Source organism: Scatophagus argus, chromosome 2 (assembly GCF_020382885.2).
Source record: "Scatophagus argus isolate fScaArg1 chromosome 2, fScaArg1.pri, whole genome shotgun sequence".
Classification (NCBI taxonomy): Eukaryota; Metazoa; Chordata; class Actinopteri; family Scatophagidae; genus Scatophagus; species Scatophagus argus.
In genome coordinates, this window is record NC_058494.1 from 1619022 (window position 1) to 1677673 (window position 58652).

The following is a 58652-nucleotide window of genomic DNA, read 5'->3' on the forward strand; positions in this document are numbered from 1 at the left end:
GACGTTCACATTATTTGCCAGCAGGAGTGCTGTGAAAACAGTTGTTTCATGATAGACTATGTCATTCTGCAACATTATTTGCATGTATAAAGGATAGGGGACGAGTAATTGCAGTCTGGCTCATGTTCAGAAATGACATTTCTTTAAATGAGTAAAACATTATATTTACACGCTGCACCGGATTTACAAGGTGGTTGGTTCTGGGTGTACAAAGTGCAGGACTCTGATGCCAGAGACCATAGCTGTTGAGGCCAGACACCAGTCCCTGACAAAAAAGCACTTTGGTTAGGTTTAAGGAACCATCCATGCTCTATAAAAATTATGAAATAGCAGAGAATAGTTTATTGAGGGTCATAATTTATATGCTGTATATGTACTATACTGTATATGCTCTATATCAACATTTTTCCTTACTGGGAAAAAGTAATGGCCCATTCTTATCACATTTTTTTCTACTTTGGCAAAAATGCAGTTAATTTTATTATATTGGCACAATTGCTCATTCTGATCACCCCAAGAAGTTCTCTCCTTTCCCTCTCCTTCTCAAAAAAAGAAAAAAAAAACAAAACAAACAAAACCAAAACCAAAAATAAAACACCACCTATTTCTTCTTTCGTCTCACTCTATACTCTCTCGTGATTCAAGTGTGTCTTCCTTCTCACTGTCCGCCTACGCTTCACCATTCCACCTCTGAATCAGCGGTCAGGTGTAACTGGAGACTCTGAGGCTGTGACTTGTGACCCACTAAGTCCTACCATCTTGTAAAAGAGGGCTAACTCATGAGGCTGCCCCACCTGACTGTCTGAAATCAATAACAGTTAAATACAGTTTAAAATATATAGAGATTCAAATGGAGTATTGTCAATGTTTTGCACATGATATACTCTAATTCATAAGTGAATCCACATTTAGCCTGTTTGTTGATGTATTTGAAGAGCTGTTAATATAGATGCTTTTCATTTGGGGGTGAACCATTTCTTTAGGTATGTGTTTCTGACAGTTTAGGGAGTGATAAAAAATCCTTATGCTTGTCCAGTGTGTATATGTGATTCATGGAGTAATATCGTATGTGTGTGTGTGTGTGTGTGTGTGTGTGTGTGTGTCTGCAGAATGCCAGAGAGGGAGAAGGGAAAAGGAGAGGGAGCAAAGTCAGGAGACTTCCAGCTTGTACTGTGCTGGCTGCACATGGAGGAGTATTTAGTGACAGTTTAGTTTCTTGTTGTGATTTGTAGATGGACAGGCATTTGAAGGGCTCGCATTGGGACTACCCCGTCTTTCACTCTTCAGTCTAGGTCTTTTCATTTTCTCCTCTCATCCCTCAATTCAAATCACTGAGGTTATCCACGTGTGGACATGCAGAAGACCAACAAGAAGAAGCGAACTCAGAGGACCAAAACTATCCTCAAAAAAGCAGCTCATAAGTGAGTAACAGGTTTCGGCACAGGGTCAAGTGCTAGTTCTGTTTAGGTTGATAAAAACAGTAAAATAGAATAACCTCTTATAAGTTAACCTCTGAAAAAGTGTGTGTTGTTTTATTATTAAGTGATGAAATGGAAAGCACTTCAGTGAAGATGTTCTTTTATTTACTTGTATACTTTGCAGTTTGAAAAATCACTTGCATTTTGGAACTTAACAAATGATTCAGATATGTAAGTTATATAAGTCAGATATGATTCTATTTTTGGAGTATTATTTCACTATTTTTCTGTGAATTGGTCTATAAATGTAATTATCAGTGAAACCAGTGCTTATCTTATTCACATTCTGATCCAGTACCACTTTTGTATGCATGTTTTTATGCAAAACAATAGAATATTTCCATATATAAATATCACAAATCTGAAACACTACATACGTTACATTATCTGTACATTATCTGACTGTACATCACAGCTTTTTGTTTGCACATTGCTGGTTAACTCTCACTGATGCAACTAACCTTATCATATGATAAACTTAGCAAAACGGATGACACTTTAAATGCACCTTCTATCTTTTTATTTAATCAGTGGCTGTTGTGTAAAAAGATTAATGCACTCTGAAGACACCTTGTCGTATGATTGCTTGTATTACAGCTAACCTCAGCAACTACATCTGTAACTAATGATGAAAAAGTGGTGACGAGATGAATTGTTTATTTCATGCCAGAAATTCGCAAACAAGAACAAAGTGATAAATTAGTCTGTCAATCCTGTATTATGACCTTTGTATTTATGGGTATAAGAAAATATCTATATATATACATGATATTGCAATATTCTAATAATTTCTTTTGTGAAACTGTATTGACTCAAAAACATTGTATTAATATCTTATTAATAGGTTATAATATAAAATAATATATAATAATAATATTTAATTTTAATAATAATAATATAAAAATTTGCGGCTGTTCATTTGATATGACGCCATGTGAGACAGGAAGAAGCAAGCACACATCGCTGGTGTAAACCAATGTCTGTATATAAAGACGGACAAAATGAGCGTTAGCCTGAAGTGAGGCCAAAACATCTTGATCCTTTTATTGGTCAGTGATAGAAAAGATTAATCACAAATGGTGTGTATGTGTATGATGCCAGTGGTGGAACCAAACATGGCACTGACAGTTGTTTTACTTGTAGAAGTTTCTGCGTTTCCCACTGTATCATTTACATGTTTTTTCAGAGATGAATAATTTTTCATCTGGTGTAGACAGCTGTAATCTTGAAGGCTTATCCCATGAGCCTCTGCTTGTCAGCATGCTTTAACTCTCTCTTTCTCTCTCTTTCACACACACACACACACACACACACTTCAGCACTGATTGTTGAAGCGCTGATGCTAATGTCAGTATCAGATAATGTTCGTTGCTGGCTAAGCACAATGGAGCTTCAGATCAATGGTTTGGATCACAAAAGTAAGAGAATTAGAGGATTTCCCTTCACCTCAAGGACAGAAACTGACACATTTTATTTTGGTGATAAAACACATTATCTGCACCAAACAGTCGTTTCAGCCTAGTACTCACTCAACCCTCCTTCACAATTGTGTCGGCATTGTGATGGGACATGAATACGCATTAAGCAGGGCTGGTGGACTTGTTGCATCCCACGTTAAGCGAAGCAATGCCATGAGCATGGTTTTCCAAAGACTTGCTAGCTACTGCTACTGCTTTTACCTTGTAGCTTACTTCAGCTAGCTGTAAGAATTAGATTCCATTTCAACTTGCTAAGCATATATTTAAAGTAACTTAAATTACATTATCATTATTATTATTATTTTCTTTTTTTATTTATTTATTTTTATTTTTTGCAAGAATGTGATGACACTGTACAGATATAATTTACAGCTGCTGAGATCTGATTACTGTGTGAGCCTGACAACTGCCAGTCTGGCTCACATTCCGATCCCAGTGTGGTCTGCATGCATATGCATCTAATGTTGACATGTGCTTTTCCTTATCCACAAAACTGCAGAGTGCATTTTAGTGCCAGGTGTTAATGGGGCAGTTTCATTCCTGTTTTCCTCTTTGTAATCACATATCTGCCTTATTTTAGTACTTACTGGTCACTTTCAGCTGTATGATAGCTGTATTACTGCTGATGTAAACTAAAGCTTCATACAACAGTATGAAAGAGTCACAGCCTCACATTGAAAGTTTTCCAACGGTGAATCCGTGAGATGCTTTTATTATGATGAAGTCCTTATAGCTGCAATGTGTTTGTCATGATTTTGGCAGCATGTCATTAATTGTGCTATCATTTATAAAACCAGGTCTAATTTAAATATTGCATTGAAGAAACAAACAGTAAAAGCTATAGTGAGGTGAACAGGGCTCCGGATAACACTGTGTTACTGTGTTTTATGACCAGCACACTCCTAGCACGTCATCAAGGTAAACAAGTTTACCTTCCAGTGCTGTGGAGTGGAAAAACACAGTGACACCACAGCTCTACTGCTTGGGGCCATTCACGGCATGACTATTCCTCCCACAGTGGAAAAACCCTAGTAATTTTCTGTGCTGTGCTTCCCTTTTATCGACGAAAAATCCAAAGTTTCAAGCTGCACAGAGCATCCAATTGACAACCACTGTAGGCTTTAAAGGTGGTTCTTAAAAGTTTGCAGTTTTGCAGCTGACATCTAGTTGCAGAGTATTTGCCCTTTATTACTGGTTTCTTTGCTATCAGTCAGACAAAACAGCTGCATGATCATCTAATAGATAACCTACAAATCTCTAGCACCTTTTCCTACACTGTCAGAAATAAAGGTACACGGGGGTACAAATATTAAACCCTAAGGTACAAAACTGTTCCTTTCAGTTTGTTGTACCTTAAAGGATACAGAAATGAACCTATGTGATACTATGTTGTACCTTTCAAAGTACAAAATTGGGGAAAGTACGTATTTGTACCATAGGGTATTGTACCCATGTGCTCTGCCAATTGTCAAAAGACCTCTCCTCTCCAATGTTATTTGTTTGTATTTATAACAAAATTGACAAAATAAACAAAAAATAAACAAAATTATATAGACCCACAAGTAATGCAGTAGAAGACTTGAATTCGTCTAATTTTGTATTCATCTAGTTGTATGGCGCTTTGGTCTTTTGTCTCCATGGAAACAGTAAACAGGAGGAGAAAATAATGTTTAAAATTGGACTGGAGAAAATATTTAGTCTTGTACTGATTAACCCTCTCAAAAGTATTCAAAAACGGACAATTATACACAGGGAGTCCTGTGTATAATTGTCCGTTTTTGAATGATTGAATGATTGATTGATTGAATGATTTTACCTTTATATTTCAACTTAAAAATGTTTTACCTTGCCTTGTTTGGTATCATTTTTTTCAGAACAATCTCTCAAGTGTGACTTTACTGTTAATTTTTCATTTTGACCTACTGTATTAACACACTGGACCTAAAATCACACAAAAATGTAAAATCCGAGTGCTCAGGAAAAAACATTGCGTGTATTGTTTATCATAACTCGGGTTTTACTTGACATATTAAGAAAATTTAAAAACTTGTATATAGTTTGAAGTGCTAACTTTTGACTCAAATTAAAACGGAGACTCAGCGAGGCTGCGTCTTGCAGCTACGTCATCTTAAATCGGTGACGTCAAAAAGACGCGCCGGCGCGTCCGTCGACTCCTGAAAGTTGACATTTCGTTTTTTTTTTCGCTATTCATTTTTCGCGGGTCTGCAGACAGCATTCGATTCTGCTGCAGCTTTCCAAATGTGGATTGGAGGTTACAGAGGATGAGCGGAAAAAATTCACAGGTGAGTAAACGTTGTTAATAGCTGTCACAGCACAGTATCAGTGAGTTGTGGCTAATTCTAGCTAATCTCAGCTATCGATGATTAGTTGAAGAATTTTCACAAGTTCCCCTCACGTCCAAGATGTTACATGGGGTCGTCTTAACATTACTTATATTGAAATGTCTGTTTAAAATTTAGCAGTGTTGGGATCGGGTCAAAGGTAAATGAAAGTAGCTCGCTGGCGATAATAGGCGCATTTTTCTAAAATGTCAGGGCTTGATAATCCTTGGTGGTTGCTTGGCAAGCTAGCTGACTCCATGTGCATTTTGCCAGCTAGCTAATGTTAGTTAACTTGTGCTTGAGGTTGCACTAACCTGAAAAAAAAGATGTGGAAATATAGTGATATAGGCCAACAATTGTCCATATTATGTCATTATCATGTTGTTCGCTTTGAACAAGCCAAACGCTAAGAGTTTAAACAGAGGCGGTTGATAAAAACGTGTTATTCATTATCGTTGGTTTAAAGTGAGTGTTTGCTCGGCTAGCGAGCTGACTCCATGTGCTTTTTGCCAGCTAATGCTAGTTCACTTGTGCTTTAGGTATTGCTAAACTGTAAAGGATGTGGAAATATATTTATGATATAGAACTATAATAATAAACTTTAATACAATGACATGTTAATGACATAATATCATCATGTTGTTCACTTAGAACAAGCCAAACGCTAAGAGTTTGATAAATTAGCCTTGGTTAATATCCAGGCTAGGTCAGTTGATCAGTTAGCTATGCCACGGTGCTAGGTAGCCTGCTAACAGAGATAATGAACTCTGAGAATCGTGCGCCCTGATCTAATGGTAATGTTACTGTAGGGTTAGAAATGTTTAATTTCTGTGTGGTTTGTTAACTGGTGCCATCAGTGACCCGTTGTTACTCCTCCAAATTAATTATATGGAAAGTGAAAAAATATTTTTGTCATAACACACACCGACACACCGACCTATCTGCCAATCACTACTTAAGTACCCCTAATTTAGCCCTCTTTCTAAGAAAACCATATCATGAAGCCATTCTTGACCGTGCTGCTGTGTGGAAGCTTCCTGAGTTGCGCACGCGCACACACAGTGAAAGGCTGTTAGGCTGTGTACCGCATGTGACCATAGCAGTTTAATGGATGACTGGGATACATTTATATTGTACAAAACAAAGCTTAAATAATGGTATATTTTTTGTTCTTTAGAATATGAAGTCGATGGGGAAACAGTCAATGATGGCCTGACAGACCATATGATTTCCCAGCTCTTTGAGGGTTCCTTCAAAAAGCAGGTCAAATTTATGAAAGTCATCCAAGAGCTAAAGACAGACATTTGCAACAGTGTTGTGGCTCCAGCTACAGTGTCTGAGTCAAGGTGGGTTTTGAACATTCACCATCAGATTTGCTGCATTTCCTTGAAAGAGCAATAGTTTTGTTCATTTATTTCAGTTTTCTGTTGTAGGCTGTATTTCTGCTTGGGCGTGACTCAAGGCGGGCAAAGATGTAAATTGCTCTACATGTTTGAGTCGGTCCCATGCAGAAATACAGACTTAAGTTGAAAAAATCCAGGGTTTTGTTTTACATTTATTTGTTCTGTTTTCATACAGTTGTGCTCAAAGTCCACAAGTGTCACAAAGATTTCCCAGTGTCTTTGTTGTGCCAAAATTCCCCAAGAGCATACAGACTAAATTGGACAGTAAAGAACCATGCCATAAAACTGGATTTTATCGCACCAAAATAGTTGGTGTCCTTCAAGAAACCATGGCTCAGTACACAATGTAAGTATTTTAAGTTTCTAGTAAAAAAGGTGCCCTTAAAAAAAGACTAATTTGTTTCCAATGAGTGCAGCACTTTTGCTGTGTTGCAGTATGATGCAATAATTTAGTGTAACTACACATTTCTATGATTTTTGTTGTTGTTGTTGTTGTTGTTGTGTTTTGCGTTTTCTGACATTTTTTTTTTTTTTTTTTTAGCAAATTGCCCATTCATAAGCATGTGGGGAAATGTGATATTGTGATGTTTTTTTGTGATAGGTATCCTTCAGGTGAAGATTATGTGAAGGTTGCCAAGGCACTTGTTACCAAATACCCTTTTTTGAAGGATATAGAAGGGAATGGATATGTAAGTATTTGAAATTGAATGCCCTCAACACGCTCTGACAATTTGTTCTGTTATTAAATTCAATAGTCCAGTGCCAAAAGTAACCTTTGCTAATGACTATTTTGAATAGCACACCTGGCACATGTCATTGAAAAGGAAGTTCAAAACTGAACGTTCACCACTCGTGGATGAAGAAGAAGTCAAACAATTCAAAGCAAAATTTGGTCATCGCAAAGGCAAGTCCAAAGAGGCACCAACCCAGACTACGTGTGAAAGAAGACGTGAAATGGTAGGTCCTTAATTGAACAGCAGAATAGCATCTGAAGCAATCTGCAGGTTGCATAGCATCTTAATATGATATCTGTGTATGTGTGTGTGTGTGTGTGTTTGTGTGTGTGTGCACACGCGCACTTGCAGAGAAATGAGTCTGAAGAAGGTCCTATTGGCGAAGATGCTGTCTCAATTGATGCCCATGTAAAAGTCTTGCAAATGCAGTATGAACGGACTCAACCAGATAGAACCATTGTGGAGGAAAAAATGAGACGCACATTTCTCTGGAGAAGATGTGAGCTGCAACAAGACGGAATGTCAGCTGTTGAGGCCATCAGAAAGTATCCCTTCCTGAAAACACCATGTGGGGTATGTCTAAAATGGTTTGGTCCTTTGTACAAATACATAAAAAACTTTTCTGTGGTTCTCTGAATAGCCAAAGAATATTCAAATGAATATTTATTAGTATGTTGTACTAGTGAAATTTGCTCTAATTTGCGCCATTCTTTTATGTTCTTTGTTTGTAATATGTCATTTGGTTGTAGCTGTATCAAGAAATGGGACGAATCTGCAAAATCACAGATTTAAGCCAACGTTTCCGAGAATCATTCAGAAGTCTGGTACCCTCTGTGCTGAAAGCAGTCCATGGGAAGTCCTGTCTGGAGAAGGAATATTTGGAGGCCAGAGCTGAAGTAACTTCAGAGGAAGTTGACGGTATTTAATCAAAGTGATGTATTTTGTCTAGAATTATGCACCTGTTTGTCTAGATTATTATGGTCTGAATTTGTTTTTCCCACTTTCAGGTTTTGTTATTTGTTTGCTATTCTTAATCTATTGTGTATTCACTTTTGTTTTGGAAGACCTAGAGTTCCGAGCTGCCTTGGTGCTCTTACCAACTATCTTCAAAGAGAAACTGGACAACTACATTGCACTGAATGATGTATGTTTGTGGTTCCATTTTATTTCAACTTTCAATCGTACAGAGTAATAATAATTATAACAATAAAAATTATTTGATTCATGTGATTTCTTTACTAATTTCACTGGTGACATCTTTTGCCTGTCTTTTAGGGAGATCCAGCTACACCTTACCCAACTGTTCAGGTGGCCGGCACATCAAACTGGAGACGAATATTCAGCGAGCGTAGACTCCCCGTGAACATCAAGGTGGATGGAACCGAGCCCTATGTCTACACTTCTATCAGGACGAATTTGAGGTAGTTAATCCTCTGGGTGCTAAACGTGGTAAACACAAACTTTCTGCTGTATATTTCACCATTGGTAACATTCATGGGAGGTATCGATCCCAAGTCAAACATATACATCTTGTTGCTGAAATATACAGACGGTTGCTGAAAACTCTAAAAACTTCATTAACATATCCATGACTCTAAGTCAACGACATCAGTTTAAACAATGTTTTGAATTTCAGTCAAAAAAATATGTTAGGTGATTATGAAAAGGTGCCAGGCACTAGCTTAAAGATTTCATTTTCATCCTTGCCTCCTGCTCTTCAAAACACCATTCTTGACCATGTTGGACTGCAGTCTACTAATGTGTCAGAAAAAACTTTTCAACGGGTCAATGAAGCAGTATTAAATAATGTGAAGTATGCAGTAAGAGATGTGTTCATTGTCCATTCAGAATATATTCCAGTGTTTTTTCAGATTAAGTTCATTTTGAATATTGATACACAGTGGTTGTTGTGTGGACGAATTTTATTCCCATTCTGTTTTGACAAGCATTTTCATGCTTATGAAGTGAAGTATGATGATTGGATTTGTATAATGCCTGGGCAAGAGTCTAGTTTTCAAGCCCTTGATACATACACAGTTGAAGGAAGGTTGTTTGTTGCCATGAGGCATTTGTAATTAAAATACTAATGAAATTACTTGGTAAATACATATGTTGAAGGAATGTTCAATAAGACATTTGAAGTTACAATACTATGGTGAAATCAGTTTTTACTGTTTTGTATTTCAATACAATAAACACATGCTTTTTAAAAAAAAACAAAAAAAAAAAACGTCTTTTTTTTAATGTTTTTATGTACCAATTATGTGTCTTTATAGGTACAAATGATGTACCTTTAAAGGTACAAATTCACTTGTCACTGTGGTGGTACCATTGTGGTACAGGTTTGTATCATTGTTGAAGGTACAATAGTTGTACCATCCAGAAAAGGTACAAATTTGATCCTGAAGGTACACATCAGGCACTTAAAGGTACAAAGCATGAGGGTACAAATATGTGCCCCTTTCGCAAGGTACAGCTCTGTACCCTCTAAGGGTACTGCCACAGAGACAAGGGTTTGTACCTTTTAAGGTACTGAACTGTACCATTTTTTCCGAGAGTGTACCCACTCTCCTCCCAGAACCGCCTTAAGCATATTTTAGGCATGTTGGAAACACTATGTGCGATCTAACACCTTTCTCTGGCTTCCTGTCATGACACTGTCTAGTCTTGCATACTTCTTATTTCATCACTGCCATCATTTCTATTCTTGGATGTAACATGTCTGTTTGCGCGTGTCATCTTTTCTGCTATTTCAAGATGGGATGATATATTAGCTTATGGTCAAATCAGGTCTTGTATGGACCCCTTTCAGACATTCACTTCTTTACATGAATGTAAAGCCGTTCTATATGTTGCTCTTTTGTCTGTCGGGCTGTTGTCACTTTTACATAAAGGTCACATTGGCAACCTCACGAGGTGGGAACTTAGTGCTTTTGTATTAACAACATGCATGTAATGTCTCTCTCTCTCTCCCCTGCCTCTCTCTTTTTCATGATTTGCTTGCTCGTTTATTTTTCCTCATGGTGCAAGCTGAGACATTAAACAAACTTATAAATTACAAATGCACTAAAAATCTGACCAGGGTCTCCCTTCATAAATTTTCGATTCTTTTGAACAATTACGAACGTTCAGTAAAATGTACACCACATTTGAGGGAATACACATTAGAAGAGTTGTTGTTTATGGATGTTACTGTATGTGCTGGCACTATTTCTTCATCCTGGTGTCTTGGATAAAAGAACAGCACATAACCCCTTGTAAAAAATTATTTAATTTAATATTTTTCAATATTTTTAATATTTAATATTTAATTTTTTGGACAGATTAAACAAACAAGATATAACATGTTAATCAATGAGTTTCGGGTGCTTGTAGATTTTGTTACCTCTTTCCAGTTTGTTTGCTAAGCTACGCTAACCAGTTTGTGGCTGTTGCTTCATATTTATTTTACAGACATGAGAGTGGTATCAATCTTCTCATATAAAGCATATAAGCATAATTCCCAAAATGCCACACTATTCCCCTTATTGTGACTTTTGTTTATTTTTAAAACATTACTGAAATGGAAAACTGCCAGGAGACTTGTGGACTTCTGTTCTAACAAACTTCAATAAGCTATCATCAAATACATAAAATAGGTGTGGACTGTAAAGTTCATAGCGACATTTAATTCAGTGCACACACCGGTGAGGCATACATGTGTCTGTAGTCAATGCTTTATATAGTTATCTGGGCTTACCACATATAAGACCCATAATATACCAGCTCACAATCAGCACTATCTATTAGTAATAAAGATATTTGTGTCTTGTCATGTTTGGTCCAGAAAAATTTGTTCTCTGGTGAATTAATAATATTTTTTTTCTTTTGCTTGCATAGCCATCTTTTTGGACTGACTGTTTTCCTGAGGTGAAATTCTATTCAATTCTATTCTATTCTATTCTATCCCAATGACAGTTTGACCTTTGCGGATGACCCGGGTTTAAGCCATGTTCACATTACCTTTCCATCCTATAATGTTCACTGCATTTCTTATTCACTTCTATTGAAGCCAATATAAAGGACAAATTCAAGCATTGCATTTCCAGTGCAGTGTGTTTCCAGTGCAATCTCCAGCCGACTCAGGCACACACTCAAGCTCAGAGTTCACTCTCATATGTTCTGTCTCGCTCTCTCATGTTTACTTTGTGATTGCTCTGGTCTTTTCATTTCAAACACAGTGTGACTGTACCTAGACAGACTCTCTTCAGTCCCATAGTGTACAGATAATTTAAGTTTTCACAAGCAGCAACCATCCCATTTGGAGGTATTCAACTGCCAAAAAAAGAAAGAAAAGAAGAAACAAAAACAGTGTGTGTGAGTGCTTCTCTTCCCCTGCATGTTTTGGATGTGTTTGAGGAGTGGGCCAGTCAAGTTCTTCCACTCCAAACTCATCCAACCATGTCTTTATTGACTTTGCTTTGTGCACTGGGACACAGTCATGCTGGAAAAGAAAAGGTCCTTCCCCAAACTGTTGCCACAAAGTTGGAAGCATAGCATTGTGCAAAATGTCTTTCTATGCTGAAGCATTAAGATTTCCCTTCACTAGAAATAAGGGACCTAGCCCAACCTTTGAAAAAAAGCCCCATACCACACCTGAAGAGATATGTCCTAATACTTTTGTCTATATAGTGTATTTCTGGCTCAGTGGCTCACTAACTTACTAAAAGGTCATGGTTTTAAAGCAGCACAGTACAATGTTTTTAACAGATGTCATTCCAGGAGCACACATAAGGGATTGTGACTATGACAGTAATGCTACTGTCAATATAACCTCATCAGCTGACATATGTGGGTGATTCACTTGTGACTTTTATATGGGCTAGCTGACTAACAGCAAACCCTAAAGTTTACTGACATAGCTTTTAATCATCCCTGTGCCATTAGACATTGTTGAACTCTGCTACTGGTTTGTGTCTCGAGTAAAAATACTCATAAACAGAGGACTGAATGTGGTATTTCTAGTCCAGAGACAGGATAGAGGTCCCCGTGACCCTGCTACAAATTATAGACATCTTTATGATGAGCAGCTGCTCAATCCTGTCCTGCTCAGGCCTTCTGGGATGTCGGTCATTATGCAGAATATAGCAGGCATCTCACCTGACACAAAGGGAGGGAGAGACACAGAGTACTTCATTTTGTCCTAGCATACTGAACAGTGCATAAGGTAGAAGAGCCAAGAACACAAAGAGAGACAATCACCTCCAAATTTACTTCCACACCTTTGGCTTCCAGTTCCATCCATCCATCCATTTTCTTCCACTTTATCTGAGGCTGGGTCGCAGGGGCAGCAGCTTGAGCAGGGATGTCCAGACTTCCCTCGCCGCAGACACTTCCTCCAGCTCTTCTTGGTGGACCTCAAGGTCCCCAAGGAGGCATCCGAAACGGATGCCCGAGCCACCTAAACTGGCTCCTCTCAATGTGGAGGAGCAGCAGCTCTACTCTGAGCTCCTCCCGGGTGACAAAGCTCCTCACCCTATCTCGGCCATCCTGCAGAGGAAGCTCATTTCGGCCACTGGTATCCGAAATCTTGTTCTTTCCATCATGACCCAAAGTTCATGACCATAGGCGAGGGTAGGAATGTAGATTGACTGGTAAATCGAGATCCTCACTTTTCGGCTCAGCTCCTTCTGCATTTCTGGTCATTATTGCTGTCACTGCACCGATCCACCTGTCAATCTCACGCTCCCATCTTCCCTCACTCGTGAACAAGAAGTTGAGAACCATAGCCTCAGATTTGGAGGTGCTGATTCTCATCACAGCTCCTTCACACTCAGCTGCAAACCTCCCCAGTGCATGCTGAAGGCCATGGCTCGAAGAAGCCAACAGGACAACATCGTCCGCAAAAAGCAGAGATGAAATCCTGTGGTTCCCAAACCAGACACCTTCCGGCTGCGCCTAGAAATCCTGTCCATGAAAATGATGAACAGGACCAGTGACAAAGGGCAGACCTGCCGGAGTCCAACATGCACTGGGAGCAGGTCTGACTTACTGCGGGTGATGCGAACCAGACACCTTCCAGTTCCAGTGTCATTTAATAGGTGCATAGATAATGTGACTATGTAACTCTTAACATGCATTTACACATGCAATACATTGATGTTCTTGCATGCTTCTATTGATGTCATAATGTGATTTTCTTCAGAATAACAAGGACAAACACTTTGGTTAATATACTATTGACATTATTTGAAACTCGCTTTGAATTATTTGAATAAATATGCATGTTTATTCTTGAGTTGGAAGTTTTTAATCCTTTGGTCTGAAATATTTAATGGTACCGTTGGAACTTACTCCTAGTCCCTATTGATCTGTCTCAACACAACCTACCTCCATACAGGACTAATTTGGAGCGAGTCTGTTAAGTGTGTGCCGTTATCCCCTTTGTACAGTCTATCTAACTTTGCATGTGTTTATTATAGCAGGCTTTTCACCCTGCCTTTGAGTGAAGGCATAGTCAGTGAGGTCATACAACACTTAATAATTAGTTCATTTTAAACATACCCCAGCCCACTCATAACACTTAACAACTTCACCTTCTCCTAAGCCATCAATAACTGTTACAGTGTTTGTGTGTTACAGTGCTCCTTCAGTATGGGATACAGGGATGGAGGATTTGCACCTCTAACCAGAGTTTGAGTTTCTTGTAATTCACTCTGAAAGCATGATAAACTTCTCAGGATTATAAACATAAACATAAACATAAACACATTTCTTCAACGGATCACCAAACAACTTATCTAAATTAATAATCTAAATTTAAGATTATACTTAACTTTCAAATCCAACAATTAACTTCAATTTTTGCTCTAAACCAAACCATACTTAACTCTAAACACTATAAACTAACCTAAACTAACCTCTTGAAGGATTATGAACTGGCAAAAGACAAGGCCATAAAACTTGAACTGGCTCTCACTGATGAATGAGATCACCACACACACGCCAGCATCCTCAACCATGCTCTAAATGTTCTGTTTAGACGGCCCCATGGCCCTCACCCTTCAGAGAAATGCTATATAAATCGTAAAGACTCAATTAGACAACCCATTGCTGACAGTTTGACCTTCAGAGGTGAGTGATTTTCTGTAATTTGATGGTCATTGTTTTGGTATGTAGTGCTCATGTGTTTCAAAAATTTGTTTTAGAAGTGATAGACTCTTAAAATAGCTGTTTTAGACTGACGCAACACACCATCTGTCCCTACAAAAAGGCCTAACTTACATAAATTAATTAATAAATGATAAAAACAAAAAATGAAAATGACTGATTTCACTATTTATACTGGTTAGGTTCAGGCACCAAAAGTGCTTGGTTGGGTATAGAAAAATACCACTTTTGTTAGGTTTAGGGAGAAAAAAATACTTGGTTAGGGTTAGGGAAAGATTATGTCTCTGGGTAAAATAAGTATGTTAATTCCATAATTATGTAAGTCAAGTGTAATACCTAAAGACATAACTACCAGTGATGCAGAGAAAGGGGATGGATGGTTAGGGTTTCATTCTTGTTTCAAATCAAGCCATTTAAGTTTAGCCTTAGCCTCTCGCTTCATTCCACAGACTTAATACTTTACCACCACATTTTCATTTCCCTTCTTGGCCTCCCTCATAACCCTTCACTTCTCTATATATACATTCTTCCTTTCTCGTTTTATTCCATCCTGCTTCTAAATCCTTTGTTTCAGAAAGATACCTGACAGATATTAAATCTTTCTTGGCAGTCTGTGGGCCACTATCCACTATCCACTATCCAAGCCAAGACTTGATCTAGATGATCTAATTAAGTCATTCCTATGACTCAGCATAGGAATGTTGTGTGGGTGTAGAAACAAGTATCAGGTTGGGAACATGAGAGCTAATCCACAAGCTGTGGTTCATCCTAAACATGACTAGATACACTATATTGCCAAAAGTATTTGCTCATCTTCCTTTACATGCATATGAACTTAAGCGACATCCCATTCTTAATCCATAGGGTTTAATATAAGGTCAGCCACCCTTTGCAGCTATAACAGCTTCAACTCTTCTGGGAAGGCTTTCCTCAAGGTTTAGGCATGTGTTCAGGGGAATTTTTGACCATTCTTCCAGAAGTGCATTTGTGAGGTCAGACACTGATGTCCCCCCTCCACCAAACTTCACACTTGGCCCAATGCAGTCCGACAAGTACCGTTCTCCTGGCAACCGCCAAACCCAGCCAGATGGAGAAGTGTGATTCGTCACTCCAGAGAACGCGTCTCTATTGCTCTAGAGTCCAGTGGCGGCGTGCTTTACACCACTGCATCCAACGCTTTGCATTGCACTTGGTGATGTATGGCTTGGATGCAGCTGCTTGACCATGGAAACCCATTCCATGAAGCTCTCTACGCAGTGTGCAGTGCGCTAATCTGACTGCAGAAAGTTGGCGACCCCTGCACACTATGTGCCTCAGTATCCGCTGACGCCGCTCTGTCATTTTACGTGGCCTACCACTTTGTGGCTGAATTGCTGTCGTTCCCAAGCGTTTCCACTTTGGTACAATACCACTGACAGTTGACTGTGGAATATTTAGTAGCGAGGAAATTTCACGAATGGACGAGAGTGTCCCATTCTTTCACAAATGTTTGTAGAAGCAGTCTGCATGCCTAGGTGCTTGACTTTATACACCTGTGGCCATGGGAGTGATTGGAACACCTGAATTCAATTATAAGGATGGGTGAGTGAATACTTTTGGCAATATGGTTCATAGTGTCAGTGGTTTAACACCTTAGAGTTACTCCAGGGAATAACACTGAAAATTTGACAGCATCAGCTACCTGGGTATGTACACTGTATAACATATAGTGTCATTCCCAAGGCATCAAATAACGTTTTTGGTATGTCCCTCTGTATCTCCTAGAGACCCAGAAGGATGAGATTCAGAAAGACTGGATAAGCTGCACTAGGTTTTGTACTTCCAGTGCAAACATTTCTCAATATCAGACAACTGGAGAAAACTGCATGACTCATGTCCCATGAGGAGTGGAGGCTGGGGGCGACCTTCACTCTGGAGAGAGGAGTTTGGTAACGTTCAGGCACAAATTCTACTTGTTTAGGTTTAGAAAACAACATATTTCCTTTCACATGGGATGCAAAGTGATGTTTCTTTGAGCACAGACCACATATGCTAAAGGGTCTGGATGAGACACATAAGGGTGTTCCAAAGTGTAGGTATGTGACAAACTGGGATGAGAACATGTTGGTATAACTCAGATTACAGCACCACATTGCAATGCAATGATCAAGCCACACACACACACAGACACACACACACACACACACACACACACACACAGTAGGGTGGCAAGTTGCTAATAAAGTTCAACCCCTGACATTCAGGTTAAGAGAGTCCAGCACTATAAACTCACTGCAGAAACAGATGACCACATTACAGTCAGCTGATTACATTCTGTTCTTCCCATCTCCTCTTTCTTTCTTATATAACATGTACTTTACATAAATGCAGTTTGGTATGGGATTAGAATCCTGTCATTATCTGAAACCGAAAGAAAACGTTTTGAAACCTTGAAAGTAAGTGTTTGAAAATTTAAAACCTGAAATAAAGTTTTGCAAGTCTGAAAGTCTTGAAACTTGAGTTTTGAAATGTTAAAATCTTCTGCTAACATCATTTTGTATGAGCTCTGGGTGCAACACTGGTTTTTGTTTCAAACCTCCCATTAACGACAAACCGTGCTGTTTTCACCCTCACGTTTTCAGAGTTTCAAATGTGTCACTGTACTCCCACTCCAGTAGGTTTGCAATAAAGGTGCTGAAATGGTGTAAATCTGAGGTTTACAAGCAAGAAATTTTATTTTGAATGTACTTTTGCGCTCGTAACTTTGCAACATCCGCTTTTCGGAGCTTTGTCCACACCACTGCGAGGTTGCGATCATGTGATTTTTGGCAGCGTTCTCTCGCTTCTTCGGTTTGAAACTCTGAAACTCACGCAGAAGATTTTAACATTTCAAAACTCAAGTTTCAAGGTTTCAAAACTTTTTTGCAAACTGATGTAGTGGGACAACAATGCCATATTTGAAACTCTGAAAATGTATACTTAACAACAGGAAGGGTGCAACAACAGGTTTGAATCTCTGAAAATGTGAAGCTGAAACTCTGTAATATGATGCTTGGTGTTCAAACAGAGTCAAACTGATCGACAGTTTTAAGTTCTAAGTTTTAACGTAGAGACGAAACCCATATTATCATCACTATCTCGCTGCTGCTTTTTATTTTCCCTCTATGCAAATTCGAAAAATGCACTACAAATAGTATCCTGGGTGTGTATGTGTATATATGTATTCAGGCCTATGTAGTAACTTTATCTATTATTACGTTATTTTTATTTCATACTTCATCTCATCGTATTCATCGTACATAGTTTGTACATATGCTGTATGTGTGGCATGAAGCAGCTCTCATTTTGTTGTGCAACACTGTTACACAAGAAAAACAAAAGAACTTCAGATTTATTACATTACAGTTTATATATTTTATCATTACTGTGCACATGTCTAACACAGTATTATATTTATTTTACATACTTTATGCAGTGTGACCCGTGTTGGAAGGTATCTGGGCAGTACTGTATGTGTTGCCAGCCACTAAATTACTGTTGCTGTTATGAATATGACAATTAAAAACTTGAAACTTATTCTACTTGCTCAGTAGATGGAAAGTCATCTCAAATTACTTCCATTTCAGATATGGTCCATCTTTCATGTTGCCTCAGCCAACCTTTTCCTGATTTTTCGAACTATTTGGCTCTCCGGTTGGCTCTCTCTCTCTCTCTCTCTCTCTCTCTGTCTCTCCTGGTCCTACTATAAACAGACATAAACACACATCATTTCTGCACCCCTCCACTTCAATTTGACACCTTGTTTTCTCTTCAGCCTCACGGCCAGTTAATCAGTCTCCCCTTGCTGGCTTATCATAGTAATGACAGGGTACTAGCATCCAAACAGGCTATTTGTGTAAGTGTGTGCGTGTATACAACTACACACCAAGAGTGTTTGCAAGTCAGGATATGCACTGCTGATATACAATACTCTGTCATAACCACTGGGTTTTCATTCAGCACCAGATTATTTAATTGTTTTTTTAAGTGTTATTTATTGTTAACATGCACTAAAAATTTTTGGCTGTATTCATGTTTTCGCTTCTATTCAAGGCAGAAAGTAATTTCTTCATCAGATAAGTAAATCCAGGTGCAATATGAATAGCGATGGTTTTATTACGTCACCACACGTGGCCCAAATAATTGAATGCCAAGAGTGAAACCCTGATGGGAAACCTACCACTTACCTTACCAATATGATCTGAACGAACTGACGGCCATACATACTTACCATGGTGTGTCATCTACACTACATAAAAATTGATACATTTGACATAGACATCTTGGTAGCTCTAACAGCCTCTGCTCTTCTGGAAAGGCTTTCCTCAAGATTTTGACGTGTTTCTGTGGGAATTTTTCGCCATTCATGCAGGGCAATAGTGAGGTCAGGCACTGATGTTGGATGAAAAGGCCTAGGGTGCAATCGCATTCCAGTTTTCCAGTGTTTGATATTGTTGGGGTCAGGGCTCTGTGTGGGCCAGTCAATCTTGCCAATCACATGCTCACTCATACACCGTATTTTAGCTTCTCCATTACAGTCATTCAGCCAATTGTTTTTGATTATTTCTGGCCAACCTACCAGAGTGACACATGGTCTCTCTATTCACTCAACAATATAACATAGAGGCACGGCGGTTGTTCTCTTGATGTAGTTATTAGGAAAACAGTTGAAGGAGTTTCAATTTTCAGTTTTATGTATTTATACAGCACCTTTTATAATCAAAATTGTCTCTAGGTGCTTTACAGAAACCCAGAGCCTGAACCCCCGAGCAAGCAGACAGTGGCAAGGAAAAACTCCCTTTCAACAGGAAGAAACCTTGAGCAGGACCCTGATCACAAGGCAGAACTATCCTGCTGATAGTCGGATGGGTGAAGGGGGGGAAGAAGAGGTAGACAGGACAGAGAGGATGAAAGAGAGAGAGAGAGAGAGAGAAACATACATGCAATAAACATCATACATTACAAAGGACAGACATGACAGGTTGTTATAATTGGAATTTTGTAGACTATATATTGTATGTATTTGTTTTTTAGCTGATATGTTGTTCAAGTTAGTTCTAATAGCACTACATAGAAGAACGACTTGGGCAGATGTTGACAGAAGACACTGGGTTTGTCAGAGGGCTGGATGCAGTTCAACATGTAGATCTGGATGGAGAGATACCTGCAGAAAGATACAGAGAGAGAAAGAAAGGGAGGGAGAGACACAAAACTATGAGGATAACTGGACACACAGTTAGTGACATAAAATAATGAATCATATGTTGATCTGATGAGAGGAGAGGAGGGGAGAGGAAGAGGAGAAGAGGAGGTGGGGGAGTAGAGATGGTGGTATTGGGGAGGTGGGGGAACTGCTCGGTGGATCATGTTTGTGTCCCCTGGCAGCATAGGCCTATTGCAGCGTAGCTTTGATAGAGGTTAAAGATTAACAGTTAGTCAGCTCTATTCTACCTGTGGCTGTCTGTCAAGAAGTGACTGTAACTATACTTACCAGCCCTACCCTTTATTTGAGGCTAACTATACGCTTTACTAAACAGAAAGGTTTTAAGTCTAGTCTTAAAGGTGGAGGTTGGCAACTGGCTCCACAGTAAGGGTGCCTGATAGCTAAGTTCAGTTTACAGTGTTTCTCACACCTCTTTTATCACCCTAGTTGAAAGAGGAGATACTGTGGGCAACAGAGTGTTTTAACAGATGTGTGTATGTGTGTGTGCATATTCCTTTAGTTGTGGGGACAAAATTCTGTTTAAACAGTCACACTGGGAGGACCCGCCTTACTCCCACCTTACTTATGGGGACAAAATTCTGCTTCACAACTGAACAACTTGAACATATGAAGGAGACTGTCAGTAATTAAAGACAATTATTATGTACATCAACATAGCTTGTTGAATGACAAATAAAACAAAAATAAGTATGACCTTGTCCTCTTAACAATAGCAGTAGCCATGTAGCTACTGTATGCTTGTTCGTCATTATTGTCCAAACATTATTGAAACCCATTAGTATATGAGTCTGGAGCTAAAAAGACCTTTATCCATGCTTAATATTATGAATATGACTCACCATTTGGAGTAAAATGAAATATAGTTCATGCTGATTTTGTTCAATTAAATCAGGTTATTGCAGCCCTTCTATGGACGCCCACTCCCTATTAATGCCATTGTACCGAAACTGGATGCAATTCACCAAGAGGCCGTTCGCCAGGTATTCCATGGATTCACTCAACTGGAGTGAATGGAGCTAAATGGCTAAAATAATTTTTTTTTACACTTCTAGATAAAATAGCCCACATTTTATTTTAGTTTTTGCAAGTATAGCTTCAATCATATGTCAAAATTGAAAAAAAGAAAAAATAGCCATAGCAGACAGCCTGCCTAAAACAAAACAAAAACTTGACCAACAAAAACAAAACCAAAATGGCGAATGCTGGCTCATTTTGGACTACCTCGGGAACGCCCCCTTCTTCTGCTATTAGAGATTCTTTGGGTTATTATATATATATATATATATATATTCATTTTACCAGAGTAATTTTACATGTTGCTGAATATTATTAAGATTCGACACTAAGTTTTTTGAAATATAATTTGTGCCATTTTTGTTCAGTAGTTTGTGGAGAGCTGTTTATTCTGAAATACTCATGGCGGAAGTGTGTCTTACCGCCTATGACGAAACACAGGCATTATGTTAGTACGGATGAACATGGGCTGAGAAGGAATCGCGACTTTCTGGTAACAATAAAGATTCACACCAGCTCATTGTGAAAGGTATTTATTGATGATATATGGTGGAGTCGCAGATGGTTCGAGTGTGAATAAAATGTTTCGTAACTGTTGATATGTTTTCCTCAAGAAAGATAACGTTAGAAAGCTAAGCGAGATAGTGAAGACACCCAAAATGGCTGAATGGGTCTTTAGAGTGCTCTGTATTTCTTGGTTTACATTATGATTAGTCCGAACAAACAGAGCATTAATACTACGATGAAATGGGATAGTACTGATAGTTGTAGATTGCATTTGTGTGGTAACCGGTTTGCAAGAGTTTAAAGGCAAATTTTAAACGGGTGTTGGAGCTACAGTGAGACTAGGCCCAGTTCAGAAACATAGGCTCTCCGTCATGCAGGACCGTAACGCCATACAGGGGCTCTCGTCCAGCCATAAACCCAGTTGAATGTATGCGTTACATTAGATTATTAGAACGGTAGTGTGACTCTCAGAGAAAACATTTACGAATACAAGCGAACTCAATTCAGAGTGAAAATGTGCAATACTCGAAGCGATTTCCGACAAACTAAACATCAGCTTCCATGTCTTAGCTTTTTAGATGTGTTTTTTGCGAACCAATACTGACAATATGGCTATTTATAGGTTTTCATTTGACTCAGTTCTCTGCTTTCATATGTTTACAATTATATAGTCTACATTTGTTTATATGCTGATATAATACAAAAGTTTTCAGCCCGAGTGAGAGTAAAGGTATTCTATTCTATTCAGTGACCAAAAGTTTACATGCCGTGCTCTAAGTCTAGATAGGTAGATAGATAGATGACTTTATTCATCCCTGAGGAGAAATTAGGTTGTCATAGCAGTCTGGTGTATTTGAATACAATAAAACACACAATAACATGAAATACTGAGTAGAAAAATAGAATAGAGAATTAGAATAAAATACATTAAAGGACACTTGTGTGACACTTGTCTGCTTATCCAGACCATTTATGTTGAGCACAAGCCGATGCATGCTATAGCTGTATTTATTCAGCAGATTGTAAAGCACTTTATAAAGTCAGAAATACTGAGGCTTGGATGTTTTGTTTTCTGCTGAAAAAATGTTTTTGTCTGACACATTTCTATTTGGGTAAATTCCCAGTGTCCTTCTACATTATTGAAATTTAGGGCTTCATAAACTATTAACTGCAATGACACATTAGAGGATTGGTCATTGCCAGACATGTGCCAGTCTTTTACTGTATCTTTACTGTCAGATCACAGTAGAAATCTTGGATGGATCAGCTTTTCTCACATTGTCTCATTTAGTTGGAAATGACATGTCAACCTGCATGCTGTATTTTCCTCAGTTAAATGTAGCATTGCTTAACTTTGCTTTAACTTCGGACTGTTAGCCTCCTTACCCGATATCTATTGAGGTGAGTGACAACAAAACAGTCTCAATCATGTCTCTGGATTGTATAGTTTTTGCCCAGCATGCAAGCTCACCTTTTTCCTCAGAGGTAATATTTGTGTCTCTTAAAAGGAAAAAATGCTCACAGAGACTGCAGAATGGCACAACAAAAGTTTGGGTCTATGATATGCTGTTACAAGTCCCAGTTTTACGCCACACTTGATAGATTATTGCATAGCATGGATTTTTTTTCTGTGCATAACAACAATTACTTCTCATTGCCCGTACCAATAAGATAACCAATAATTTCACATTTTTGTGGCCTAAAAATGGGTTCCTAACCTAATAAATTTTACAGTATACCAAGCAAAGATGGGTGATTTAATACTCCACAGCTCTAATAAGATTTGTTGTTTGTAAAGCTCCTCTCTGAATTGTACTTGCAAGCGTGTTGTGTTCCCCTGAATCTATAAACAAAACATCCACACCAGTGATAACATGTTTGGCTCTTCACTTTGTGGCTCTGTCCAAGCACAGCAGTTTGACATTATGAGCAAGACAACAGCATGTTGTGCTGCTTCTTCTTTTCTTCTTCTGTGTTTATTGGCAGATTGGAAACCAACCTTAAAGAGTCATACTGTCACCTACTGCATCAGTGCATGTACGTGCTGTACTGAAGTCAATACAAGCAATTTTCTTTATATTATGCTGCTCACACACCTGCATAACTATATCTGCATCGTCACCTGTTGGACTGATGGTGGCCAGTTGGAAAATTTTTAACTAATTACCCAACCCTATTATAATGTTAGTGGCCTTGCGTTATTTAGATCTTGCCACTTTTTCAGGATGTTTAGTTATTGCTCACCATTTCATTATCTGTGTTTTACTGTAGCCTGGCATGGCTACACTAATTTGCAGATGACCTCTCAGTTCATTTTAACTTGCCGAACTTGTACCAGAACGTCTCCAAATGTGATTGGATAGACGTGCATGTTGTTGAGGGACAATGTTTTAGCCATTTTCAAGCAAAAAAAATTTGTGGCCTGGTCACTCATGATCTCAAATTATAGATTAACAGTACACTAAAAACATTTGAGGTGAGAAATAGGCAATACAGTAATGGAATGTTGATTCATTTTTGTTCAGTACTGCCTAGTTTGACAGTTAAATCTGAGTTTGGTGATCTTGGATGGACCTGCAGGCTGGATGTGGAGGATGCTGAAGACATTAATATTTAAGGAGTGTAAAACATGTAGTAGTTATAGTTTATCTAGTCATAGCAAAATAACAGTCTTGACGTCAACACGATTTTGCCAGAGATTTTTTTCAATAATTTAAGGTGCCTCATGTTAACTCTGTGAAAAGGTTTATTTTAACTACGGATGTTTGTGATTAGGCAACCAGTCTGTTGGTGAATTAATTAGCATTATTCCATTAATGTACATTATATGAGCCATTTCTATGTTTTTCTACTGTTAGCCTAGTTGAAATTAGTTGTTAGGAACATGCCTAATTTTAACTATGATCTTTTCCAAAACCTGAGCAAGTAGTTTGGTTGCCTAAATCTGACCAAACAAGCTCAAAATAATAAAAATTATAATTATAAAATAAAAAATGTCTCCTGGGAGAGTCCTGCATTCGCCCCAGTCACCCACCACCCACCACAACCTCCTTTTTATGTCAGCTTAGTCACTCTTTTTACTGCGTCACCGGACTTCCCACAACCTCCGCAGAAAACTTTCGTTAAAAGATAAATCTGATTCTTGTGTGGAAAAACAGTAATGACTAATAAAAGACACTAGACACACATTAGACTAAAGGCATTTAGAATTTGATGTCAAGAGTGTTTGTTAGCTATGTTTGGATAAATGTTTCACAATCATTAAATATTCATGACTTGCCTTTGCCATCCTGTGAAAAAAATATTGCTGGTGGACAGACCTACAACCAGTCAGATCAGTGAATGGTGTGACTTCTCAAATCCACATCCATGACGCTTCTCTGTCAGTCACCTTATTAAAACTATCCCATATTAGTTAAACAGTTGTGACTGACCTGTCACAAACCAGGATGTCTGAATGGAAGTGTGGCCAGATGCATGTGCCAGAGCAAATGAAACATGACCTCACACATAAATCAGGTTTCCAGGCTAGTTTTACATGTTTTTTTTTTTTTTTTTCTTAAATCTGTTCCAGGACATGGGGAGTGCAATTTATGCAATGCTCTTAATATTACCTGTGGGGAATATTCAGGGAAAAAATGTGTTTGTATAATTGTTTTGTTGTGCTGTGAACATTTTGGCATTGGCAAAGAGACGTAGGCCATAGTTAGGCAAAGTCTTCCCTGACTGTGTAGTCCCTTCCTTGCTTAAATCCACATTTGTTGTTTGTTTGTTTGTTTGTTTATTTTCGCTTGTCATTGAATCAGAGTTATTGCATAATGTTGCTCTGCTTTCCCGTCAAGAAAGAAAAGAACGCTGGACTTCAGGAAAGAGTTCTTGAAGCTGAACACAGTTCTTGGTGCTTTAACCAAATTTAAAAGGAAAAACCACAAGCAAAAATGAGGACTGTGCCAACTTATAAAAAAAGTGCGTGGGGAAGAAGGACTTCGTCTGAAAGCTACTTTTGAAATGAAAGAAAAATCTTGTTCGTCTGTAACAGTATATTTCTGCTTTCCACCTCACAGCCTCGCTGTGCACAGAGACAGTATTTCGCACCTTGCTCCTACCCTGCCCAGTGCAACGTTCTCCGTCGCCAACAGCATCAGAGGGACCCATTTCATATTTGGATCCGTGGCTGGTGCTGCTGCAGCGGCAGTGCTCGGATTGGCTCAGATAGAGACTCAGGCGCAGATTGCTCTCCAGCAGCTTGCAGCTCTAGCGGCCATAACTGTTGGCAACCAGTGTCACGGCAACAACGGGTTTGCTGCACCGTTACCTCCTCATCTGACTCTCCTAAATCTTAACAGGCAGCGGGTGTCACCTGCTGGGTTTAATGCAAACGTTAAAACTTACAGAAACACCCAACCGTTTCTCTCTGTTGCCATGTACCACCACCACTCTCAGCAACAGCCAGGGGTCACAGGATCACAGCCCTTTGCTAATGGAGCAAGGCCTCCTCATCATCAACCACCTCCGAATCAACACCAGAATCACCCGGCGTCTGACATGATGTCTCAGGTGATTGGTTTCCAGTTTCCCCGTCCCACTCAGCTCCCTGATGAACTAGAGTCTGCCCTGGCTATCCGTGGTGCTAGGGACATGGACCACCGCCTCATCGACCACATTAGCCGACCAAACCAACACCAGAACCAAAGCTCTGGTTCTGGGATCAGTCAACATGGAAGCTACAGCTCAAACCCAGTAGCACTCACCTCGGATAATCAGCCTGCCCACCAGCAAGCAGTGGACTGGTCAAGCTACCAACCTCCAACTAAACTGTTTGCCAGTCCTCCACCTAGTGCTACCCACCAGCCTCAACAACAGCAGGGGCCTCAACAACAGCCCCAAAGCAGCCACCCTGGAACAAGCATCACAAGCTGGACCACCCCTGTAAGCGACTCACCGTCTCCCCAAGCCCGACACCCACATGGTGCTGGTGGTGATGGTCAAGGTTTGTACACACCGGAGAGTGCTGGAAGTATCTTGGCTAGCTTTGGACTTTCAAATGAGGACTTAGAAGTCCTGAGTCATTACCCTGATGATCAGCTAACCCCAGATACTTTGCCATTTATACTTCGTGACATCCAAATCAACAAGTCGGGTAGCCAGAAAACTGTGGCTTCTACTTCCGCATCCTCGTTCTCACGCACCATTCGTGAAATGCCACTGCCTCCTTCCTGCTCTTCGCCATTGTCACGTTCACGCTCTCCAGAAGTGCCCAGCCTTCTTACTGTTACTCAGACAGCAGGTAAAGTCATTGACTATGGTCATGCCAGTCGGACAAAGGATGAGAATAATACCAGAGAGACTTTCAAAAGAGAGCAGCTCTCCAGTGAAAGGACAGTTAAAATCTTCCCTACATCACCATCCTCCTCATCAGCTCCAAAAGCAGACAAACCTGAAAGGCGGCAGGTGCGTCTGGAACAGATTGAATCAAGCAAGCATGGAGACCGGGATTATCGCAGGACGAGTAGCGACCATCGCAAGAGCAATCGGTCTCCTGGGAGAGAATTTCCACCATCAGTCAAATCTCGTAATCTCGATCGAGACTACAGGCATGAAGGACCCAAACCAAAGCCCTCACCTGAAACGACTAATGAGACTTCCTCAAGACGGTCTCTCTCCTCCTCATCTGGCTCAAAACCACGCAGCAGCAGCAAGAAGTTACCTACCCCTGCCATGATAAGTGATTTCTTAGGTGCTTCTTCAAAGGTGTATCCCCATACCTGCTCCTTGTGCCACATACAGTGCGATCAGGAAAAGGTGAGTGCCAACATGCCGTCGAACCAATGTCTGAAAAGAATAACTTAACATGCTAAAATTTAGTTTACAGTCTTTCTTCACCAAGCAGTTGTCTAATGTCACCCAAACAGTGTTTTGCACAGTTATGCCTATTGAAAATGTCGGCAAATGATTCACTCAGCTTGTTGCCAGTGAAATCCATTGTTTTGAATAATTAGTGCAAACTGTGCTGACATGTTCCAGTGTTCCATGAAATCATCAAGCCAGTTATTTGCTCCCCACATTGTGATAACTCCATGTGGTCATCATTTCACTTAATCACCTGTTTGTCTTTAACAGTTTCTTGCCTCCAACTAGCTGTGGGTGTTGACACAAGCTCGTCCAACCACAGCTCCATATTGTGGTCAAAAGAGCTCAACACAGTGCAGCTTAGGAAAACACATGCACATAGACAAAATGCAAATTTAAGAAAACAACGTCCTCAATTTAGCAACAAAATACACAAACATGTCGCAAATACAAACAACACCACACAAAGAAAAGCACTGCAAACTCAGAAAAAGACAACCGAAATTTATGAGTGACTCGAGCCCAAACTTAAGGCTACTGAAGGGCTGCATAGACCGGTTAATAACTGATAAGCTTACCATAGCACTGCTTAACGGCGTCTGGTGAAATAACCAAGTTCTGTTTCTTGTCTTCCATGGAATATTTATTGCTCACCGTTATTGTTCTTTAATGTGTTATGTGCAAGAATCTATAAAAATGTCCATAAGTCGCCATACAGCAAAGGCTCATGAACTTTGGTTGTCTTTTTCAATATATTGCAATGCAGTTTGTTTCCTGAATGCTGTATGTGTTGTCAAACTGATGATTAATTTTCTAGTGTTTTGTCTAGTTGTGTGTGTGTTGTTCATAAACTGACACAAAAGGCGTTGAGCAAAATCGGAAGAGGGCTGTCTGGTGAAGAAACATAAGACTTGAAATTTAACAGCTTTTTGTTAATTGTTTTTTTTCTTTGGAACTATGAAACCGGCAGACTGTTGGAACTACTTTTTCAATTTGAGGGTTTATGTTCAAATCTATTGAACTTTTTGGACAGTTTAAAAGGCATGGAAAAAAAGGCCTGAGTCTGATTTGTCTTTTAAATGAGAGGGATTAAACAAACCTTAATATATCTAGCATCCATAGTCAAGTACCACACCTGTCTTAAGTTGCCAGGAACTGTCCCATGGGGAAACTTTATTTCTGGAAAACACTGTGTATTAATGAATTCATTCATTACCAGTAGGTGTAAAGTTAAAATTTCCAGCCACATCTTCGTCAGACATTTCATCAATTAAAACTGCTGTTTTCTTCCTAACTGATATTTTTGCCCCAGTTTATAGTATAAATATAATACAATAAAAATCTATAATACAAACACAGCAACTTAGACATGAGATGGGGTTTCACATGTCAGGGTTTAACATTTCAAGAATTCAGGATCATTTAAAACATACCGTGAATATTCGAACATTTATACAGAAGTTGCATGTTTGCAAATGTATTAACTGACAGTGATGTTCTCTACGAGATGTGGTTATCAATAATGATTATTTGATCTTGAATAAACCGCAAATTTAAAAGGTTAGTATAAACTGATGAGAGGAGTTGTCAGAGGACAACAGGAATGTTTTCTTAGTTCAGCATTACTGGTGAACTCCTTTGTTCTCTGAGAAAATCCTGTGCCCTAGTCTGTGGCTTTGGAGTTTCTCGTGCTCGAAAGGTTGTGTGATTGATTTAAGTAGGACTAACTAAGTTTAACAATGGTTTGTACTCTGCATAAGTGTCGTAACAGTAATTACTTACAGTTGGGTGTGATTGCCTTTTTTGGAGATCTATATTTTGCTATTTCTTACATTTTCTCATTAAAACATATTTGTTTCTGTAAAGGTTTTCACACATTTACAAAAATGTCAAATTAAGGGTTGTAGCCTGGAAAAAAAAACCTTAATCATCATAATATGGTGGTGTAGCAATCTAAAGTTGTCTGTGTCACAGTAACTCAAATGTTCTCCTACGATTTTAGGTTTCTCAGCTGTCAACATCTTTTGAATTATTATAAAGCTGTTCAACATCAAAATTTGTTTTCTTTTGTTTTGAACTAAATTGTATGGCTGTTAAAGGAATTCCACATAGAACAGGCAACGTGGTGGTGAATGAGCAGATAGTGGTGTAATAAATGATTTGTCCTCTTCATGCCTTGGAACACAACCTAGTACGTTGACTGAACAGCATTTACAACAAGAAAGGCAATTAGTTTTTTTTCATTTGTCTGTTAATTTTTGCCAGTTATGTTAGTGTTTAAAATTGGTGGTCACACTGAGATTGATGGTATGTAGAATGGATACAGAGCATGTTTATGGACACAAATGATCGAGTGTTTCGATCTGATCCAAGAACCAGACTAGGCACTCTGTTGTATTTCTGCTAGCTGCTCTGACCTGATTTGGATGTGAGTATGGTATCAGTGAAGTGTGCCTTCACTTTTAGTTTATGTTTTCACACCATGTTAAAAAAATAAGCAATGAACCAATATGCAAAAGAGCTTTTGTCTCTGAGTCCGACTCTAGATAAATGAGGTGTGTGATGGCTTGTCATCGTTATTTCGTTTAGCTTTTTAGTGTAAATGAGAATCTTGCTTTGTTAGGAATGTTTCCATTAATTTCCAGATTGTGACATTTTCTTTTCTCTCTTGTTTTTCTACAGGACTGGGTTGACCATATTAACACCGTCAACCACACTGCTGCCTGCAGAGACCTGCGTAACAAGTGAGGATGTTTTTTATAAACAGTCAAACAGTTTCCAATATGAATAAAAAAAGAAAAGTTTCACATAGCAGTTTTTGATAATGAAACGCTACGTCCCGCTGAGATGCTTATGGTTAATTCGTTGGCGAACCGCTATCCACTTAGAAATCCAGTAGATACCATGCTTTTCTTCCCCCTGAAAAGCTAATATTTTTAATAAAACAAAACCAAGATAGAAGAACCGGTGTACTTAAAGAGCATTTGCCTATTCATACATTGCATTGTAAACAGATGATTTATGTTATTCACTTCACCTGAGTGTGTGGTTGTTGTGATGTTGGCATTGTTTTCTAAAATGTAGAATTTCTGTTTAATAGGAAGTCTCCAGGTTAAGGAATTTTAAATATAAGTTTAGGACTAGGAAGATGTTGAATGACATGCTAAAATGTATTTGTGTGTGTCTGAAGGTACCCTGACTGGAAACCAAATCTACCAAGGTCAGTTGGGCTCCTCTTATGTTTCCAATCATCTGTTTTTAGCTGTGACCAGCAGCCAGTGGGAGTCCCTCCTGTCAGTTGGCAGATCCGACACATTTCAGATAACTTTATTATGCATGTATAGCTGCTCTGACACAGGGGTTGCTGAGAAGCTTTGCTGGTTATTCATTTGAACGTGGCTCCATTTATTGTTTCAGATATCTTGTGTAAAATTAGACTGCAGAGAGTGTACAAGTCCGACTTGTCACAGCAGTTGCAGTTAGTTAACTTTTGTCAGTGTACTGCTATCCGCTGTAATCTCACTGGTTACTGTTCGTGAATGTTGTCTTTAATACAGTAGGAGCGGACAGTATGGCAGCCGGGCTCTGTGGGATCCCAAGGATCACTCCCCGTCCCATTCTGCATCTCGATCCCTCTCTTATTCTCCTTCCCCAAGTCCTCCTCACAGCAGACGCAGGGGGGGCCGCCACCCCCACAGGCCACACGAAAGGCTTCACTCGTCTCACCATCACCCTCCCTACCAACACTACATAGGTACACCACGTTTTGCTACGTGAATGCCTATGCTATTGATAACATGACATGAACAATTTGAGTTTCATTTCATAGAAATCCTTTTCCAAATTGTTTATTGTAAGTTTTTAAAATGAAGATACACCAGATGTCAAAAATGCATCATTGATTTTTTTTTTTTAATATTGTTTCTTAATGCATATTCTGACCAGTTAATAGCAAAATGGTGTATAATCAGTTCTTTACATACTTAAACATACATAGGAAAGGTTGTTAAAACTTCCATTTGGTGAGAAACTTTCATTTTAGCCACATGGGCTTTAACTGACCACGCTTTTTCTTCCTTTACCTTTTCAAATGCAGAGATTAAATTGTTTCTTGTATAAGTGACTTAACTCTCTTTTTGAATATTTCTTGTTGCTCCTGTCCTCCTCTCTGTGATTCATGGCGTCTCTATAGGGGGTTCCTCTCACAGCAGTTTGAAGCGTTTACATGATGACTCGGCTAAGTTCCCCTCTGACGCCAGCCGTCGTCCATCCTCCCATCCCAAGACTGGTCAGAGCTCTAAACGTGGAGCGTTACATTCCTCCACCAGAAGTGTGAAGAGCATGTTGAAGCCTGGAATCAGGACGATCAAAACAGCTAGTGCCAAGGCTGCTGACACAGTGGGTGTTCTTTCTCTTAAGTTGTGTAAAGCTTTACGTATAAAATAACACTGTTAGAGACAAAAATCCACGTTTCTACACTTCTATTTGTGAAGGGTAGTGGTGTGAGAATTTAGAACTTTGTCCTTAAACTGTCAGCACCACACACTCTATGATAACAACAAGCACTATTGTTCCATAGTGTTAGTTTAACAAAAAGATGGTAAAAATAAACACCTGGCAGTTTTTTGTAATCAGCTGTGTTCAAACAGTGGCTTTGTGGCAGTTATATTGTGGTTGAAAGTAGAATACTAACTGATTTTATATGATTAAAAGATTCACAGCTCAAATTCATAATTTAGTCCTTGATCAGTGTAGTTAAGGTTTGCCTCTGGTTGACTGGATCTCTCCTTAAACTAACCTAAAACTTGTGCTTTTGGTTTCTAGTCCTCCAAGCCTCCACCAGCCAAGAAGAAGAAGAAGATGGTGACACTCACTTCCCAGGACTCCTCTTTTGTAGATCGTCTGGTTTATCTGACAGGCATTCCAAAGGATGCATCAGAACAAGAAGTTACCGACTTGGTCAGGTCCTTTGGCAAGATCAACAATGTGATCCTCATGCCATGCTCTAAGGAAGATATCGAGAAAGGGGAAGGTCAAAAGGTGCTGTTTAAATGTGACATAATGTTTGTTTTTGCATGAAATGTAACTTTTGAGATAATTTACAGGCGTGACTTTTGTTAGAGAGCACGTGTGAAAGGTTCCGAACCTCCTCAAAATTCATGAACGGACACAAACACCTGACCTGAGACAAACCAAAAGTTGTTCTGTTTGACCGTTCATTCATTATTTGAAACTGGTTCACTGATGTTCTTTAGCAAGTGGTGTAAATAATCACAATCTTTTTTGATACAGTGATACAGTAATTCTCAATCTGACCATTTCTTTTTGTTAATTTTCTGTGTTGTAGCAAAGTCAGTCTGTTTTTTTTTTTTTAATTCAATGAGACTCATAAGAAAGAGCTGCAGATAAGTGCTATAGCAGTACATAGCAGGATTTGTTTGCACTGGTTCTGGGTTGCGGAAAGCCGTGATGGTTTCTGTCTGTCTCACATCGCTCTACCTTCCCTTGTTGCAGGCATCAGTATGCATGGTGAAGGCTGAACATGCTCAGGCTCTGGCTAACTCCACAAACCTGTACATTAAAGACCAGCAAATCGCTGCTTCAGTAGCCAAGGTACAGTGTGGAAAATTAATGCACGTGGCATTGATGTCCCGTCTGATACATGCAAAACTGAGTGTATAAAGCACATATAGTAAGAATATGTAAGAAGGAGTTATTCTTAACTGAGAAACAGTCTTTTTGTTTACTTGTTTGTTTTAGAAACCTGATGCAGGGCCATCATCTGATGCTAACAACAGGTCGGTTAAAATTATCATCTTAAGTACTTTCTCTTTTGACTCAATGTGCTCCACACTCACCTAACCTGCTCTGAATAACTGTGATTACAGCAAACCTGGGCCAGGACAGGACAAAGGTGCCGCAGGGGAAGGCTCTGGTAGGTACAGAAGACTGCCCATCAGTGAAATTAGTCATAGCATATCCACAGCCATCATTGTCAAGAAATACTCAGTGTATCAACTTATAATGTACATATCTTAAGTAGAAGTGGGCAGTCTGGCCAAAAAGATAACATCACAGTCCATTTCATTCCATATAAATTTCTGGCCTCTGGAGCAGTAGGTAGTGAAATGTGAGAATCTAGTTGCTCACGGAGTAGGCTTGTTGGTGTGTTTTCACTTTCATGTTTCCAATTCCTTGGCAGCAGTAAGGCCAGCAAAAATGTGTCTTTCTGGTGACCCTGAGCCGGCAGCTGAGATCAGTCAGTCAGGTGTAAAAGGAAATGCTAGCATAGACGAGGAAAATATGAGCCACAAATCTGTGAATGTTAAATAAATTAAAATCAATACAGTGTATGTTCACGTGGCATCACTTTGCACGTCTTTGAGGTTATGTGAAGTATGGCAACACTAAATATCAAAATCTCTATGATTCACCTGAAAAGTAGATTGTGGATGCCTTCAAGATTGATCTTGATCTCAAATTGTCAGATTGCCTCTAATCTTAACTATTCTTCATTAATGACAGCTGCCTCTTCTTTTACCAGGCTGGGGTTGTGTTGTTGAAAATGTACTAACAATGGCGCTCTTTGCACTTGACAGGGGGTGAGGCTGGCCAGAAATCTTCTGATGAGGTACAGTTACAATGTTGCGAAGATGCTGCTGAATCCAAGCAATGTAATAAAGTAATAATTTGTTTTCCATCCAATCCCAACCCAATCAATTTCCTCTCTACAGAAGGGCATTGTGTTGATCACAGGACTTCCTGAAAGCGACTGGTCAGAGAGCGACATCATCAAGCTTGTCCAGCCTTTTGGAACTCCGTGTGACATCATCCTGGCAAGACATATTGGAAAGGTTGGTATAAACACATTTTCATCTGAAACTAACTGTTTGTAGGAGATGACTGGACACCAGTAATAGTTGTGCTTGCAAGCCCTGAGTACCTTGACAATGTTTGCAATACCATCGTATCATTTTGGCTTTGATCACAGATAACCACGTTGCAACACAAGCAGTTTTACATACACAATGTCCATAAATATTTGGAAGGATATTTGGTTGGTTTATGTCTACTACTCAAGCATGTGAAAAAAAAAATCAAGAGTGTGAGTTTGACCTGAAAGGTTTTGGTAGTGCACAAACCGCTGTCTGTCGGTAACAGCATGCTAGTCAGCTTAGCCTAGTTAGCCAAGTTCATGTAGTGTCCCTGCTTCTGATTAACAAAACACATTGGAGACCAGAGCTGGAGGATCCTCCCATGACATTTGGATCAACTGTATGGGAGCATCATGGTTTACTGGTTAGTTCCAGTGATATTTGGACAAAGAGAAGTGTAAGGGATGAAAACTGAATGCTGACATTGTTCAACTGAAGTAAGTAACCTGGTAGTTTGTGGAAACACTTGAAATATGTAATTTATGTATATGAGTTAATAAGTAGAACAAGACAAAAACAAGCTGGAGGGCGAGTCCTCAGTCACTCCTTTGAACCTGCAGCTAATGCTATAGGAGTGCTTATCTCTGCAGACATGTGACCATACTCTATAGGCACAGTGCTTGAGCCCTGCTAAAATGTGTCTTCATGTGTGCATTTTCATCAGTCTGATGTGCCTGCTCTGTAAAAAGCACATGCTACAGTTGTTCAGGAATTGTTTACTGCACTGTCAGTTGTACTCTCCAGACAATGTGGATGCACCTCTGAAAACGTCAAAATATTATTGGCTGACTTTTCTTGAATTTGAACTCAATGTTAAAAGCTGAAATTGCCGCCGTGTCTTGAAAAGTTAATTGAAGTTCATTACAAATACCCTGCACTTGTCTTAGTTGGTAGTGTTGGAGAAACAACAAAAAAAATCTTAGCCCATCCTTTCAGACCAAAGTCAGTGGCCCAGTAGGAGCACAATCTATCATTGTCAGCGTTGACTGTATTCAGCTACCTCATCGCACATTAGGTTAACAGACCACTCTACATTGCCCTGAGGTGTGAGTGTGTGCGTGACTGTCTCTCTTTGTGTGTTGGCCCTGCAATTGACAGTCCAGGTTGTATCCTCACCCGTTATCAGCTGGGATATATATTCTACTTTTGTTTTTGTTTTCCCTGTTGTATCACAACAATACTGACCTAAACTAAGATATCTTCTCAACAGTAAATTTTGTGTATTGCTACACACCATGAATCCTTCCATACAGAATGTTTTCTCCTTTTTCTGTGTTAGGTACTCGTGTCAGTGCCAAACATGGAGATCGCTCAAGAGGTGGTGAAAGTGAACACCTTCATGCCTATGAAGATTAAAGACTCTGAGCTGAAGATGCTTCATCTCAAACAGTATATTGGTCTCAGCACACCGGTACGGCTCTCGTATTTTTTCCCCTCTACAGCATACTGATCGACATTCTCCTCTATACATTGATCTTTGTCAGTGATTTGACTTTTGGAAATGGGTTTGATATTGTACTTCAAGTGGGGCACTTCAGTCTTGGTACAGATATTTTTTGTTTATCTTTTTGTTTTTGACAATGAACCTTGAGCAATAACGGATAATTAATACTAAAACTCTCTTTACACAGGTGGCTCTCTACAATCTTCTGATGGGATCCGTGCATCCACTAGTGAGTATTTCTGCCCATATAGGGCCAGTAATTATATTAATAATAGTCAAGTCATTGATCAGTGTGGTGGTACAGAAGTAGACTGACATGTTTTTATCAAAGTAACCAAACTAAATTAAGCTGCCTCACAGTGACTGCATGACAGCATCCTCCAGCTGTTTCACAATAAAAGCACTAAATTATTCTTGTTACCTCATGGGTTGTACTGTGAAACTGGAGCAGTCCCTGTGATGCAGTGTTCCCAGTTATTTTATATTGTCTCATTGGCTATAGCAACTTAAAATAATGGTGGGCAGCGCTCTTTAGATGTACATAAGCACTGACGGAGTTTGTTGTTGATTTACTAAGATAGAACAAACTAAATAAGAGACAAAACAGTGTGTCACATGGTTATGTTTGGATGCCGCAATATGTTTTTGGTAAATGAAAGCAAGAGTTCTCACTAATACTAATATAGGAGACAGATGACTGACGTTAGGTGTGATGGACATTTTCAGTAGAAATTAAAATCATAGTATGAAAATTTAGAATAACAACTGAAGGGATGTGAATAATTCCAGTTTACTCAAGAACTGCATGTAATTGCATGTAACTTGAAGGTACTTGTACTGTACTTAAATGTTTCAATTTTCTGTTACTTCATAATTGCACTCCACTACATTTTGCTGGCAAATATTCTAATTTTTACTCCACTAGATTTGATGATTAACTTCCTAGTTACTTGACAGGTTCAGATTATCCTAATTCAAGGGCTTTTGAAACCATCATTTTCTATCGAGTTACCAGCTTGAACAGTCTGTATGCATAGAGCTAATTGTGTGTTACCTAATGTTCCTTTGGATCCCACAGAAGAGCTCAGTTCCAGTAGGCTGGAGCAGCCTGTTAGTCATCAGTAATGTTCCCAATACACCATCCGGCTCCTCTGAGGTCCAGAGACTGGTGCGGCGCTTTGGTACTGTCATCAAGACCCTTGTTCTCAATAGTATGGTGAGGACTGTTCATCTGTGCAGCTATAACTGTGCTTGCCCCTTATGTCCTCAATGTCCCTGCCTATTAAATAGCCTCACAGCTAAGTCATGTGTCACATTTTTTATTTATCAGGCAAACTCATGCTATTCACCTGTTACGTTGCTTCCTGCTCAGGTCATTTGTGAGATGGCAACGGCAGCCATGGCCGTGTCTGTTTACAAACGCTTCCAGACGTTCCCATGCATCATCCAGAACAATCCACTGTTCTTCTCCCGCAAGCCAGACCCCAAAGCCAGCACACAGACCAAAGTCATCTCTGCACACCTTGATGCACCTGAGGTCTGTCATTATAATAAATGATTAGCAAAGGTTAAGAGTTAAAGGACATCCACTGACATAAATTCCTGCATCTGTGTCAAAAACCTGAATGCCAGTGCTTCATATTACTTCCCTTTTCTTTGGTTGTAGGAAATGCCGGCAAATGACAAAGGCAATAAAACAGCTGCAGACAAAGAAGAGATTGCACATAAAGAGGATTCTGAATCTCCATTAGAGAAGAAGGAAAAAGACAGTGCTGAGAAGGATGAGGAAAAGAGCACAGAGGAGACAGTTGGTGAAGACGAGGCTCTGGGAGAAAATAGGAGCAAAGACGGTGAGGACAGAAAACAAGGGCTTGCTGATACGGTTTCTGAGTCTTTAGCTGCACCAGATGTGAAACCAGAAGCAGACTTGGAGACAGATGTGAAGGAAACACCAGCTGCTGTGGACTCAGGAGAAGACAATAAGGACCTCAGAGCATCCGAAGCAGGAAATGACCAGACTCCTGCTGGTGAAGAGATAAAGCCATCAGGCTCTGATGGCAAAGCGGCTTCTCCAGAGATGGCCGTGCCAGAGCTCCCAAAGGTGAAATATCCTGAAAATGTCAGCGTGCTCCCGTTGTCAGAGCATGAATCTTTTGTTTAGCTAAAGTCAGATGTGAGTTTTGATTTCTCTGTGATCTCCCTGCTTTCACAGGTTACTCAAGAAATGGTTAAAGCTCTGCTTGTGGAGTGCCGAACAAGAACTAACCAGCCCAACAACACTGCAGCATCCACTAATAGGGAACAGGGGGAAACACAAATGGAGACAGACCAGGGTGAGAAAACAACAGAGGAGACCAAGGAAATGCCTAAGAACCATGCAGAGGAAGAGGAGCTGAAGAAGCAGGAGAGGGAGCGAAAAGAGAGGGAGGCAAGAAAGCAGAAGGAGAGGAGAGAGAGGGAAAGGAGGGTGTGGGAGAAGGAGAAGGCCAAGAAGGAGAGGGAGCGGGAAGAAAGAGTCAAGAGGGAGCGAGAGAAGAGGGAAGAGGAAAAAAGGGAGTGGGAGAGGAAGGAAAAGGCGAGGAGGGGCAGGAAAAGGGCATACGGTGAAGGTTCGTCAGGACTGAGGTCATCTCACAGGTTGGAAGGATCCAAGCAGAGTTCTTGGAAAGATGAGAGGTGTTCAGAAACTGAGAGCAAAACGGTGAGGAAACACTGTCAGGCCTAAAAGTTTTGAAAGTGATGCCTCTCTTCTGATCCTCCGCTCATTTTGTCCTGTCATGCAATCAGGTGGAGGAGGACGAGTCTGATGAGTTTCCATTCAACATGAGTGACTTTGTGACGGTGGATGAAGTGGGAGATGTGACCGACCTACCTTGCTCTCCTTCTCCCACTGCTCCCATGGAAACCATAGAGGAAGACAGTCCCACATCTGTCCGAAAGGTTGCTCCATTTCAGCTTCTGTATAGCACGTAAAAGAGTTTGTGGTAATTGTGGTAACTGAGACTTGAAAGGTTTAATTTGCCCAAAAAATCCAAAATACACGCTTTTCCTCTTATCTACAGTATTATTTGTCTATCTAGACTAGTTTGATGTGAGTTGCAGTCCGCTGTACAGATGTCTGCCTTCTCATGAATATAATGGAAGTAGCCCAAAAAGTTAGTAGCAATGTCTCTCTCCCAAAATGATGAGCTGACTTCTCAAGATAATTCAGACCTTGTTGTGAGCAGTTTCATATAGGAACTGTTTTTAGTACCAGCTTATCACAGTGCAGAAACATGCCTCTACCTGTGGATGGGAGCACCATGACGGGGCAGGATGTAAACATTAATGGCATTCTTTTCAGTTGAGCTGTAACATTGGCTAGCTTTGTTAAGTTAGTTAGCTAGCTTCTTGTCCAGGAGTGATGCAAACTTCCTTCTGCGTGGAAAGAAAATAGTTTTTACTTGAAGCTACTCACAGCAAGTTCTGTTGATTATCTTGAGTAATGAGATCATGATTTCTCAAACAAGACCTTTCAAATTGTTTTTAACACTTTAAGCACCACTCAGTGCTATCTAATGTCATTATATACAAGATCGGGCAGACATCTCTACATCTTAAAAATCTAGATGGATATATAACACTACAAAGGAAAAGGAAGATTTCTGATTTTGGGATGAACTGTCCCTTAAATGTCCCTAATTTAATCACATCATTGTCTCTTTGCTGTTTTCTGCTTTTAGGACACACCCTTGGAGGTTTGCACAGAAATAGGCATGTCAGATGCCACAGCAACCCTGGTGAAGTCCAGTGAGAGCATATCAGAGTCTGTACCTGTGACTGTGCTGACAGATGAAACTCCAGATGTTTTGGTGTCTTCAAATTTGACACCTGATTCAGTCACCACTGCAGTGACTTCACAATCTGACTTGGACAGCAGCCAAACAAATGTCCAAACACCTCAACCAGAAGCACCAGAGACAGGTACAACTCACACCGATTTAACCTCCATAATTAGCAGAAGGAAGTAACTTGTAACTTGAATTTTAAAATTGTGTAATTCAGTTTGACCTCACCTCTGTCGTTGTTCAGAAACCTCACTGACAGCGGCTCAGGACCCCACTACTGAGGTTCAACCCTTTCCCACACCTATTCCTGATGCAGAGGACTCCACCTCAAACAACATGGCAGTGGAAATAGGGACTGCAGAGAGTGAGGGAAACACAAAAGAGGACAGTGGTCTCAATCAGAGTCAGGAGAAGGAGGAGACGCCGGTGGTGGACAAAACAGAGGAACACAAGAAGATCCAGGTTGAAGAAAACAAAGAGATGGGAGCTCCTGCTGCAGAGACAGGTATTTGGTTTAGTTTGGAGGGTAGCAGTACCTTAGTGGTTGTCACCAGAACATCATCATGTGTAAAATAAGCAGAATAGTATGGTTTTATTGGGAATCTCCCAGGGTAACATTTCATATTCATTTATGTTGTGCTAATGCCTCGTGCTGTTAGGGGGGGTAATGTCCTAATTTATCATCACTATCATCATTATCTCATGTTGAAAATCTTTGGGATTATGGTTCCTTATCCTTGTGGTTAGAACGTGTTTTGCAATGTTGTGCCCAAGATCAAGAGCCCCTTTGGAACAGCATGATTAGTAGGTTATGTGGATAAGCTCACATGGTAAAACCAGGACCAGTTCTTTTTTGTTTCAGTCACTGTTCAGGATTTTAGAGATGTGTCTGTCCTGCACAGGAAAGAGTTCACAGTCCGAACACCAAACAAACACTGAAAAAGACAGCGTGAGGGAGAAGCTGAAGACTGAAAGTCCAGTGAGCACAGCCTATTCCTTGGCACCGTTTGACCCCAGCAGCCCAGTTGGTAAGACTCTACTCTGTATCTGTTCACCTTGTTTGGCTTGAGTGGTCAGCAGCTGATAGATTTTATTTTTGTGTGCGTGTATGTCTGCAGGTATGGAGTTTTTGGTCCCAAAGACAGGTTTCTTCTGTAAGGCATGTAATAGGTTCTTCAGCGGAACCAAAGAGGCAGAAATCAGCCACTGCAAAACCCTCAAACACTATGACAACCTACAGGTACACACACACACACACACACACACACACACACACACACTCACACTTTTGTTTGTTTGTTATCATGTTCTTCACATTCTGTGACAGTTCTTGTAAAACTCCTTATGTTCACACATTTATTTGGAAAATGTGTCAGTCTAATTTAATCTCTTCTTCTTTCATTTCCCTGCAGAAATACTTGCAGACCAAGAAGATAGTGAATGTCACTACCAAGCCTGACTAGCTGAATGTGGCTGTCAAACTCCTGGCTGAAATTAAAATTGAGTTTTTCTTTTGTATTTTCTACTCATTTCTCTCTAAGGGTCCAGATTCTCATATTGGTGTAGATTAGTTTAATTTCTTGTCTCCATTTCAATGTGTGCTGATGATTTCTCATGTAAAATTGAAAGGAACACGTGGAAACTGACTGGCAGTAAGTCAATAAAATGTTTTTACTTAATTGTCTATTATTACCCATTCACAATTTACGTGTCTGAAATGTTTTCTTCTGCAGTTAAATAGCTTTAATAATGTTTGATACGTCTGCCTGTTTTCCAAGGTTTTTACTGCAGGTTTTGAGAACAAGTGAAAACCAAAAAACTGTTTCTTATTTGTAAAACAGCAAACGTACATTCAGAATGGAACCGTTTTCTCAGAACTATGATCACCAAAATCACACAGTGGTGTCTATAGGGGAAATACTCTGCTGTAATTTTTTTACATACACACACTGAATTCGTCTTCTGCATTTATCCCATCCTTAGTTGAACACACACATGCAACACCCAGCAAATTACATGCAGTGAAACACACACAGGAGCAGTGGGCAGCATCAAGCGCCCGGGGAGCATATTGGGGGGTTAAGTGCCTTGCTCAAGGGCACATCAGCCAACTAATGGAGGGGGGGAGCATTTTTCACATTAATCACTCCACCACACCCAAATTTTTCCTGCCCGTCTGGTGGGGGAGTCGAACCGGTGACCCTCCAATCACAAGCCACTTCTCCAACCTCTAGGCCACATTTTTGTTGAAGGAAGTTCTCGTGACATGAGTGCTGTGTGTGCTCAGGTGACGGTATATTAACAGGAGGGTAAAGTCACTTCAGGACGTTTACTGATTGAAGTGCTTCTGTGATTCTAGACGTGCAGAAATATTCAGTAGCTGTTTTTGTCATTGGCACGCAAAACAAACTGTGATAACTAGAGTGGAGTGGACTGAGGATAAGAGGCATGTTGGTATAACTCGGGGGAGCAAGACCTCATGCCTCCTGTACATGACTGGCTTTATTCCCCTTGTTCTGTTTCTCTTCTCCATACACCTTGGAAGTACAGCAGGGGATGTGTCAGAAATCGCCACGTGACCTGATAATCTTTGCTGTCAGCTTGGTACGTCAGTGACTGAGACAGTCAAGTCTGCCAAAATACTAAGTTAGCTTGGTCAGCCTTCCCTGTGCTTCTGTCTGAGGTTTCTTCCATTTTTCCCTTGTTAAAGGTTTTTCTGGGAGTTTTTCCTTAGTCGATGTGAGGGTCAAAGGGCAGAGGATGTTACTGATGTTATGTAAAGCCCTTTGAGACAAACTGCTTGTAAAAATGGGCTATACAAATAAAGTTGTCTTGTTAACCAAAACTTGAATTAAGAAAATCTTCAGAAATGATCCCCTCCCTGGTCCAAAGATCCTGATCTTGGCAACCCCAAAAGATCTGAATTATTGACATGGTTTCATTAGTGACCTGTCCATCGAGAACAATACTATTCTCCCTTGATGTTAGCTGGTTTGTTCAGAAACGCTTACGTCATCAGTGAAGTGCAGACATGTCATCCACTTCTGTCAACGCACTGATTTAGTCTGACTACATTTGCACACACTGTGTATATACAATCTATATATAATATGTACATTATATAATGTAAGTGATTACCATTTAGAACATTCAAACCAGGGTTAACACTGTCTATAACTTAGTATAATGTTTGTTTATTCTTAAAAAGATACCTGTTTTGTTCGAGCAACTAAGGCCAAGCTTTTAAACATGGAGGCGTTAGACCTGGTAAATCCAATTTTTTTGTGGCTTTGACACTGGACACCGGTTTTCCTTTCTGCAGAAGACATCAGCAGGAGCTCAAACTTCTCTGCGCTTCAGCTCTCTGCTCAGTTGAGTTAAGGCTATTACTTCAAAGCTCTAAGTCTAATTCTGGACGAGCAGACCATCTCACCTCCCTGCGTGGAACAACATCTCGGTGCTTCAGGGATGTTGGGACATATCTTAAATAAAATATTTGATGCGAGATTGTCTCCTTTCTATGTAAATGAGCCCCAATGCAAACAGAATGTCCCAGTGACAGTGTCAGTGGCACCGATTCTGGTCTGGCTGGTTGGTTGGAGATGCTGTTAGCAGAGATCTCCTCAAGTCCACTGCATTTCTTTTTCCCAACACTGGTGAGTGTTTGCTTATTTTTCATGTTTCATCAATAAAGCTGAAAGAATCTTACTGTTAGACACCCAACACATTAGTTAGTTAGTTGAAGTGAATGAAAGAACCCGTGTGCTTGTACCTTCAGTGAGGAGTCATTTCATATGTAAATTTTATCTATGCGTCAGATCATTTTTGCTTGTCTAGGGATTTAAAAAAGAAGAGTCAGTGGAGAGCTAAGGCCAGAGAGAGAGAGAGAGAGAGAGAGTCAGAGAGATGTAGAGATTGTTTTAAAAAGGCATACCTGCACAGCTGCACCTGTTCAGCAGGTTGGGTTGGATAAACTTTGCAGGTGGGGTCAACGGCACAATGACTGAAGGAAGCCAAAAAAGGATAAGTGACAAGCACACACAAGGATTAAGAGAAGACTGTACAGAAAGAGAGAGAAAGGCACTGAGAAAATCCTGGAAATATCCTGCACTTGTTTATCTGACGCCGGAAAAGTCTTTCCTCTGAAATTACTCCAGTCAGAACAGGTAAGGCATATTTAATAAGATGGAGACAGTTTAACCCTCTCTCATTCAGTTGGAATATGGCGTTGCATTTGTTAAAGTTCACTTTCATCAAGTCTGGATATTATCTGTTCTGTGTTAATCGACTTCAGAGCAACTTGTTGTACATTTGCAATAACCAAAGCTTTTCTACATTGTTCTCGCTTATCTAGGAAGTTTGTGAGATAACACACAATGGTAGCTACTTTATCAGGAGAAATTCAGACAACGTGTTCTTGTGAGTGTTAAAAGTGTTATGTTATGCGTCCAACTGAGGGTCCTTCCTAGTGTTTGACCATTATTTTCTTATTAGAGGCACAGATTGTGAGTAGCGTGTGAAAGAATGTCAGAAATCATTTCGTGGGTGTTGGTGAATATGTGAAGATACAGTATGTTTGAGTGAAAGTGTAGAATTAAATCCATACACATTAAATCCATTGCGAGCCTTATCGCAAACATTTGCAAAATAAATGTTATATTATTAATGTAATGAGCAAGAATGGCAAATAATACAGGAGGAGGCATCGTTTGTGGTAAAACGCTATTTGTGTCAGTTACTTTAGGGGCTTGTTTACATTGTAGCTTTACAGTTTCATCAAGCATAACTCTGATCATGAGTGGTTTCTCGCTATGTAACAGTGTATTGATTGGTGCTGTTGACAGGTGTTGTACAGCTGCGTTGCATGAAAAAGACAATTTAAATATGTGACATTTAAATTTCATGTAATCGATGCTGTCGAAACAGAGAGAGAGTTGGGTTTTTTTGAGGACTGAGAATCATTAACAAGTACAGATCAGTCATTTCAAAGTGGACTGCTTGGGTAGAATAAATCCAAAAAAGAGAAATGGCAGAGATAGAAATAAACTAAACTCTCACAGAAGGTACACAAAAGCGTCACAGTTTCATTTTCTCTTTTCAAGCTGTGAGCATTATGCTCGGCTTGTTTGCCTCATGCTTAACCGCTTTAGCAATGGCTCAGCAATGGCAGACTGGTGCTACCTGCACTTCAGATGCTTGTGTGTGCTATTGTTGTTTTCATTCTTCAGATTCATACAAACTTAGTCGTGGGTTAAGACTGCGTCCTATAAAAACAAAGCATGATTAAAGGTATTTAGCAGTTACTAATTCAGCACTGGGATGTTTCGGCTTCACGTTTGTACAGTGGGAGGAAATGGAGGCTTTGTTTCTAGTTTCTTTGCAGTGTAAAAACCCAAGCTGAGATAACCCTGGTGACATCAGCAGGGTTATTTTCTCAGACCGGACCAGCTCCATCAGGGGAGACATTAGACAACTGTTACTAAGATAGATAGATAGATACTTTATTGATCCTGAGGGAAATTCAAGATAATAATGATCTTATTTTTTAAAATGAGTACACATTTTCCTTTAAGTTAGTAACTGTATAGAGTTGAAGTGTATTAATGCCTGGATTTGCCTTCCAGCTATGAAGTTTAAAACACTAAAACTGGTTGTGGCTGCGACTTTGTCAGTTAATCTTCGCCAAACCCAAGATGCAAATTTGTTTCACCAGCAGAAGCAATTGCCTTTTTTTTTCTTTTTTGTGTGCAGAGAAAGGAAGTGCATGGGAGGCGAACATTTGCATAACTTAGAGAAGCAAAGATTTTTGTGCTCAGCAGAGTTTCCACTGGAGTTCTTCCTCTACACAAATTTTAACTTGTTTGTTGTGATTTAGATTTAGCAGTCACTCTGCGTTCCTTTTCTTATTTTCAAAAAACTGAGATTGAAATCAACAATCATTTGTTTGTCTCTTTAAGGGACAGTTCATCGCAAAATCAAAATTACAGGTTTTAGTTTAATAGTGTTGTTTACCCATCTAGACTGTGAGTTGCAGCGTTTTGGAGAAAATGAATGTAAACATGTCTGCCTTTTTTAAAAAAAATATAATTTCTTTATCTAAAAACCATGATCTGGTTACTCAAGATAACTCACAGACCTTGTTGTGAACCATTTTGTATAGGAACATGTCACCCAGTACGGCTTACTTCACAGAGGAAGAGGATATATGAGGCTTTAAAATACACACAGTACTTGTTAGTAGACATATTGTGGTTTTGGTCTATCATCTGGAAGAAAAATGTGTTAATATTTAGAACAAAACGAAGAAGAAATGAAGATGATCTGCATGTTTTTAGTTTGTTGTCATATTTCACATTTTGACGATGACCTCGAGGTCAGCAGACGGAGTGTAAATGTTCCAACCAAGCCTGAATTTCCTGATCTTACGAAACTACACACTAGTATTGTTCCAGTGACTGTGTTAGTGTGGGTGTGTTTAAGTGCAGGAGGCACACACTCATTCAGTGAAATTCTCTCATTCTACCTGCATACTGACAGGAGTGTTGTGTATCTAAGTGCTGCTGTGTGTGTTACAGCTGAAGCAGAGTTGGTCAAGTCAAGTTACAGGCAGGACTACTTTCAGTTTTATGTTGTGACCTTGCAGTTGCTTTGCAAGTTTTAGCTTCATATAAAAAAATCTCATCTCATCACCTTAGCTTAGAAGAGACAAGATCATAAACTATAGAGACAAAAGCACTGGAACACATGACCACGACAACAACTTTAACGACATTGCAGTCTAAATATACAGACAGCTTTGCAGCTATAACATCTGGTATGTTTGGAGGTGGCCAGGAGCAGAATAACCCGCGAGGCGGGACTGACACGGTCCCTCCTCCTCCCCATGTTGAAGTCAGCTCATACACATATCATTTCAAGATACATATTGTAGAAATGCCATGATACCAGACATAGAAACTTAATTCAGTTTAATTCAATTCAGTTTATTTATATATCACCAATTCACAACAAAAGTTATCTCATGACACTTTCCAATTAGAGCAGGTCTAGACCAAACTCTTTAATTAAATTTTGTAATCCAGAGAGCCCAACATTCCCCCTTGAGCAAGCACTTGGCGACAGTGGCGAGGAAAAACTGCCTTTTAGAAGGAAGAAACCTCGGAGCAGACCCCGGCTCAAGATGGGCGGCCATCTGCCTTGATCGGTTGGGGTGAGAGAGAGAGAGAGAGAGAGAGAGAGAGAGAGAGAGAGAGAGAGCAAGGGAGGTGGGGAGAGGGAGGTGGGGCGTGGGTGTATTCTTTTGTGGTTTGCAGAATCAAAAGTGCCGACTTTTTTTTTCAGTCGACTGGGTTGGTTATTATCTCATTCTGTGCCAGTACTTTAGTATGTGTTGTCAGTAATATTTTAATAATATTTTCAAACAATAATTTAGTCTATAAAATGTAAAAAAAAAAAGAAAAAAGAAAAAAAAAATCTCATAACAATTTACCAGGGCTCAATGTAACATCTTCAGATTATATAATTAACACTCAGAAAAGTAGCAAACAATTACATTTAAGATGCTGGAAGCAAAAAAAGTTTGATATTTTTGCTTGAAAAATAGATTAATCAATTATCATAACAGTTGACAACTAATTTTCCTTTGACTGACTAATCAATTAATTGAATCTAGTTCATGCTAGTTTTAATCCTGTGGTTACATTCCAAGCCTGTGATTACATACAGAATCCTCTAAGCTATGCTTTCAGACTGACAGCACGACAGCATCATGTGTTGCTAACAGCTGAAGATGAAATATAAACCTGTTCATAAAGTTGAGGCACCACATAGCAGTTTGTTCTGTCTACAGGAGATTAAATAAGATGACAGCCAGGTATCACAAAGTTACAAAGTAGTTTAACTTGGAAATATGTATTTGAGTTGCTGAGTGACTGATATGAAAAAAGTAGAGCTGCAGTCTTCTGCGCTGCTACAGTCAGTGACTGATGTGTAATCACAGCTAGTAAATTTGGTCCTAAATACATGCGTGTTGTGAATGCAGACTGAAAGTAAAGTGCCTTTTATCAGTTATGCAACAAGCTCGACAATAGTTTCATATCTTTAAAAAAAACACCAAAAAATAACAGATTACAAAAACAGACTTTCCATCAAGAATCAAGTTTGTCTGTCATCGTGATTTTATATATTCTGGATCGCATATTTCTTTCTAATGGCAGCACTATCTCTTGTACAGCTTAAACTGCATGCCTATGGCACTGGCTGCTGCCTTTCTGTCTGAAGACCAGTTCACCTGCTCCATCTGTCTAGAGGTGTTTAACAACCCAGTTTCAACACCATGTGGCCACAGCTTCTGCCAGGTCTGCATTTCTTCCTACTGGGATGGAGGAAGACAAGGAGGAGGAGGAGGAGCCAAAATCTACCAGTGTCCCCTTTGCAAGGAGTCTTTCCGCAAACGACCAGAGCTTCATATCAACAGAACCCTGAAGGAAATCACTGAACAGTTCAAGAACATGGCCAACGCTAGAGTTCTCATGGATGGAAGAGGTGCAGCAGGAGTGGAGGATCCCAACTGGCATCCTCCGCCTCAACATCATCCGGCCCTGACTCTGCCCCAAAGGCTGGGGGAGATGCCTGAGGGCATCTTTGCCGAGATGATGACCCGTTTTCAGCGGCTGTCGACTCCCGGGGTAGCCCACGGCGCCATCTCCCATCCCAATGACCCTCCCCCACAAAGCCCCGGTCCAGTCAATGCTCACTTGTCTTTCAAGGCTCAAAACAGTCAGCACAATGACCCACCTCCACCTTACTCGCCTCCCCGCAGGTACCAAACTACTCTCCTTACATTAAAAAGGGTTTAGGAGTCTATTGACTGGGGCTAAAATAGTTACTGTTAATTTTGCCACTGAAAATAAAACTACTGAAATATTTCTGTTTGAAAAGGTTGTATTGGGAGGGGAGAAATGTTTGGCATTGGTATTTGGCATTTAATACCAAAATTCATTGTCAGTGTTATGCCCCCCCAACATCCCCTGTAGCACAGGTGACAAAAAAACAAACAAACAAAAAAAAAAAAACATGAGTAGAGTAGTGAGTAGATCAAGTAAATGAATTTATATTAATGTTGGAGGTGTCTAATAACATGCTGACACAAAGGAGTTCAATCAATAACATATGAATTATTTTTTCTTATTTTCAAACCTTGTTTTACCAATGGAGGTAAAATGTAACCTTTGTTGTGGAGGAAAGGCCATGGGGTCAACAGATTAAAAGGGCTCATCCCCTGCCTGTGAGCAGCAAATTTGATGACATTAGGTTCCGCTATAGGCCTGATGGTGGTAAAAGTAAAAAGATCAAGCAGTAAGTATTGGAGTATTGTTTTTTGGGGTTTTTTTTGGGGTGTCTGTGACACATTTTTGACACTGCCACTAGGTAATGCCAACGAAGGAAACTTTCTCATACACACTCTTTAAAGGCCTCACAAAATATCATGGCCTTATTATAAATGGCCTTACATTATGGTTCCATTTAGCTTAGCTCTTTAGTTAGATGGCCTAACAGATGGCATGACGGCAGGCTGTTAATTCAACGTAGGGCTTCAAAGAATGATTATTTGCATTATAGATAAATCTGCAGAGTTTTTTTGAGATTGACTCATCTATGAAATATTTTGTGTATGCATAATTATGGTTTGTGCAGTAATATTTTCAACAATAAGGTTTCAATAGGTTTGAGAGATGGACACACCATCATTCCTGTATGCAACACTGAAGTTACTGGCCTATCAGTAATGGAAGGTGTGTTCAGTCCAGTCAAGGCAGTGGAGTCTGCATGTTCTCTGTGTGCCTGCTGTTTTCTCTGGGTACTCTGGCTTCTTCCCACAGTCCCAAAAATATGCACATTAGGTTAACTGGCTACTCTCCTTTGCCAGGTAAAAATGTGTGTGACCGCAACCCTGCACAAATAATGCAGGTATAGAAATGGGATGATTGGATGGATCTGTGGTGAGATAGACAATAAATTCAGCTCTAGATCAAACTCTTGTAGGCGGCCATCTGCGGCCATCTGCCTTGACCGGTTGGGTTGTTCGTGAGAGAGAGGTGCACAGACAGAGATGCATAACAACAGAGTACTGGAATGACAATATCAGTATTAACAATAATGATTTTGATAGTAGTTGTAGTAATAGATAATAACAGTCATCAGTGTCAAGCAGGACCACAGCAAGAGGTCCAGACATGATCCATAGGAATCTAACAGACAAAAAAGCACAAAGACTCTGAGGAGGAGTCTTTGTGGAGTCAAGTTAGACACATGGATTGATTGGACATGAACATGTGTGGAAGAAGAGTTAGAGGAGGAGGGAGAAGCTCAATGCATCATGGGAGCTCCCCAGCACTCTAAGCCTATAACAGCATAACTAACTTGCTGTGGAGTTTTTTTTTTCGGTGTTGATTTTGTATGTTTGTTTATTCATTTGTCTTTTATTTTATCACATACATTCATACATACATTATACACATACATCATATGCATTTCCTGTTCTAGTGAAAAAACTAATGTATTCATTGTGGCAAACATACAAGCTCTGAAGGCAGAAGATGTGGCAGCAAAAAGGATGGCAACGTCGGTGGTAATATTTTGACTAGATTTTAATGTTTCAACAGGTATACTCTGAGTGGGCCCAGTGACTCTTTGCCCAATCTGCCTCTGTGTCCCACCCACTTGAGAGGTCTGGAATTCTTTTGTCGTACTGATAATACCTGCGTTTGCAGCGTGTGCATGGAGGCAGCAGAGCATCGAGGACACAACGTCATCCCTGCCAAGAGAGAGTGGCACATCAAGAAGGTGTGTGTGTGTGTGTGTGTGACAGACATAAACATGAAACATGAATTTGACTCAGGGACAATGAAGATGAATGGTCTTGACACACTGCACAAGGCTTGTCTGATGTATCTACTGACAAAAACATATAAAATGACTTGAATCGTCAGAGAGTCAGCAAATGCTTTGACCACATAAATGATGCAACAAGCAACACCAATATAGTTTTGCATAGCAAAATGTGATCGCAGGGACAATATACTGAAATACTGTGACCATCATATGCTGTTTTTTGCACTGTATGTGCACCTAGTATGTGTGTTTTCTATCCTGTCCAGTCCCAGCTAGGTATTTCAGAGGTGGAGCTGAAGGATCTCATTTGTGAGAGAGAGAGGAAAGTGGAAGAAATACAAAACTCCTTGAGAGAGATACAGGTGAGTTTTCAGCTTGTAACAACGTGGGTACTTTTTGAGTTTCAGACCTGATTTAAGGCCGCAGACATTCGGGGCATAATTATATATGTGTGGTAAGGTAGGGGTTGGGGGGTGGGGCTAGACAAATGCAATTATAATCAATACAAATCGCAATTATTATCACCATTTCTACTATTACAAGCGGTGTTGCTGAACCCCACTGGAACTAATTGCTCGACTGCTCTGCATACCAATTGATGATCTAATTCATACCCTTTAAATATCTTAAAAAAGTGGAAATCTAGAAATATGTGTATGAGTCATGCACTATGTCACTATCAATTGTGATAGTTTTTCTAAAGTGTTATGAAAAATATAATTTCATAAATCATTACACTTCACTATAATGCAAACAAACAAGGCATAAATTTCAGGTTATATGATGATGATTATGGGTATATCCCTAATATCAGCCATTATATACCATGAAAGAAGAGAAGAACAGAGCAATGTAAAATAATTTATTCAAATTGTATTAGATTGTATTGCTCTGGTTTTAACAGATAATGTTAAAATCCAGATTTATCTGGGAGCATGAGAAGACAGGTACAGTGTGAGCAGACAGATCAGAGCAGTCTTTCTCAGGCTCCTGATATCTGCAGAAGCTTGAATGCATCTGGTACTGTGGTATAATCCCAGACTGCCATGAGAACAACATTCACCTTAAGGCTGACATGTAAACTTGAAAAGCTGCTTTAAAGATAATGATGCATGCCTACTTTTGTTGGCACCTTTTCTAACTATTGCTAACTATTATATTGTCCCCTGCATGCATGTATGCATGTTGTATGGTCATTTTGTGACTGTGTTGCCCCCAAGTGGTAGTATTCAAAAAGACATGATGGCCACTGTGATGAATGGGATAAACACACAAAAACACACAGCTATATGTACTGGTAATGTATTTTTCCTACAAACAAAATCTATTTTATTGCTATTTCTTACTGTTTAGTTTGATTTAATGAGTCATTATACTTAGTTAAAGCCATGAGATTGTGAAAGTTGTGTGTGCAGCGTGTTTCCAGGATATTTCTTGAGAAACAAAGACAGAAGGAGTCTATATCACAGTCATGCATGTTGATCAGTGTGGTAATCTGGGTGTCTGAGTCGGTGTGTTGGAAGGCATTGATAATCCCCTAGGGATTTAGGATATCATTTTCTCATACAAATTGAAAATAAACGTTTTCAGAGTAGGAACAATTGTACCACCACACCATGCATTTAAAATAGTACATGGGTGGGGCTAGGAATTCCAGGCCTGATAACTGAGTGTCTGATAACATTTTAACACTCTTTATTAGTGGTTTGTCTCATAGTTGGCCAGTAAAATACCCTCCTCCTAAAAGTATTTGATGTTTGTCTTTTATTCAGGCAGCTGCTGAAGCAGAGGCAGATGGAGCTGTTTGTGCTTTTTCCAAGGTGATCTCCAGTATGGAGCGATGCCAAGCTGAAATCTTGGAGGTAAATAATTTGCCACAGGCAGTATGAAGAGAAAGTATCACAAAAATGCAAGACCTTCATTTTGAGGCTGCAACATTTTCATTAAAACGAAAGTAGTAAAGTCTTCTGACTACGAACAGAATTTAGTATTCTGAGCAACATTAACCAAGTTGCATGGCATACATTTTTCCCTTCACCTCCAGATGATCGAGATGAGTCGGAAAGCAGCTGAGCATAGAGCTCAGAACCTGCTGAAAGAGCTGGAGCAGGAGATAGCTGAGTTAAAAAAGCGGAGAACAGCACTGACACAGTTGGCTCTGACTGAAGACTATGTACACTTTCTGAAGGTATGGTTGAATGAATGGGTAAATAGAATGAAACAAAAGCATCCAAAAATACATAAATATTATGAAAATATCTGGTAAAGATAATGTATTCTTTTTTTTACCAGTAGAAGTAAAATGTGTCAAGATCCATAATCATGCAGAAAGAAAATCTTCATTGGGTAGCTGACTGCAGTTTATTCATTTATGTTTATAAAGAAACCTTTTCTGTAAATAGTTTGTCTTGTGATCTTGCAAGCCGGGTCCTGCTCAGGGTTTCTTCCTGTTAAAAGGGAGTTTTTCCTTGCCACTGTCTGCTTGCTCAGGGGTTCAGGCTCTGGGTCTCTGTAAAGCATCTAGAGACAATTTTGATTTTATAAGGTGCTATATAAATAAATTGAATTGAATTGAATTAAAAAAAACAAAAAACTTTGATCTGAAGTTCAATTCTGAAATTGCTATATAAACTGTTTTTTAATCAATAATAAATACAGCACCTTCTGATCAACCTATATCAGTTTCAGTCTGATTTTCATTGAGTATGGATACCAACAGTTCAACTTCAAAATTAGTAAGAATTATGAGAGAGTATTTTTGGATAAGAATGTCTTCTTCCTTGAAACCTTTTCTCTTGTTAAAGTGAACATGAAATACTTCGATATAACATATACTTGAAGCTTTACAAGGTCTTTCATTACAGTGAAATCTTCTTTTTGTCCTGTGACAACATGTTTACAACATTCATTTAGACCAGAGTTTCTCAGACTTCTTCTTTTATACTGGCTACTGTATCAAGTTAAACTATATATATTATCTATTTTTCTTACACTGAACAAACTCAAGCTTTCTCAAACTTACAAGGTTTTAATTTCATCTTCAGCTAGTTATAGATCCCTTTTGTAGCTATGTCAGTGATGATGCATTGACAAGCATGCTGATGACTTACTTTAGTTCCGACTACTTCCACCACACCATCATGATAACTTTGGGTTTTCGGCTGCCAAAAGAGTCTTCTCAAAGTTGTCGCTGATAATAATTTTCAGGATTCTTATAGGAAACAATGGAAATGCAAACATGAACAGATTTTTATATCTTGATTTAGTTCCTGGGACTCCATGGATAGGCCCATCAAGTAATATAGTTTTGTGCGACAAAACAGTGGGTCATGATCATTTGATAAACTGACTAATGACATATTAGTTGATTAGAAGATGACCAGGGCCTCTCTACATTTATATTTCCTGACTAGAACTTGCTACATTTCCAAAGCTCTCTACCATCTACTTTAAAGCCACTTAAATTTGTTTAGCTAAAACATTCATGATTCTGTTATGATCATATTGTAGTCAGTAGACTGTAGCTAGACTCTTGTTATTCTCAACAGATCATAACTGTCTGTTTCTGACATGTTCTCTCTATACAGACGTTCCCCGCCCTGTCCACCCTTCCCCAAGCTAAGGATTGGTCCAGTGCTTCTGTGGTGTCAGAGCTGTCCTCAGGGGTGATTCTCAGAACTGTCAGTCACATGATGGAGCACTTTGAGGAAGAGATGCGTAAACTGCATGAAGTCTGTAAGTCTTCATCCATAGCTGGAGTAAAGCTGACCAGTCAAGCAAAGATATTGAATTCACAGAAAACACTCTTTAATCTAAGAATTAAAGCATTATTTAAAACTAAATTATGGTAGAGACCAAAGATGGATTGTTCAGTTTTGCGTATATTTGTGCTCTTCTGCTGAGCCTTTCCAACCAGGGTACCAACTGTATTTTAGCTTGACTTTTGTAACTGTGGCAAGCGGTTTGCTTGTTATTTTTTCACTCATAAATGCTGAAATGCACAAACAGTATCCAGATCCAAACAGTGGTAACGTTCTTTTCTCTAGTAACAGGCCAGAGATCCTCATCAGACCAATCTGTACCCAGGCCTAACCCAAGTAAGAAAAGGTTGTGTATTTATATTTTTATGATCCTGTTGAATTCTATGTATCAAAAAAATGAAAATAAGAACTCTTTTCTTTGCAGAGGTAAGGAGGGTACAAGAATATGCAGGTAAGGGTTAAAAAATTAATGTTGATTTCATCTAGTCATTTTCATTGGTTTCACTGTCCACTGTACATTAATTTAATTCCTTCACCAACCATCGCTGTTTCTCGATCTGTCAGCTGACATCACTTTAGATCCCCACACAGCCCACCCACGTCTCATCATCTCAGTCGATGGGAAGCAGGTGCAATGTGGTGACCGCCATCAGCCACTACCAGACAATCCGGAGCGCTTTGATCGGGTGGTGTGTGTGCTGGCCCGGCAGGGCTTCAACTCAGGACGACATTATTGGGAGGTATGTAGGACACAATGTGAGTGACAGTGGCTGTTGGTCAAAGGATGGCACTGCACATAATGTAAATGATTAAATTAGTTAGTTTTTAATATTACGTCAGATACAGTCACACTTCATTTTTACTGACCATAACACCCTGATCAAAATAATCAAGTACAAGGGAGCCTGACAGTGTTTGCATTACCAGAAGAAATAAAATATCTGTTGATATGAGGGGAACACACTGTTATGCTTTCAGCTCTGCCTAGATTCATTTTCTTCCTATTTACATCTTTCTGCAGTATGGTAGCCTCATAAGATGAACCTGTCCATTACCACAATATTTGCTGTTGTCATCTCCACTGGTCCAGTTCACTGGTCAGTGACAATATGACAAAAAAGGAGAGGGTGATAGCAAGAAGCTATAAGGCTGTTGGGATTCTTTGAGCACAACTGCATATTTGCATAGGTGTTACTATCACAGAAGTAGTAAGCCTTTGAGCATCAAGCAGAAAAGAGGTATCTGACAACCAAGTTGTTTCTTTAGGTTTATAAAATGGGTAATGTATTTTATATAGCAATGTTGATTTAAATTTGAATAAGCCCAACTGGATTGTTTTGTTTCGAGGATCCTTCTGCTTGGTGACAGAGGAAACAGATTAAGTAGGCAAACTGAGCATTTTCATTGGGTGTGTTTACCTTTCTGGTTTAATAGTTTAGTAAATGCAAAGGTCTCCTCCAGTTATGATCAATTATGTGTAAAGAGAAGCCCTGCTGAAGTATTGCTAAGTGTTAGAATGATATAGAAATGCCTCTTTGTGTTCAGCCTTGCATGGTTTCAACATCAGCATACACAGTTCCACAATTTCACAATATGATTTAAGGCTTTCAAAACATCTTACCGATGTTAAGTAAATTTTTCAGTTTGTATAAAAAAATAAATCACACTTTCAACATTTTTAATCTGCAGGTGTTGGTCATGGTTTGCTGTCTTGATGATTTACAATGGCTGTGAATTCACAAACATTTGAGTGTTTTCAGAGTAGCTATACTCTGTCTTGTGTAGTAGCTACACTATATAGACCAAAGTATTCAGACACACCTCTTTATTATTGAATTCAGATGTGGTATAGGGCTGTTTTTATTATTTGTATTTTCATTTTTTTCAACCATTTGATTTCTTTTTTATATCAACCGAAATGAACAAACAGATTCAAATACACGCAAGACTGTCTAATATAGTATATATATAATATATATAATATAACCTATTCCATCACAAGTGGATAACTTGGCAAACTGATACCCAAATTTAACATGACCAACATAAAACCATATATTAGCAAATCAACATACTGACTTTACTGACTTTTAGGACTCACCGGTGTAAAGTCTGTTCTCTTTCATGTATCTGCCCTCTTCTAGGTGGAGGTGGGAGAAAAGACTGACTGGGACATAGGAGTGGCTAGTTGGTCTGTCAACCGAAAGGGCAAAATCACTGTAAACCCTGCACAAGGCTACTGGTTCCTCAGCCTGCGTGATCGGACCGAATATGCCTTCCGAACAGAACCCTCAACCAGCCTGACAGTCAACCCCAGGCCATCCCGGATTGGAATCTATGTGGACTGTGATAAGGGAGTGGTGTCCTTCTACAATGTGGAGGCCAGAGTGCTCATCTATACATACACGGATACATTTTCTGATACCATCCATCCATTCTTCAGCCCTTGTACTAACAAGTCAGGAAGGAATGAGGCTCCGCTAACCATTTGTCCTGTTGCAATGACAGAATGATATAAGCCTGTAACTGAAGGAAATCTCCAATAAATGCTTCCATGTATATTGGACAAAGACTGAAACACAAAAACATACCTCTTGAACAGATTTGGTCACAACTGTATTTCATTCCTTCATTGCAATAGACTTGTGCCATTTCAGGCTTGGATGTGTCTGTGTATAGCCCAGTAACATTACTTTTAGGCTCAAATGAACAGAAGCCATTGTATCTCTTCTAATATTAAGAATCATCAAGTTTGGTCCTCTTCAGTGGTGAAAAGTTCATATTTATTAATTATTTAGTACTTCTAAGTATTCAGACACAGCTCAAACGCAACAAAATGCAAAATAAACAGACTAGCAGCTTCTAGTTCAAAACACAGCCATCATTTCCATGTTAGCAGCATACTATACATGGTCATATATAACAGATGTATTACAAGAAATGCACTGAAATCCAAGATGGCGTCCATTCATATATTGAAGTTGCTCATTCAAGACATATTCCAAAATATATTTTCAGGCTTCACATATAGAGTGAAGTCCATAGAGTGAGCATACTAAAATCCTTGTCTGGCTGAGCTTTGACTTCCTGTCGGCTTATGTGAATGGCATTAAAATAATTTGCTGATATGTCTCATCCAAAGTTCAATTGTACTGGTCCTACTAGCTCAAATTCTAATAATAGTTGCAACGCTTTTTGCCAGATCAGATCAGATTATTTAGCCATAATCTATTATTACTATTAACTTCAATGTCTCTGCCACTGAAACAATCTATTCAAGTGGTTTTATGTACAGAAATGCAAAATTAATTTAAATACAGTCACTCCTCTGTTACAACTATCCCAATGTACAGGGGTCATTGTAACATATGTAAATTACAATTATTCAATAAACACTAAATGAAAAGAGTATTTCTCATTCACACTAATGTAACTGTTGTTTTTTTTTCTTTATTTGTTTTTTTCACACAGCATGACACAGTTGAGAGCATCACAATTGTGGCAAGATATCATTAGTTGATGTTCAACATGCTGAATGCAAACACATGTTTCAGACCAAGAGTAGTAATTAACCTCTCTTGCAATGTCAAGTGTTCTCGTAGTTTTGCAGACGTTTTGTTTACAAAGGTAGTCTAAGGTGAAAATGCTTTTGGGCTACAGGGGAGTTACTGCTGAAGCAACGCAGTTGGCCACCGGGATAAATTTACAGCAAGGCCGATTCATCTTGACGTATCTTGGTCTCTGAATACACCCATGGTTAACACGTATGTTACTACTGTATAAAAATATGTTTATAACATTGTAACATTTAGCATGTTAGCGTGATCAAAGTTAACATAAGCTAAGACCAAAGATGTATTCTGTTGCTGAACCATGCCTTTGAGGATGTCTTTATTGATTTTTTCACACAATGAAAAATAAAAGAAAGTGGATGTGGTCTGTTCTAAATCTACCCTCAGTGTGTTTATGGACAATGAGATGAGATGAATTATCATAAAACTGTCATGTATTTAACTTAAACTAACTAAAAACTATTAAATCACTTCTTGTCTATGTTATATTTGTTTGTATGTCTTTAACTTTCATGCAGCAGTTTTTGTATTTGAAACCTCTTGATCAGCGTTTTTAAAATGTAGATGACACTGGGTTTTCTTCAGCTGACGATCTGCCATCCATTCAAAATGCTGGGCATCTACACAGTATTTAACTGGAACATGGACACATTCCACAGATCCAGGGTAACATAGCCATTTATTTTCAGTTGTCTCTCTGGTCACCTGATTAATGTAAATCCCACTGTTCAAAAACATTGAATAGAGTCCAATGCTTTGAGAGTGGAGTTTAACTGTCTGTCAAATCTGTCCACTCAGAAGACAGCAGGTGGTATTTTAACACCAATATTTCACATAAATTGAACTGAAAATTAGGTATGCAGACGCCTACATAGACCAATGATGAAATGTACAGCATGTGGACACTCATACTCACAGAAGCCGAAAGTGTAATTTCAGCAGAAGTTGAGTTGCCCTTAATTGTACCATACAGTGGAAACGAGGTGTTAGCTTGCCTGTACCCACTATGCTTATACAGTAAGT

At 39.4% G+C, this 58652-nt stretch overlaps 3 protein-coding genes across 7 annotated transcripts; all 3 read left to right on the top strand.

Moving 5' to 3' along the window:
* Positions 1-5182: 5182 nt before the first annotated feature.
* LOC124064914 (sterile alpha motif domain-containing protein 3-like) lies at positions 5183-9000 on the top strand. The gene is made up of 9 exons (XM_046399785.1): positions 5183-5259; positions 6476-6644; positions 6877-7047; positions 7303-7390; positions 7500-7658; positions 7787-8008; positions 8185-8353; positions 8500-8579; positions 8711-9000. The coding sequence occupies exons 2-9, from the start codon at positions 6523-6525 to the stop codon at positions 8858-8860; spliced, it is 1161 nt and encodes a 386-aa protein (XP_046255741.1). The 5' UTR covers positions 5183-5259; positions 6476-6522; the 3' UTR covers positions 8861-9000.
* A 12230-nt stretch (positions 9001-21230) lies between these two features.
* LOC124064919 (zinc finger protein 638-like) lies at positions 21231-41100 on the top strand. Of its 5 annotated transcripts, none has more exons than XM_046399801.1 (24): positions 21231-21369; positions 25412-27149; positions 29880-29941; positions 30388-30417; positions 30755-30951; positions 31390-31595; positions 32022-32237; positions 32712-32810; positions 32958-32995; positions 33086-33132; positions 33797-33828; positions 33932-34051; positions 35412-35543; positions 35764-35805; positions 36655-36792; positions 36949-37113; positions 37243-37695; positions 37789-38277; positions 38364-38516; positions 39299-39539; positions 39648-39908; positions 40306-40431; positions 40522-40643; positions 40816-41100. In XM_046399801.1, the coding sequence occupies exons 2-24, from the start codon at positions 25770-25772 to the stop codon at positions 40864-40866; spliced, it is 4800 nt and encodes a 1599-aa protein (XP_046255757.1). In that variant the 5' UTR covers positions 21231-21369; positions 25412-25769; the 3' UTR covers positions 40867-41100. The 5 variants fall into 5 exon arrangements, with proteins under 5 accessions (XP_046255757.1, XP_046255795.1, XP_046255786.1 ...); XM_046399839.1 differs by having other exon boundaries at positions 37243-37677; XM_046399830.1 differs by having other exon boundaries at positions 30758-30951.
* Positions 41101-43261: 2161 nt separating this feature from the next.
* On the top strand, positions 43262-58115 carry btr01 (bloodthirsty-related gene family, member 1). The gene is made up of 11 exons (XM_046399883.1): positions 43262-43569; positions 47637-48224; positions 50068-50248; positions 50563-50658; positions 52069-52158; positions 52341-52484; positions 53884-54031; positions 54343-54393; positions 54482-54508; positions 54622-54797; positions 56202-58115. Exons 2-11 carry the CDS (start codon positions 47647-47649, stop codon positions 56568-56570), a joined length of 1860 nt encoding a protein of 619 aa, XP_046255839.1. The 5' UTR covers positions 43262-43569; positions 47637-47646; the 3' UTR covers positions 56571-58115.
* The last annotated feature ends 537 nt before the right edge of the window (positions 58116-58652 follow it).

Excerpts from the sequence above, each read along its gene's own strand:
- LOC124064914 (XM_046399785.1), top strand. The coding sequence starts at position 6,523 with ATGATTTCCCAGCTCTTTGAGGGTTCCTTCAAAAAGCAGGTCAAATTT. Across the intron at positions 6,645-6,876 it reads GCTACAGTGTCTGAGTCAAG|TTGTGCTCAAAGTCCACAAG; the intron begins GTGGGTTTTGAA and ends GTTTTCATACAG. Across the intron at positions 8,580-8,710 it reads ACTACATTGCACTGAATGAT|GGAGATCCAGCTACACCTTA; the intron begins GTATGTTTGTGG and ends CCTGTCTTTTAG.
- LOC124064919 (XM_046399801.1), top strand. The coding sequence starts at position 25,770 with ATGTACCACCACCACTCTCAGCAACAGCCAGGGGTCACAGGATCACAG. Across the intron at positions 33,133-33,796 it reads TGCCGCAGGGGAAGGCTCTG|GGGGTGAGGCTGGCCAGAAA; the intron begins GTAGGTACAGAA and ends TGCACTTGACAG. Across the intron at positions 35,806-36,654 it reads TGGGATCCGTGCATCCACTA|AAGAGCTCAGTTCCAGTAGG; the intron begins GTGAGTATTTCT and ends TGGATCCCACAG.
- btr01 (XM_046399883.1), top strand. The coding sequence starts at position 47,647 with ATGCCTATGGCACTGGCTGCTGCCTTTCTGTCTGAAGACCAGTTCACC. Across the intron at positions 52,159-52,340 it reads GCCAAGCTGAAATCTTGGAG|ATGATCGAGATGAGTCGGAA; the intron begins GTAAATAATTTG and ends CTTCACCTCCAG. Across the intron at positions 54,394-54,481 it reads TGTACCCAGGCCTAACCCAA|AGGTAAGGAGGGTACAAGAA; the intron begins GTAAGAAAAGGT and ends TTTTCTTTGCAG.